We start from the raw sequence: 71630 nt of genomic DNA on the forward strand, positions 1-71630 counted from the left end.
AGGAGTAAGGGGTGAATCTTCTCTTGAGGTAGAGCAGCCCTAGTTGGTTCTAAGTGAGATAACTTGGCTAATTAAAAGCAGTTAAAATGGCACATTTTGAGGCTTTGTAGTTGATTTAAAAATTAGATTTGCTGCCCTATACGCCAGCAACTTGCTGGGAATTCATCCCTTTCCACAGTAGCTTTTTGAGAGGTGATTTATGTCTTCAGAAACCAGAAATGGTGGTTCTTGATATTGGAGATTGATCCTGAATTGAGTGTTATTTTTACTTGGGATTAAAGGCTCTGAGGTTCATGTCTTGAGGTAGAGTTTCAACGCTTTTTGTTTCTTAGAGAAGAGTTGATTAATGCAGTTGTTCTGTTTTTCTTCTCTCACTGCCTGCCTGCCAGGAAAGAAATACCTGAGTCTGACTTTCCATCTCAACTTTGACCTTGAATATGTTTTTTTTGTTTTGTTTTGTTTTGGTTTGGTTTTGTTTTTGTTTTCTCAGTGAATCAAGTGAGGCAAGATCCTAAATCGAGAAAGAGGAAGCGAAAGGAGATGTTGAGGGGTAGAGAGAGGCAATGGTGTGAAACTGTATGAAGGACAGTGGAGAGGGGTCAGAATAGGGATGCATTGTCTCATTACCCAGAAGAACTAAGGACCCACTGGAGATTTAGGGGTTAAAGTCATGAATTTCAGTTACAACAAACTGACTGGCTTGTGTGTTTTTCTCCATCTATATTCAGCTGCATTGGTATAGGCATGTAGTAGGCACAGCCGCATTTAGCTCAGTGCATGGCCTTGCCAAGGGAGGAAAACAAATCAAGATGGGGGCAAGGAAGCCAAAGGTATGTGCAAGGCAATGATTAGACATCTCCAGATGCCCACTGACATGCAACCCCTGTTTATTAGTTTGCTAGGGCTATCGTAACAAAATACCACAGACTGAGTGGTTTAAGCAACAAGATTTTATTTTCTCACAATTCTGGAAGCCAAAAGTCCAAGATCAAGGTGTCAACAGGACTGGTGTCTTCCAAGGCCTCTCTCCTTGGCTAGCCCGTGTCTGCTTCTTGCCGTATTCTCACATGGTCTTTTCTCTGTGCATCCACATCCCTGGCATCTTTTCCTCTTCTTATAAGGACACCAGTCAGGTTGAATTAGGGTCTATCCTAATGGCCTCTTTTTAACTTGATCACCTCTTTGAAGACCCCATCTCCAAAGCACTCACACTTTTTCAGTACAAAGTAAAAAACACATTTTACATTTGACCCAGTGCACACATACATAGATATATAGGTGAAAAAATTTCCACAGGATGCACAATGCACTTTGATATTTTAGATATCTTCTTTTCTATTGAAAAAAATCTCTACAGGGATATGTTAGGCATGTCAAACAAATAATAATTACATAGTTATGTGTAGATAATAGTGTAGTAATGTAAACACTAACTATTGACTTAACAAAGAATTGTGTTCTTTTTTTTTGTTTTTTTTTGGAAGACTGAGTTTCACTCTTGTTGCCCAGACTGGAGTGCGATGGTGCAATCTCAACTCATCGAGATGTGCCACCAGGACCAGTTGATTTTTCGTACTTTTTTACTAGAGATGGGATTTCACCATGTTGGTCAGGCTGGTCTCGAAGGCCTTGGCCTCTCAAAGTGCTGGGATTACAGGCATAAGCCACCACGCCTGGCCAGAATTGTGTTCTAACTAATGGGAAGATACATGAGACATGTAAGAGAGATAAAATCCTCATCTATCATAATAGGAAATAAATTTCAAAAACAGTTGAATAGAGATATAGAATATATGCATATTATTTTAAAATATGTGAGCAAAGAATAGAAGTAATGGTTAAAAATGCTGAGCTTGCCCACCGTTAGTGAGAAGGATATGCTAGGAAGTGGGGCTCAGGAGGTGGTAACTTAGAACTGTTTTGTTTTCATTAGAAGCTTGTGAGTACCATTTGATTTTAGAATATGTATATATGTTGTTCGATGAAAATAAAAAATTGGCCGGGTGAAGTGGCTCACATAGCAAGGCTCTGCCTTAAAAAAATAAAATAGGCCAAGCACAGTGGCTCATGCCTGTAATCCCAGCATTGTGAGAGGCCGAGGTGGGCAGATCACCTGAGGTCAGGTGTTCGAGACCAGCCTGAACAACATGGCGAAATCCCATCCCTACTAAAAATACAAAAATTAGCCAGGCATGGTGGCACATGCCTGTAATCCCAGCTACTTGGGAGGCTGAGGCAGGAGAATCGCTTGAACCTGGGAGGTGGAGGTTGTAGTGAGCTGAGATCATGCCACTGTACTCTAGCCTAGGTGACAGATCAAGACTCTGTCTCAAAAATATAATAATAAAATAACAAAATAATAATTTTGAAAAAGATATATGGTGTATTCAGCTATCTATTCTGCTGACCCTTAGGGGCAGACCTGGCTGAGTTTCTTGCTGCACCTCCAAACCTCCACACCAACTACTTGCAGCTGCTTTTTGCTCAGAATTTCAAGCTGTGCATTTATTTGATAGTGTTTGTATGAGGGGTTCTTCAAAAAGCTCATGAAAAGTGTGTATTATAGAAAAACAATACATGCGTTTCAAAATATTTTTCCACCAAAATAAAGTCATACTAACTTGTTATAACATGTATGAACAGGATCTAGTTTGAGGCCCAAGAAGGATAAGACATCAGTTTGACAAGTGCCCTTATCAGAGCAATATGAATTCTACTAAAATTGAAGCAAGAATATCAAATTGATGGTGAAGCTTGGGTGAAAGAATGGTGAAATCTTGATGCTTTATGAAAAGTTTATGAGGACAATGCCCTAAAGAAATCAGCAGTTTTACAAATAGAAAACTCATTTGAAAAAGCGATGAGATGATGTTGAAGATAAAGCCTGCAGCAGCAGACCATCCACATCAATTTGCAAGGAAAATATTTATCTTGTTTGTGCCCTAATTGCAGAGGACCAGCAATTAACAGACAACACCATAGACATCTCAATTTGTTCAGCCTATACAATTCTGACTGAAAAACTGAAGTTGAGCAAACTTTCCAATCAATGGGTGCCAAAACTGTTAGGCCCAAATCACCTGCAGACAAGAGCAGGGCATTCAATGGAAATTTTATTTTATTTTTTTTGGAAACAAAAGGAATTTTTATTATTGATACAAATATCAATTTATCATGAAGATATCACCATATTTAATCTGTTTGGAACACCATACTAAATCTATCTGAACCAGAAACCTCCATTAAATGGAGGAGCTTCTAATTAAATGTGGGCTGTCCCAGAAAGCGTGACTTTGTGTAAGATGACTCTCTTGAGCTAAGGCAAGAGCCAAAGGGGGCAGGGAGATGAGGATTGCCTGTGGGTAGTACCTCTGGCAGCTGAGCAGTAAGTCTTTTATTCTTAACTGGGAACCTGTGCTGAAATTGAAAATCAATGGAAATTTTAAACAAGTGAGATCAAGATCCTGAGGCACTTCTTTGAAGAGCTGTAACAGGAGATGAAAAATGGCTTTACCAGCACAATCCTGAAGATAAAGCAAAATAAAAGCAACGGCTACCAAGAGGTGGAAGTGGCCCAGTCAAAGCAAAAGCAGACCAGTCAAGATCAAACAGCAAGGCAACAGTTTTGAGGATGCTCAAGGCATTTTGTTTGGTGACTTTCTGGAGAGCCAAAGAATGATAACAATGGCTTATTAAAAGAGTGTTTTGAGAAAGTTAGCAAAAGCTTTAGCAGAAAAACACCTGAGAAAGCTTCACCAGAGAGTCCTTCTCCACCATAACAATACTACTGCTCATTCCTCTCATCAAACTAGGACAATTTTGGAAGTGTTTCAATGGGAAATCATTGAACATCCACCTTACAGTCCTGATCTGACTTCTTTTTGTTTCCTCATCTTAAAAAAATCTGGGCCAGGCTCAGTGTCTCATGCCTGTAATCCCAGCACTTTGGGAGGCCAAAGCAGTTGGATCACTTGAGGTCAGGAGTTTGAGACCAGTCTGGCCATCATGGCAAAACCCCATCTCTACTAAAAATACAAAAATTAGCCAGGCATGGTGGCACATGCCTGTAATCCCAGCTACTCAGGAGGCTGAGACAGGAGAATCACTTGAACCCAGGAGGCAGAGGTTGCAGTGAACCAAGATCACGCCACTACACTCCAGCTTGAGCAAGACAACAGAGCAAGATTCTGTCTCAAAAATAAATAAATAAATAAAATTTGTAAAGGGCACCCATTTTTATTCAGCTAATGATGTATTGGGAGGATTGCTTGAGCCTGGGAGGTCAAGGTTGCAGCGAGCTGTAGTTGCACCACTGCCCTCCAGCCTGAGTGACAGAGTGAGACCCTGTGGCAAAAATAGAAAAAAGAAAAAAGTAAAAAAGACAGCGTTGGCACGGTTAAATTCTGAGGACCCTCAGTTCTTTAGGTATGAACTAAATGACTGCTGTCATCATTTACAAAAGTGTCTTGAACTAGATGGAGCTCATGTTGAGAAATAAAGTTTATATTTTAAATTATTATCTTTTAATTCCATTTTTCCATGAACTTTTTGAAGTCCTCTCATATTTTAGGTCAGAGGTTCCCAGTCCTTTTAGTACATGAAGATCCTTCTTTCTTTACAGAGAGTAGGGATAACCAGTGGTGAAGAGCACAGCCCCTGGAGCCAGATTCTGGGTTCAGATTCCAGCTTTGCCATTTACTATATGACCCCAGCTTGTGTCTTAACATCTCTGCCCCTCAGTTTCATTATCTGTAACATTATCTGTAACTCACTTACAATGAAAAGTAATAGTGCTAAACATATCTTTTTCCCATAGACAAAACTATACAAGAAGTCATATTATCACAGGATGTTGCTTGTTAAACTTGGATCAGAACAAACAAGGATAGATTAAAAATTAATGACACACTCGTGAGGCTTTGTATCAGTAGTATGTACAGTACTTACCTCATAGGAGTGTTAGGAAAATTAAACAAGATATTATTTTTTAAGTGCCTAGAGCAGTGCCCAGCATGTTAAAGAAATAAAATTTCATGAGAAAGTAGTGTCCTTTTTGAATCTACAGATTGAGAAAATATGTACCTAACACTCCAAATTACCAAGAATTCAGTAATACGATATAAAATAATTCATATTTGTTTATCATACCTGGATTTGTACAATTTGCAAGACAGTATATCTGTGAAAGATGCTGTTACTTATCAGTCTATATAAACTGTTTAATATGCATACGAATTTGCAATAAATCTGAGGCGGTCAGGAGTTCACAATACACGTATATGCTCCATGCACTGATCCTCAGTGTCTGCAAAGTAGGACTATAATTGGTCATTTTTAACTGATTAGAATCCTTCTAGAATTTTTATGTTTACACTAATATAATGTTCTCTCTCCTCCTACCAGAGTCATGGCTCAATATGACCCGTGAGAGCTGAGTAAAGGAAACCAACACATACCACAGAAGTTTGGCACCCTAGAAACTTAACATAAGAAATGATTGACCAGAGTACTGAGAGGCATGTTTAGAATGCAAGTGTAATGAACAAAGCTTCAATCTACTTTAACCCATTGCCTGAGAATTGACTGCATTAACAAAAAAAGGGTTAGCCAACAGCAGATGCAGGGAATGGTCAGAAAACAAAAGTTGACAAGGCTTTCTTGCACTGTCTAGAGGAGAAGGTACCCCGACCTATGAACACAAATAATCCAATCTCTTGAACACAAATATCCCTACGCTATGGAGATACAAAGCCTCATGATGGTGTCATTCATTTTTAATCTATCCTCGTTTGTTCTGATCCAAGTTTAACAAGCAACATCCTGTGATAATATGGCTTCTCGTATAGTTTTGTCTATGGGTAAAAGATATGTTTAGCACTATGACTTTTCATCGTAAGTGAGTAAATCAGCATTCTATATTACACAGCCGTTGTTATAAGTGAATTAATTAATTAATTTATTTATTTATCTTTGAGATGGAGTCTTGCTCTGTTGCCCAGGCTGGAGTGCAGTGGCTGGATCTCAGCTCACTGCAAACTCCGCCTCCCGGGTTCACGCCATTCTCCTGCCTCAGCCTCCCGAGTAGCTGGGACTACAGGTACCCGCCACCTCGCCCGGCTAGTTTTTTGTATTTTTTTAGTAGAGACGGGGTTTCACCGTGTTTGCCTGGATGGTCTTGATCTCCTGACCTCGTGATCCGCCCGTCTCAGCCTCCCAAAGTGCTGGGATTATAGGCTTGAGCCACCGCGCCCAGCCGTAACTTTGTTTTTTTCTGGTAGAGAGTGATCCCTACTGCATTGTTATCCCTTGGAAAAGTAGGCTAAGACGTATTTTTGCCTTTGATAACCAGTTCTGGTTTGGAATGTGTGCTACATTAGTGACTTATACTATGTTAATTAACTACTACTTATGTACTGTATTGATTCATTCAGTTCAATAGTAATCCTGTTATAAGCAAAACATTTTGTTGGAAGATGTATGGCTATAAAGATGGATTATAGAAATGTGGAAGCAACCTAACTGTCCATCGTCAGATGAATGGATAAACAAAAGGCGCCATATGCATACAATGGAATATCACTGTCTTAAAAAGGAAAGAAATTCCAGCACATGCTACATCATGGATGAACCTGGACATTATGCTAAGTGACATAACCCAGACACAAAAAGACAAATACTGTATGATTCTGCTTATATGAGGTACCTAGAGTAGCCAAACTTACAGAGATGGAAAGTAGAATGGTGGTTGCCAGGGCCTGGAGAAAGGAGGGATAGGGAGTTAGCATTTAGTGAGTACAGAGTTTGTTTTACAAGATAAAAGATTTTGGAGATGGATGGTTGCTCAACAGTATGAATGTATTTAATGCCACTGAACTATCCACTGAAAAATGGTTAAGGTGGGCCGGGTGCAGTGACTCACGCCTGTAATCCCAGCACTTTGGGAGGCCAAGGCGGGCGGATCACGAGGTCAGGATATCGAGACCATCCTGGCTAATACGGTGAAACTCCGTCTCTACTAAAACCGCAACAAAAAATTAGCTGGGCATGGTGGTGGGCGCCTGTAGTCCCAGCAGCTCGAGAGGCTGAGGTAGGTGAATGGCGTGAACCCGGGAGGCGGAGCTTGCAGTGAGCTGAGATCGCACCACTGCACTCCAACCTGGGCAACAGAGCGATTTTTTAAATGGGGGAAACCTGGGTTTTGGTTCCTGTCCTAGGGTGCTTACTACAGCCTACAGGAGAGGCAAACAGGAGGGCTGGAATAAAGTATGGAAATTCAGGCAAAAGAAAGGTTAACACTGTAGTGAGGAGACCTCGGCCGATCTCATGAAGAAAGTAACACAAGACGTAGATTATTATGTGATTCCCTTAAAGTCTTAAAAACCACTTCATAGAAGCTTCTCATCGCTGCTTGAAAAACATCATGCCCAGGGCCGGGCACGGTGGCTCACGTCTACAATCTCAGCACTTTGGGAGGCTGAGGTGGGCAGATGTATTGAAGTCAGGAGTTCGAGACCAGCCTGGCCAACATGGCGAAACCCTGTCTGTACTAAAAATACAAAAATTAGCCGGGCGAGGTGGCACACGCCTGTAATCCTAGCTATTCAGGAGACTGAGGCAGGAGAATCTCTTGAACCCGAGAGGCGGAGGTTGTAGTGAGCCGAGATTGCGACGACGCACTCCAGTCTGGGCAACAGAGCGAGACTTGAGAAAGAGAGAAAGAGAGAGAGAGAGAGAGAGAGAGAGAAGGAAGGAAGGAAGGAAGGAAAAGAAAGAAAGAAAGGAAAGAAAGGAAAGAAAGAAAGAAAGAGAAAGAAAGAAAGAAAGAGAAAGAAAAGAAAGAAGGAAAGAAATGAAAGAAAGGAAAGAAGGAAGGAGGGAAGGAAGGAAGGAAGGAAGGAAGGAAGGAAGAAAGAAAGAAAGAAAGAAAGAAAGAAAGAAAGAAAGAAAGAAAGAAAGAAAGAAAGAAAAAGAAAGACAGGAAGAAAGAAAACATTAGGCCCAGGAGATTCAGACTGCATTGCACCGCCCCCCCCCCCCCCCCCCCCCCGTTCTCAGTTCAGCCCTGGCTCCCAGGGTTTGCACCCGAAAGCTATCGCTGGCCCAGCAGATGGCGCCGGTGCCCGCAGTGCGCCCCTCCAGGCGCAAAGGGGGCGCTCTCGCCGGGCCTCTTGTTCCTCTCCTGGATGACTCTTCCGCCTTCCGAGCCCGCCTCCTCGCCACGCCCCTGCGTCAGCGCGCTCAGCGCCGTCAGCGGCGTGTTAGCCGGCGGCGCGGCTGTGAGGAAAATGGCTGCGTCTTCGAGTGGTGAGAGGGAGAAAGAGAGGCTGGGAGGCGGCTTGGGAGTGGCGAGTGGTAACAGCACACGAGAGCGGCTGCTGTCTGCGCTTGAGGATTTGGAGGTCCTGTCTAGGTAATGCTGCGAGCCTGAGAGCCGGGCTGGAGCTAGGCCGGGGCACTGACCCCGGAGCCGGCCGGCCCAGCGTTTGTGCTCGTTCTTGGGGGTCGGCGGGGAGGGCCAGCTCGGGAGTTTCGGGTGCACGAGGGTCACGGACGTGGGGTCCGCAGCCCTCCGGCACTCTGGACGTTGGTTTTTCCCGTTAGAGGGAATTTTAGTAATGATAAGAACTCGCGCGGTGTGAGCCTCGTCGTCCACAGCCAGCCGCTTAACATTTATGGAACGCCCCTTGGGTGCCAAGCACTAGGGAGACAGTAGTGCAGGGTAGGCTGAATGCCGGCTGTCGAGAGAGAGAGAAATGTGTAAACTGCCTTGAAGCCTGTTTTTATTAGAGCGCTGCGCTGCGGGGTACTGGAGCACAGGGGCTAGGCACCTTTCCTGGTTGTAGTCAGGACAGGCCCTCTGAAGAAAGGGCTGTTTGGGAAGCATGAGCTTGCCAGACTCACTAGGCAGCACAGGTAGGTAGAACAGCAAGTGCAAAAAACCTGGCTTGGTGGAGTTGCAAGTTGTGTATCAGAGATAGGAGATGAAATTAAATGTCATTCTTTGTATTCTGTCGCTTTTCATGATAAGTCTTTCAAGTTGAAGCCTTCCTTGACTCCCTCACATAGACGTGGATGGTAAATTATCTTGGTTCTACCTCCTAAAATGTTGCTCACATTTGCCCTCTCGTTCCTGCCCCGCTGTTCATAACTACTCTTAAATGCAGCCTCCCAGTTTTAATTGCCTCATGCTTCTGCACTGTATCCTTTTATATTGGCCAAGATCAGTTTTAAAAGGCATGTTATATTACTTTTCTGCAGAAAAATGATATAAAACCTACCTCATTGGTAGATTTGCGTTGTCCAGTGAGGTAAAGTTCAAATTCTTTAGTCGGACTTCCACATCTTCAGTGCCATTCCCAGTCTTCCCCCGATTTGGTGAATGATTCATATATCCTTCAGATTCCAGCTCAAATGTCACTTTTTCTGTAGCCAACATTCTTTGACAGCTTTAGAATAAATCTTATCTGTTGTATTTTAAAATATACCTGATATAATCAGCACTTTATCTTTGGTGTAAATTTAGTCCTTGCCATAGTATTGCTACCAAGTTACCAGGTCAGCACAATATTTAATGATGGAAGAAAACCCTAAAACAAATAGACTCCAGAAATTAAATGGCTTATGTGTTTGATCCACCGTTTAAAATAAACTGTATTATGGCCGTGTGTGGTGGCTCACGCCTGTAATCCCAACACTTTGGGAGGCCGAGGCGAGCGGATCATTGGAATTTCTTCACAGAATGAAGCTGCTCTGGTGGTGCGACTGGCTTCCAGAAAAGTCTCATGTGCTCACTCAGACATAGTTATGTGTACTGATTCTGTGATCTGTGAAGTTTGTCAGTCTCTGAATGTAATTTGTGTCTGGCTTGCATTTATGGAAATGAGAAAATTCACGAATGTACCTTACATATTTTTAGGTTGAGCCTCTTGGCTTTAAAAAATAGTGGATTTATAACTTAGGATCTTTTTTTTTCTATTAACCTGATTATGTAGTCTTTCAGGATATTTATTACTTTGTAAAATGTAATGCAAAGAGACAGTCTTAAAAAATTGAAACACAGGTTGTAGTCTAAACGTTTTACTTAACCTGTTTGTAACTCAAAAACTCATTGTTCCACGGAACCATGTTCATAGGAGTCTTGAGGTTTCCACACCAGCCTGTTAATTCTGTTTACCTGAAAAGTGTATTACCACTAATAATGTAGGCTCTAACCCCTATGGAAATTTTATTTCTATGGGGAATTGTGGCTGTATTCTAATGCACTATGCCAGAAATGCACCTTCTTTGTAGCAGGACAGGGCTCTTACTTCCACATATTTAACCAGAGAGTGAGTATGGGCCTTCCTTTGGCCTCTTTTTCACAAATGGGGAGGACAGAGGTTTCTACTTTGTCCTGGACTGTTACAGAACATGACTAAGTCTTAGAGACTTCTACCTCCCCTCTACTCCTGTGCCAGAGACTTCTACCTCCCCTGTACTCTTGTGCCTAAGGCAAGCCTTGTAAAGCTTTTTGTGGACTCACACTCCCAGATTTGCAAGAACAGAGGAAGGCTTATCCCACATCTCCTACCATAGCCCCACTCCAGTCAGCACCACCCCTGCCCCACCTGAAACCAGCTTTTACTTAGACTAGAGGTTCTCAACCGTTTGTGTCTCACTTGTGGCGTACACGAAAAAGTTTACGTAACATGCTGTTTTCATACACTGTTGATCCATCAGCAAGTCCTGATAGCTCTACCTCCAAAAGATATCTGAAATCTGTCCATGTTTCTTCCATCACCATTACTAAGTCCTGGAGGCTATGACCTAGTCAAAACCAATGTCATTTTTTGCCTGGAACACTACAAAAACCACCTGTTCTGGCCCTCTTACAGTCTGTTTACCAAATCGCTCAGCAGTTTTTAAAAGTATAAATCAGGTCATGCCTTTTCCCTGTTTAAAATGATCCAGTGGCTTTTCATTGAATATGGAATGAAACACTAATCTTTACCATAACTGTAAGGCCCTACGTAATCTTACCCCTAGCCACCTGGCTGCTATATCCTCACTTTGCTTTCCTCTCCCCACTGTACCAAGCCCTGGCTACACCTCCTCAGATCCATCTTTGGGGCACTGAACTATCTGTATCTTCTGCTGCACTCTTTCCTCCCAGATCTCTTGGCTGACTTCTCTCATTTTATCTGTGTCTTATGTCAAAGCTGTGCCCTTAGGAAGACCTTCTCTGACCACCCTGTTAAAGTAGCCAATCACTCTCCCAATAGTCTCTAATAAAAAATAGCTTTATTTCCTTGCCAACCCTTATCACTTTAGTTTTATTTCTTCTCTTAGTAGTTCTTGTCTCTTGTATTAGAATTTAAGTGCCACTGTTCCCTTTGATACCTCGAGTATCTAGAAAGTGCCTGGCACATAATAGGCACTCAATAAGTATTTGATGAATTAGTGAATAAATGAAGACTTTACATTCTTATATCTATTTTTTTTCATTCATTGATTACTTCATAAATAATGGTATGGGGAAGTAGTAGCGGGAAGGGTTGGGTCCAGTTGACATGATCCAGAGAAATAATATAAGGCTAGCTGGAAGGAGGGTGGAAATTTGAAGGTAAAAATAGCGTGGTAGCCAGTGAGAAAGTACAAACACTCGGTCTGATCAGAGCAGTGTCAGATAGCTAGTTGTGAAACTGCCCCTCCTGCATAATTTCTCAAAAGTCCCATCTATCAACAAGTTTGAAACTAATATGTAAACATTAGCTGCTACACATTTTTCCCAATCTTATTTTCCTCATCAGTTGCTAATTTTCATTTAGGGAAATCGTCATATTTATTAAATGAGCATCCTAAAAGGGTATCATTTTATTATGTGTAAGGATCCCTCTTATATATTTATTTATTATATATAAATATATCCCTGTAAAAACATCTATCCCTGATAGATGTTGATTTTAATTTTAAAAATTCAAATAAAGTGGAGAATCATTAAAAAATGGTCCATGCATCCCTTGTTTTATTTTACCTTAAAATGTATAAACATATGTTCATTCACTAATCATGTTATGTAAGACAGGAGTCAGAAAACTTTTTCTGCAAAGACCACATAATAAATACTTTTGGGTTCGTGGGCCATATAGTCTCTGCTATAACAACTCAACTCTGCCTCTGTATTGGGAAAACTGCCATAGACTATTTGTGTATTAATGGGCAGACTGTCTTAGGAAAATGTTATTTACAAAAACTGCAGATGTCCTGGATTTGGCCTGTAGATCCCTCATGTACGAGTTTTTCTTGTATAAATCACTCATAATGCATTGTCTGCAATTTGTAGTTTGATTTCTAGATCAAATCAAAATGAGAACTTAGCCTCTCATCAAGCAGTCTTAGGGCAGACCCTTAGTTTTTATGACTTTTCCCTGGTCCATCCTTTATAGCTGTCCTTTGCAAGCCTCTATGGAGTCTTTCCAAGCATTAGGGTTTTTATAGAAAGAACTCTATTTACAATCATATTTCATTGGCATTTAGGTGATAGCTATTTATATAATGATAGTATTAAGTGGAAATTTTATAAATAAGTTTGGTAAGCAGCACAACCGAGTCTTGGTGAGCTGAAGTTCAGTCATAGCGGACTGTAGGGAGTAGCCCTGGGTGTTCAGCATGCTGTGAAAGGGTTTTTGTTGTTGTTGGTTTTTCTTTTAGGGAACTTATAGAAATGCTGGCAATTTCAAGAAACCAGAAGTTGTTACAGGCTGGAGAGGAAAACCAGGTAAGTGGCTTATTTTTAAATTAATTAATTTCTCTTTGTTTTTAAATAAAAAGACAAAAACTTGATTTCTGCAAGTTTCCTATTTATATTTACTTTGAGAACAGGAATATTAGATCCTGTTAAGTTATTAACTTATTTAATTAAATAAACAAGTGGTAAGTAATAAACAAGTAAATTAACAAGTAAATAAACAAGTGCTCACTGCAGCCTCAACCTGCTGGACTCAAGCAATCTCCCACTTATCCTCACCAGTACCTGGGACTACAGGCATGCACTATAATGCCATGCTAATTTAAAAGAAGTTTTTTTTTTTTTTTTGGTAGAGATATAGTCTCACTGTGTTGCCCAGGCCAGTCTTGAACTGTCTTGAACTCCTGCCCTCAAGTGATCCTCCCCACCTTGGCCTACCAAAGTGCTGGGACTACAGGCATGAGCCACCATAGCTGGCCAAAAAAAAATGTTTGAGAGAAGATGAATGGAGAGGATTAACCTTTCTAAAAATGATGTAAAGTAGAAGAGGAGACAGTAATAAATCTTTTGTCTGCATCATTATCTTAATTCTATCTTACGACATGTTTTGAGGGCAGGGAAATCTGACAGACTCAATAGAAAAGTGTCAGTGAGCCTCAAAAGGGGAGGAGGGGATCCAGATGAGGCCACAAGCTGGGAAAAACAGATAACCTTAGGGGTGGTAAGGTTTTTGTTTTGTTTTTTCAAAAGAGAAAGAGGCTAGAGATAAATATGTTAATAGAAGACTACTAGTCTCTCAGGTACTCTGTTAATACCTGTGGGTTTAAATAGGAATTTATACAAAATGTGCAAGAAGTAAAATGCAAGGCTTGACTTTATTTGATAGACACTTATTAAATGCTTGCTATGAACCAGGCACACAGATTATTCAGAAGACGATAATTAAGACCTATAATCAGCGCTGACCTTTCTTGTACTTTCTAAAGAGTAGCAATTCTGTGAATTGTATCTTGTACTTAGTACTGTGGATTCCTATGTAATTTTCATTGAAACTGTTAATATTAGAGAGGGATGTGCCCATTTGAAAATTTTCTAGCCACCATTTTATTTGGATAGTTATAATGTTATATAGAATTTTAGAATTAGAAAGGATCTTAACGATGTTCAGTTCAACCTCCTGTGAGACTGAGTTCCAGGGTGGACAGATGAGCTAGAGGTTAATGGTGAGTGGAACCAGAACCTAGGTCTTCTGACTTTAGTTGGATAATTTTTTTCTACTGAACAATAATATCTAAAGAGAATATTTTTTACTCATGGGTAGTATACAAATTAGTTCAAACTGTGAAAACTTCTTGAAAGTTGTCATGGAACTAATGTGTACTACTTGCCTTAATAATACAGCTTTTACAGAAATGGAAACCTAGCTTTCTGCTACGATGTAGGAGGAATGAGAATATACTTTACTTTTTACAGAAAAAGCTTTCTGTTCTTATTTAAAATACTCTTAATATTTGGCAGTTTGTAGCTCAGTCTTTTGTCTATTGTATTAGAAGAATTCCTGTAAAAATGAGAGGAACTTCATGTCAAAAGGAGCTTGAAGAGGCACACTTGTATTTTTTAGTCTTCAACACATTTTTTAAAATAGTTTTAAAATTGATTCTGAATTTTGATAACTATTTTCTTTCTGAAGTAGTATTCTCTACTTTGCACAGTAAAGTAAGGGTATTTAGACTAAACTTGCATCTTAATTCTGTACTGGGGTGGTGATCGTAATAACTAGCCTTTGCTGAGCTCTTCCTGTATGTACTTAAAGTGCATTATATCATGAATCCTCACAAAACCTTTATGTAATGGCTACTATTAATATTATATTCCTTTTCCAATTAAGAACACAGGCTCAGAGAGGCAGGTAACTTTCCCTATGTCACACAGCTAGCAAATGGAGGACTAGAGATATGAACCACCAGACTTTCTATTTTATGTGTTTTAGCCTTCAAGGGTTTTGCCATATCTGCATACCACTTGTTTATTTACTGTTTTATGAAATCACTGTTTTTTTGCTTTGTTTTGTTTTTGTGAGACAGAGTTTCGCTCTGTCACCCAGGCTGGAGTGCAGTGGCATGATCTGGGTTCACAGCAACCTCTGCCTCCTGGGTTCAAGAGATTCTTCTGCCTCAGCCTCCTGAGTAGTTGGGATTACAGGTGTGTGCCACCACCCCCGGCTAATTTTTGTATTTTTAGTAGAGACGAGGTTTCACCATGTTGGTCAGGCTGGTCTCAAACTCCTGACCTCGTGATCCACCTACCTCGGCCTCCCAAAGTGCTGGGATTACAGGCGTGAGCTATTACACCTGGCGAAATCACTGTATTTTTATGATCATCTTCATCATAAGTAATACTGTGCATAAAATCAGAGTTTCAGTGTCTCAGTTTTTTCTAATATATATTAGCACAAATGTGTAACTGTAAAAGCTTTTTTAAGTTCTTGGTGCCACCTAAAATCATCTCAAATACTAAGTTTTGGGAGAACCTTCATTATATATATATATTTTTTGAGATGGAGTTTCGCTATTGTTGCCCAGGCTGGAGTGCAATGGCACGATCTCATCTCACTGCAGCCTCTGCCTCCGGGTTCAAGTGATTCTCCTGCTTCAGCCTCCCAAGTAGCTGGGATTACAGGCATGCACCACCATGCCCAGCTAATTGTGTATTTTCAGTAGAGATGGGGTTTCTCCATGTTGGTCAGAACTTTTGACCTCTGGTGATTCGCCTGCCTTCGCCTCCCAAAGTGCTAGAATTATAGGCTTGAGCCACCGTGCCTGGCCTATGTTGTATTTTTAAGGATAAACTCTTTTTTTTTGAGACAGAGTCTCACTCTGTCACCCAGGCCGGAGTGCAGTGGCATGATCTTGCCTCACCGCAACCTCCACCTTCCAGGTTCACACAATTCTCCTGCCTCAGCCTGCTGAGTAGCTGGGATTTTAGGCACCACCACACCCAACTAATTTTTGTATTTTTAGTAGAGATGGGGTTTCACCATGTTGGCCAGACTAGTCTCGAACCCTGACCTCAAGTGATCTGCCAGCCTCAGCCTCCCAAAGTGCTGGGATTACAGGCATGAGTCACTGTGCTCAGCCGTAAGAATAAACTTTAGAATTGTATCTTCCCTAGGAAATCACTAAACTTGCTCATGTTGCCATATTGTTAGTTCTGAAAGACTAGTTTTATTTTGTTTTGTATGAAAGAATAGCTGAAAAAGTAGAAAAGTTTTATATTTATGTTTCCCAAAACAATCATAGGTAGGCTATTTTTATTCTTAACAAGATTTAGGAATAATATTTTGAAGGTGTTGAAATTTATAGCCTAGCCAATTCACTTATGGATTCTTTGTTTCATTGGAGTGCAGCCTTTCAGTAGTCTATTGTTTGATTTAATTGACTGTTATCTGACAGGTCCTGGAGTTGTTAATTCACCGAGATGGGGAATTTCAAGAACTAATGAAATTGGCACTTAATCAGGGAAAAATTCATCATGAAATGCAAGTTTTAGAAAAAGAAGTAGAGAAGAGAGACAGTGATATTCAGCAACTACAAAAACAGCTAAAGGAAGCAGAACAGATACTGGTAAGTTGACAGAGGTTGGTTCTTAAGGTTAAAAAGGATATTGTTTAATCTGTTTCTGAAAAATCTGTTGTCAGTATTTTGAAGAGCAGAAAACCAGACTTTTTCCTTTTTTTTTTCTTTCTTGAGACAGAGTCTCGCTCTGTCCCCCAGGCTGGAGTGCAATGGCGCAATCTCAGCTCACTGCAAGCTCCGCTTCCCGGGTTCACGCCATTCTCCTGCCTCAGCCTCCTGAGTAGCTGGAACTATAGGCGCCCACCACCGTGCCCGGCTAATTTTTTGTATTTTTAGTAGATACGGGGTTTCACCATAGTCTCCATCTCCTGACCTTGTGATCTGCCCACCTCGGCCTTCCAAAGTGCTGGGATTACAGGTGTGAGCCACTGCGCCCGGCCAAAAAAACTAGACTTTCCAAGTCTAAAAGTGACATCTTGTCACTAACCATTGCCCATGTTTGAATGAAAGGCTACTGTCATTCTCTTTTTTACTTATGTTTTCAGATAGCCTGCATTACTTGTGAGCCACATTTTCATTACTTAAGGATTTTACAGTATTGAATTTTAGGAATGGAAAGTTTTACTTTTATCCTGGTCTGATATGAATTTTAATATCAGTAGTCTAAATCTTTTTTTTTTTCCTGATCTCTGATCCTTAAGATAAAAATCAGGAACATTTTTTATATATTTTGAAATCAGTAAAAATATATACACATTTTATAAATTGATTAAAATTTACATTAATTTAGTCATTCATCCTCATCTAGGTAGGCTTTGGACATATATCCAGGATCTGGGTTTTTCCTTTGCTGTTCTTGGCTACTATTTCAAAGAGGCAATTTATTTGCTACTATTTGCCCAGTTACCTCACTAAGTCCTAACTAATATAATATGATAGTATTGCAGAAATAGCTGAGCTTAATTCTCATGTTGACCAGACATTGCTGGCATCCTTAACCACTGATGAATCTCTTAACAGATGTGTCAAAATGAGCTCCAGTAACTAGAAGCCTGCGTAGTTCAGGGTAAATTAATCACCCTTACTGAGGAAACAACTCATTAGTAAATAGTCTTTTAAAATATATTAAAATCAGGCCAGGCATGGTGGCTCACACCTGTAATCCCAGCACTTTGGGAGGCCAAGGCAGGCGGATCACGAGGTCAGGAGTTCGAAACCAGTCTGGCCAACATAGTGAAACCCCGTCTCTACTACAAATAAAAAAATTAGCCAGGTGTGGTGGTGTGTGCCTGTAACCCCAGCTACTCGGGAGACTGAGGCAAGAGAATCGTGTGAACCCGGGAGGCATAGGTTGCAGTGAGCCGAGATCGCGCCATTGCATTCCAGCCCAGGCGACAGTACGAGACTGTCTGAAAAAAAAAAAATTAAAATCAGCCGGGCATGGTAGCTTGTGCCTGTAATCCCAGCACTTTGGGAGGCCAAAGCAGGCAGATCACCTGAGGTCAGGAGTTCAAGACTAGCCTGGCCAACATGGTGAAATCCATCTCTACTAAAAATACAAAAAAATTTAGCTGGGCATGGTGGTTCACACCTGTAATCCCAGCTACTTGGGAGGCTGAGGCAGGAGAATCTCTTGAACCTGGGAGGTGGAGGTTGCGATGAACTGGGATCATGCCACTGCACTCCAGCCTGGGTGACGGAGGGAGACTCTTTAAGTCATGACCAACATGGAGAAACCCCGTCTCTACTAAAAATGCAAAATTAGCCAGGCATGGTGGCACATGCCTGTAATCCCAGCTACTCGGGAGGCTGAGGCAGGAGAATCGCTTGAACCCAGGAGGCGGAGGTTGCGGTGAGCCAAGATCGCGCCATTGCACTCCAGCCTGGGCAAAAAGAGCGAAACTCCGTCTCAAAAAAAAAATTTGTCTCAAAATATATTGTTTATATGTTTATATATTGTATATATATATAAATCTGTTTTTCCATTTGTAAGTAATACTTGTTTATCAAACGAAATGCAGAAAATACAGAAAAATGGAAAGAAGAGGGAAAAAATTGTTTTTAATTCAGCTGCAGAAAGAATGCCACTATTCATAGTTTGGTCAATTTCCTTTGAGTCTCAGGTATATTCATTTTTTAGCTTATTGTAGTTAGCAGGATACTAACAGACTTTCAATTACTGTTTATTGAAACCTAAGCATTTTTCATATAATTGTATCCAGTTTGTTTGATTTTCCCACTTTGTGTTATAAACAAAGAATTAAAGACAGCGAACACAGGACCATAAAACTAAATTTCATGACTTAAATAGTAGTAACTAACATTGATTGAGCACTTAGGCACCAGGCTCTATGCCTTGCATTTTATATGCATTACTTCCATTTTCATAACAGTTTATATAAAGTCAGTGTCGTCATTTAGAGGAAGAAACCAAGACTTTAATAACTAACTTACCTATGGAGGCTAAAAAGTAGATTGAATTTAAACCTTGATCTCTCTGACTCCATACTCTTTTTTTTTTTTTTTTTTTGAGACAGAGTCTTGCTTTGTTGCCCAGGCCAGAGTGCAGTGGCACAATCTTGGCTCACTGCAACCTCTGCCTCCTGGGTTCAAGCGATTCTCCTGCTTCATCCTCCCGAGTAGCTGAGATTATAGGCGTGTGCCACCACACCCATATGATTTTTTTGTATTTTTAGTAGAGATGGGCTTTTACCATGTTGGTCAGGCTGGTCTCAGACTCCTGACCTCAAATGATCTGCCTGCCTCAGCCTCCCAAAATGCTGGGATTACAGGTGTGAGCCATTGTGCCTGACCTGACTCCATACTCTTAACCACTGGTCATAGTCGAGGATATGCATACATTAGGTTAACTTCATTTTGTCCTTTAGCGTACCTGGGAGGTTGGAGGGGGTGGTGTTATAATAAATTGTTTAAATTCATTAAACATTGAGGTTATATATAAATGAATAAGCATATGAATTTAAAGTTGTATCTTCCAAACTAGGGGAAAAAAAGGTATTTTAAGGCCGGGCGCGGTGGCTCACGCCTGTAATCCCAGCGCTTTGGGAGGCCAAGGCAGGTGGATCACCTGAGGTCGAGAGTTCAAGACCAGCTTGACTAACATGGAGAAACCCCGTCTCTACTAAAAATACAAAATTAGCCAGGCATGGTGGCACATGCCTGTAATCCCAGCTACTTGGGAGGCTGAGGCAGGAGAATTGCTTGAACCCAGGAGGTGGAGGTTGCGGTGAGCCGAGATTGCACCATTGCACTCCAGCCTGGGCAAAAGGAGCGAAACTCCGTCTCAAAAAAAAAAAAAGGGTATTTTATTCTTGAACTAGTTACAAGAATAGGATGCTTTTGGGGTTGTGCATGGTCTGGATATCTCCTGCGTGTTTATGATAGAAAACGTGAAGAAAAAGTAGACAATCCAATTTATATTTTGTTTTTACAACTGATTTGTGAATGGGAGACTAGTTCATAAATATAATATTTCTTTCATTAAATATGACTGAAATAAATAATGTCGAGGTATTTCAGAACATTACAGATAATTGTTGGGATTTCCAAGTTTCGAAGATTGTTCTTGTGGGATAAAGGATCTTGTGAATTAAGCCAAAAACTAAGTTTGATATAGTTGAAGAATAAACCACATTTTTTTTTTATGTTGTTTAAATTAGGCAACAGCTGTTTACCAAGCAAAGGAGAAACTCAAGTCAATAGAAAAAGCAAGAAAAGGTTGGTATGGGAAGACTGAATGACCTGAGAAGTTAAGGTTCTGTTTTCAAGAGACCAATGAAGAGGATATTACTGATAATCATTTGCTGCTGTTGAAAGGATTCAATAAATTTTTATTGTAAAGTGTGTTATGTTCTAGCATTGTGCTAGGTGTTGTGAGGGAGGTAGAAGTATTACATCCTTTTTCAGATTATAAAAAGCAATTAATACAAGGCAGTTTATGGCTGTGTGCCCAAATGTGCAGTAAAAACAGTGAGTTTATAAAATTGGTGGGAGAGGGAAAGAGAAATACGGATTAGAAGTGGAATTTGTACCAAATCTTGAAGGCCAGGACAGAGAGTGAAAGGACATCCATTGGACAACTGAGCTGGGACTGAAACGTCATGAAGTCAGAGCCAGTTATAGTCTTGGCTTGTAAGCACGTTTGGTGGTGCAGAGGCCCCACATGCCTTCCTGGCCTGCTGTCCCTCTTTCAAAGGCTTCTGTTACGGATCTTACATGACTTTTTAGTTTGCCATACTAAAGGTCAGAATTGTAATTACAACTTTGGTTACTTGCCTTTAGTGATTTGTACATATGATTTTACATTTATTCATCTGAGATGTATTGTCTAACCTCTTTTTTGGGAACCTACTTTTTTATTGTTGCATATGAAAAATAGCTAATATTCTTCTGAGTTAGGTTAGGCTTCTGTAGCAACAAACAAATCTCTAGGAGAGATGATTGAGGCTGGCTATTGACTTCTAGACTGTAGTTTGATTTTGTTTTTAATCTTCAAAAATTTTACATACACTTTGTTACATTGAAACAGTATCTAAAGTTTGTAAAATGAAGTATGTGGTTCTTCTCAGAGGTAACTATTAATGTTTGGTATATGTCCTTCTAGATTTTTTTTCTAGATCTGTGAGTATGTATATAATAAAAATACAAATACACATATGTACATGTATTTTAAACAATCAGGTCATATCGTACATATTGTTTAGCAGTGTTTTGTTCACCTAGTGAATACATTGTAGACATCTTTCTACTTAGGTCTACGTAAGAGCCTCAGGGCGTATTGATCAAACAGAGTGGTGTGAACTGTCTGCTCTGATTTCATAGCTTGGATGTCTTTGAGAAATAAAACACTATTTTCTCCATTTTATTTGTGCTCACTATTGCTTTCAGAAGAGTAATAGTATTTAACGGTAGTCAATAATTGAGATTATTGAGTGCTGTCATGCTAATTTCCGAAATTTGTTTATGTCAGCTAATGTTTCTGGATTAGTGTCCTGTTTTTGGAGATTTAAGTTTATACTAAATATGTAGATATTGTTAAGGAAGGCGGGTGACTGAGATTATTTTATTTTCAGATAATTTAAAATAAAATATGATGGGTAACTGATAGATACATTTCTAAACTTGTATGTTTGTTAGACTACAGGTTATACTATCCTCTTAACTCTTTCAGGTGCTATCTCCTCTGAAGAAATAATTAAGTATGCACATAGGATCAGTGCAAGTAATGCTGTATGTGCTCCACTGACCTGGGTTCCAGGTAAACACACTCCTGTTTTATACTAGATATATGTGATTTTGAAAATTCTTAGGTGACTGTGTACACACATAGATTTAATTTAGAATGTATGTATCCTTAGAAACCTCTGCCACATATTTCCACATCTTTAATGGTTTATAAGTAATGATATAGGCCATGGGTTTTATAAATTTTGTTTTCTGTGAAGCCATTATTGCTAGGGAGTATGTTTCTTTCCTCTTTTGAAATAATAATTTGATTTTTTTTTAAAGTACAAGATAATGTGATGCTTCTAAAGCTTTGGATTTATATCCCATTATATCAGGGCTGGCCAGAAGCCAACTCATTAGAGCCATTAGGATTTCCACAAAGGTTCCAGCCTGAGAAAGACAGTTCCAGTTATCTTAGATGCTAAAGACAAAGTGCTCTGTACCCAACAGTGAACACACAGGCTTGGAAAGAGCTGGGATAATTAGACAGCAAAAGAAAGTATTAGGCTGCAACTATAATGACAGTGGATGAAACATAAAACAGGAGACGTAAGGTAGCAGCCTTATTGGAGGAAGGGGAAATATTAATAGTTGTCTCCACTTCAGTAACTCCTGAAGGTGCTGTGTAACCATGCTGAAAGCACTAAGGGTGACTATAATTTTGGGGATGAGTAATCTGCAGTTGGTGAGATGTGCCCGAAAAATCAGTCCAAATCTAGTCATGTTTTTGTCAACCACTTACTGCTGTTTAGTGTGCTGTCATCTTTGGGATGAACATTACCTGCTCCTGCTATTTCGCCACTTACAGGAATTAGTTTCTGAATGACCAGATGAAAGGTTGGTTAGAAAAAGGTTTCATCTTAGACAAGGTGGCATGAGGAAAAAAAAGTAAAACAAAAAGGTGAAATTAAAAAAAAAAAAGTTTTAAATTGAGACAGTCCTTCTATTAAACATTCCAGTCCTTTCCGTCTTATAAGTGTCATGATTTTTTTCTCCCTTCTAGCATATATCATTGTCATTTTCTTGCTAGAAAATACAGTTAAGTTTGAATAATTGAGATTGATAATTTTCTTAAGTTGTCATCCAGAATGTTTACAAAAAAAGACTTCTCATTTTTTTAAAGTATAGAAAATAGTTTATTCTTGGAAAGATTCAGAAAAATTAAAATGCATGTATTTTTAAAAGTAATATGCTATTAATAACAATTTATAAAGTGACTTTTCTCTCTTTTTTTTTTTTTTTGAGATGGAGTCTTGATCTGTTGCCCAGGCTGTAGTGCAGTGGCGCGATCTCAGCTCACTGCAACCTCTGCCTCCCAGGTTCAAGCGATTCTCCTGCCTCAGCCTCCAGAGTAGCTGGGATTATAGGTGCGTGCCACCACGCACAAATAATTTTCATATTTTTAGTAGAGATGGGGTTTTACCATGTTGGCCAGGCTGGTCTTGAACTCCTGACTTCAGATGATCCACCCACCTCGGCCTCCCAAAGTGCTGGGATTGCAGGTGTGAGCCACCGCACCCAGCCAGATGACTTTTATATTTCAAAATTGAAAATGTAGCCTGAACTTTTCAGTGTGAACCAAGGAAAATGAGTATGTCAAAGAAGCATATTAACACTTATTTTTAAAAATATGATTGAATTAAATGCAGTCTTTATTGTTTTAGGGGACCCCCGGAGACCGTACCCAACTGATTTAGAGATGAGAAGTGGGTTACTGGGTCAGATGAACAATCCTTCCACTAATGGTGTGAATGGCCATTTACCGGGAGATGCACTCGCAGCAGGAAGATTGCCAGGTAATGTTAAGCCAAAGAGTGTTTCCAAACAGATCAAGGTTTTCCAGAGATGACAAGTTGGAATATCTTTCGGTAAACCAAGTTTGAGATTCCAGACACTTTTTTTTTTTTTAATTTGAGACAGTCTCACTATGTCGCCCAGGCTGGAGTGCATTGGCACAGTCTCGGCTCCTGGGTTCAGGTGATTCTTGTGCCTCAGCCTCCTGAGTAGCTGGGATTACAGGCGTGTGCCACCACGCCTGGCTAGTTTTTGTATTTTTAGTGGATATGGAGTTTTGCCCTGTTGGCCGGGCTGGTCTCGAACTCCTGACCCCAAGTGATCGCCTGCCTCAGCCTCCCAAAGTACTGGAATTACAGGTGTGAGCCAGTGTGCCCGGCTCTCAGACCCAGTTCATTGTAATAGCTAGATTCTTTGCCAGTTTATTCTACTCTCTCAAGATTCTCCTTGAGGGAGGTATGAAATTAGAATAAGCTGCCTTTCTCTTATTTGCAAATATTACACTGTCTTCCTCAGGCATTAGGCCTCTCTTTTAAAATTGTTGCTCTAAACATAGGTTTTTTTTATAATTGTGAAACACGCTATGTAAATAGAGTAAGACAGTTTATGGAATAAAGTGAACACACCCCTGAACAACCCCCAGGTTGACAAAATGAATAGCAATAGCTTTTTATAAACTTCTATAACTTTATAAAATAGTATTTCTGTGAGATCCATTTCATTCTGAGCTTCAGTTTTCCTCAAGTTTTTCATAGGTTTGTGCTGTTTTTATATATATTTATTTTATATTATTCCTCATCTTTTATAGTTTATAGGTGACTTTTGTTTTGATGTGGTAGAACATTGGGAAGTAGAAAAAGGCATTTTAAAAAGGAAAAATATACCCTTTCTGAGGCAGTCACTTTAAATATTTTAGCCTGTTTCCTTTTTTCTGCTATACATTTTTTGCTGAATGTTACATCATAAGACTGTCATTGTGTCATTCATAATGCTTTGTATGCATCATTTTTGTTAGCTACCTAAAGTACAATCTGGGGAACAAACTGTGATATCCTTGGATATCACCTCATATTTCTCATATTTTAAAACTACAGAAAAAACAGAATATGGGGAGTCACTGCCACATTTTTGGACCAAGGAAGGGACAGACCTAGAAACAGTCCTCCCCAGCCCCATCCCAAGGCCAATACTCATATCATGGTGCTGTCATTGGAGAGGGTGTAGTGTAGTTGTGGCCCACTCCATGGCAGAGAAGTTAGATGAGGCGTCAGAGGCCAGAACTGGCAAGCAGGAAATTACCCACTGGGGTTCCAGGGAGACTTGCTGGGAAGCTGCCCTTTGGGATTGTGGTGAAACCTGCTAGGAAACCACCTTTAGAGATGTCACTGAAAGTTGCTGTGGTGAACACCACTTAATGTCCTGCACACCAACCAGGCATCACAGCAGTAAAGGAAACAAAAACACTCGATCCAGGAAGTGAAACTTGTTTGCCAACGGAGTCCCACCTGTGCCCTCTACTGACAAAACTTAATTGTGGCAGCTGGCAAAGGAGAAACGGTTTCAGGGGCCAGAGAGAAGGGTAGATTTGAAGCTAACTGGCATACCTTTCTGGTTAATACCATAACTCTTTATTTTGACACTTTAAAAATCTGCCTTCTGTCTTTGAGTCTTGAACTATACCTGTTGACGGGCTCTGTCCCTTTGCTTCAGAAATACAGACTTTTTGGCCGGGCACGGTGGCTCAAGCCTGTAATCCTAGCACTTTGGGAGGCCGAGACGGGTGGATCACGAGGTCAGGAGATCGAGACCATCCTGGCTAATATGGTGAAACCCCGTCTCTACTAAAAAAATACAAAAAACTAGCCGGGCGAGGTGGCGGGCGCCTGTAGTCCCAGCTACTCGGGAGGCTGAGGCAGGAGAATGGCGTAAACCCGGAAGGCGGAGCTTGCAGTGAGCTGAGATCCGGCCACTGCACTCCTGCCTGGGCGACAGAGCAAGACTCCGTCTCAAAAAAAAAAAAGAAATACAGACTTTTAATGTGACTTGGGCACTTTTTTATAAGGAATTTCATATGCATACATTGCTAATCAACCTCTCTTTGATGAGAGTCATTTACAATAGCAGTTCCTCTATCAAGAAATCATACAAATCTATTATAATACTAAAGTACCTGTTACCTGTTTATAATACGTAGAATAATCTACATAACCTAGTATACGTAATTATATATTATATATACATATAATAGATACATAGATACAGGAAAAATTTGTAATTATAAATGTCTTACAAAAGAAAAATTATGTCAACTGACTATTTGAATAGTTTCTTACAGAGTAGTATGATTTTTTTTTTATTTTTTTTATTATTTTTTATTTTTTATTATTATTTTGTTTTGAGACGGAGTCTTGCTCTGTCGCCCAGGCTGGAGTGCAGTGGCTGGATCTCAGCTCACTGCAACCTCCGCCTCCCGGGTTCACACCATTCTCCTGCCTCAGCCTCCGGAGTAGCTGGGACCACAGGCGCCGGCCACCTCGCCTGGCTAATTTTTTGTATTTTTAGTAGAGACGGGGTTTCACCATATTAGCCAGGATGGTCTTGATCTCCTGACCTCGTGATCCGCCCGTCTCAGCCTCCCAAAGTGCTGGGATTACAGGCTTAAGCCACCGCGCCCAGCCTGATTTTTTAAAAAAAATCCCCAGTTGCTAAAATATCACACTTTTCCTTGATAAATTTGATTTTTATTAATTTGGCCAAATGTGTATTTTTTTCCTAGTCTTAAAAAAATTGGCACAATAGCTTATGCCTGTAATCCCAGCACTTTGGGAGGCTGAGGTAGGAGGATAGCTTGAGCCCAGGAGTTGGAGACCAGCCTGGGTAACATAGTGAGACCTCATCTCTACAAAAACTTTAAAAAGTACTCAGGCATGGTGGTGCATACCTGTAACCCAGTTACTCAGGAGGCTGACGCAGGAGGATTGCAGCCTAGGTCGGGGCTGCAGTGATGTGTTCATGCCACTGCACTCGAGCCTGGGTGACAGAGTGAGACCCTGTCTCAAAAAAAGAAAAGTAAAATTTTTAAAAATATACTTCAAATTGTTTGCATAAAGGAAAAAGAACTAGATTAATTACAAATAGAGCTGTTCTTATCTATGCTTCTTTTTTTCTCCAGATGTCCTTGCTCCACAGTATCCATGGCAGTCAAATGATATGTCGATGAATATGTTACCACCAAATCATAGTAGTGACTTTTTGTTGGAACCTCCTGGGCATAATAAAGAAAATGAAGATGATGTAGAGATTATGTCAACGGACTCCTCAAGCAGTAGTAGTGAGTCTGATTGAAAAACCGTAAAAGACAATATACAGAATTGAATACTGTAGAATTCCATTTCTTTAACAGTAGCAGGGAAATGTAAACCATGGGTGACAAAGAATAACCAGGTAAATACTGGCTTTGGTAGAATTGTGCAGCTATTGAAAGTCAAAGTGAACTTTCTTTTTAAAGCCAAAGATTATAGTTTTAGTTTTAAGCCACTAGGTAGATATTTAGGGGAATAGTCAACATTTACTGTTGAAAAGAGAAAGCAGTTGCTATGTGCTGTCTTACCCTGTTCTGTTCCAGTTTTGCTGGATTTGTACGTAGCTGTTCTAGAAATAGAGTTGAGGGAAATGATCCATGTACGTATAGGCTTCTTGGAATTTAGAAAAGCATTTTTAAGCTGGCAGTGGATGACTGAATAGGCATCTTATTTCTTTTTGTGTGTCATTTAAAAGTAACAAAAACTCCCATTTGACAGTAAAGGCTCTTGGCTTCTGTTGGAGGAATGGGAAATTATCTCAATTTGTACAGTTTGTAATTATTGTAATTTTTGTAAATAAATTTGTTTGTACATTGTATGCTTTTTTTTTTTTTTTAGTTGAAATATACTGTCAGTGTAGGTAGGAAATTATTTCTGTAACTCCAGTTGCATTTTATAATACTTAAGTGACTAACTGAACTGAAACCTATTACAAGTAATAGGTTTCTCAAAGGCCCACATTCCTATTAGAAGAAATAATTTTTTTTTAATAATTGAAAAACCTTACCACAGCCTTGTCTGATTTTAAGAATAGATTGTGTGAAAAGATTTAGAATGGAAAGCAACCATTTCTTCCCTTCACCTTCCTCCTCTTGCAGTTCCTCAGGAGTCACTTTTAACCACTTCTGATTTCTGGTGGTAACCTCTGTATTTAAGTAATATGCTTATACAATTATTTCTTGATGTATCAGTTTTAGACAATGTATCTTCTGATTTCAAAGGTAATACAACATTTAATGTGAAACATTTAGTGAATACAGTAAAGCACAAAGGAGAAAATAAAATTGTTAGCATTCTACCCAGAGATAATATCAATTCATATTTTAGTGTAGATTTTTTTAAAGTTCACATATACTCTTTTTTGTAAAATGAGAATATTTCCTGAGATACTGCTATATTTTTCAGTTGCTAATCTGTATTCTTCAAATGAACTGAGAATTCCATTTTTCCATCATTTTTTCCTTTTGATTATTTTTGATCTCTAGAAAAATTGGAAAATAGGAGATTAATTTTACATTTTTACCATCTAGAATTAAGAACATATAATGTTTGAATGTCTTTCCCCCCAGGGTTATTTTTATGAATGGACTAACACAATATCTAATTTTAACCTTTCCTTTTCCATATACTAAGAATATTGATCCATGTGGATACATTCTTGAAAGATTAACTTTAATGGCTAAAATTTTATTGTGGTATGTGCCATAATTTAACTGCTTATTTTTATTACCAAATATTTAGGATAAATTCAAAAGGATTGTGTTTTTCAAATTCTTTAATACTGTATTAGTTTTCAGTTGCTGCCATAACAAATTACCACAAACTTGGCTCGAAACAACACAAATTTATCTTAGTTTTGTAACTCACAAATGCAAAGTGGATCTCATCTAAAATGAAGGTGTGGGCAGGGCTGCATTCCTTCCTGGAGGCCATAGGGGAGAATCTGTTCCCCGCATCTTTCAGGTTTTACAGGCCGCCCTTGCTCCTGCTCCAGGCCCCTGGTTGGTGAGTGTTTCTCATTCTGCATTAGTGTGATGCTCTTCTGCCTACCTTTCCCATATATAAAGGATCCTGTGATCATTCTAGGCCCACTGGATAACCTTATTTAAAGTCAGATGAGGCCGGGCGCGGTGGCTCAAGCCTGTAATCCCAGCACTTTAGGAGGCCGAGACGGGCGGATCACGAGGTCAGGAGATCGAGACCATCCTGGCTAATACAGTGAAACCCCGTCTCTACTAAAAAATACAAAAAACTAGCCGGGCGAGGTGGCAGGCACCTGTAGTCCCAGCTACTCGGGAGGCTGAGGCAGGAGAATGGCGTGAACCCAGGAAGTGGAGCTTGCAATGAGCTGAGATCCGGCCACTGTACTCCAGCCTGGGCGACAGAGCGAGACTCTGTCTCAAAAATAAAAATAAAAAAAAAATAAAGTCAGATGATTAGCAACCTTTATCCTGTTTGCAACCTTAATTCTTCCTTGCAGTCTAACAAAACAACATTCATAGGTTCTATAGATTAGGATATAGACATTTTTGGGGAAAGGGGGGTCATTATCCTGCCTATCAGAAATAATCCAAACTTTTCCCCTGAAAATTACACAAATGTACATTCCATCAGCTTTATAGAAAGAATGAGACTTAACTATATAAAGTACTAAGTCAGATATCATAAGTCTATATAATAGATTTCTGAAAATGTTTTTTAAGTTTTTTTGTGTGTGTCCCAGTAGATTCCCTTAGAATAACTGCCTCTGGAGATGATTTGTCTATAAAAGGTCATAAACTCAAACTTATCTTCAGAAATGAGGCCACTAACACAAATGTAAGGAGTGGCTAGATACTACTTAACAGAGAGTGGTAGAAATTTTGGCCAAAACTAGAGTGTATGCCCAGGCATTTAAAATTAGATTATATAAACTGTGGGACAAATCTAGCCCAAAAGTACCTGTTTTTTGTTTTTCGTTTTTTCCTCCAGAGATGAGGTCTTACTGTGTTGCCCAGGTTGTTCTTGAACTCATGGCCTCAGGTAGTCCTCCTGCCTCAGCCTCTCAAAGTTCTGGGATTACAGGCCACCATGCTGGGCTCACAAGTACCAGTTTTTGATATTGGTGTAACTTTGTGCAGTTGTTGCTTTGGGAAGCTAGAGTAAGATCTGCCTAAGAATTATGTATTCTGAGGTTGCGAGTGGACAAATCCATGCCCCTCAGCTGCATCAGCAGTTATTTTTAGGTGGTAAAGGGAAACACCTTGGGGCTAAAAACAAAGGGCAGAGGAAGAAAAACATTTGCACACTTCTGTGGGCAGATTTCTAAATTTGTTCATAGGAAGTTATTATCTTGTATTTGATTCTCCAGTGTCCCCTTTAAGGAAATCTGTAGGCTGTTTATTCTTTCCTACGGATAAGTAATTGTTTTTTTTTTTTTTTGAGATGGAGTCTCGCTTTGTCGCCCAGGCTGGAGTGCAGTGGCACGATCTCGGCCCACTGCAAGCTCTGCCTCCCGGGTTCACGCCATTCTCCTGCCTCAGCCTCCCGAGTAGCTGGGACTACAGGCGCCCGCCACCTCGCCCGGTTAGTTTTTTGTATTTTTAGTAGAGCTGGGGTTTCACTGTGTTAGCCAGGATGGTCTCGATCTCCTGACCTCATGATCCGCCCGCCTCGGCCTCCCAAAGTGCTGGGATTACAAGCGTGAGCCACCGTGCCTAGCGGTAAGTACAACTTTTAACTCTGGGAATATCCGTCGTCTTTTTGAAATGATCTTGGTGCTATAAAGACTTGTAACTGTTTAAGGGCCTCTCTTCACTAATCTTATCTTCCTAAACTTCTGCTATACTTGTGACATGTGAAATGCATGGGTGTTCTAAGTAGGTTTCTGCTTTCTCAGCATAGTGCCTGGCACTTTGTAGGCCCCCAGTAAATAATAATTGCAAGAATGAACCTCAGCTCGGTGCAGTGGCTCACACCTGTAATCCCAGCATTTTCGGACGCCAAGGTGGGCCGATTGCTTGAGTCGAGGTGTTTGGGACCAGCCTGGGCAACATGTGAAACCCCATCTCTATAAGAAATGCAAAAATTAGCCAGGCATGGTGGCACGCGCCTATATTGCCAGCTTACTAGGGGAGACTGAGGTGGGAGGATCGCTTGAGCCCGGGAGCTGTGATTGTGCCACTGCATTCTGGCATGGGTGACAGAGTAAGACTATCTCCTAAAAAAAGAATAAATTTCAATTTATATCCCTGGAGGACTGGCTTGAAGATGTTAAAGAAAACTGTAAGGGCCCCCTTTACACCTCTTGTTTAAAGCCAGAATCTACTTAATGCTAGACCCTTGCAGGGTTCCCTACCTGTATCTCCTCTAACTGTATAGCCAGTACAAAGAATAATCCCCCATAGCTCACAGGAAGAAGAGAGAATAACAAATTATATTGTATAAAGAGGCATTTCTGAGGCAATCGATGTTATTTCATTATAAACTGAGTGTTAGATGATAACGACATTTTGTGAGCAGTTAAACAATGGCAGTGTAGTTCTTTAGAGCTATGTCTGCATATTGAGCTGAACTGTAAGGGTGAAATGGGGTGACGCCAAGGATTGTCTTTAAGATACCAATGGGAATGGTAGAGAAAGAATCTATGAAAAGCTACTCTTTAAGAGCAGTGAGAACAACGAATATGTTAAAATGAACTCCAGAATTCAGGAAATTAACCAAAGGCAATGTGGGAAGTTTTACTCAAGAAAACCACCTGCATATCAGCGAGAATAGTCTGCTTTGTAGCGTTTCCACTTACCCTAATTTCATCTCCTTCTCCCAAACTTTGTGTTAGCCTTGACAACCAACAGTGCCGCAATCCTAGAGAAAACCAGCAGCCACTGGAGGGTGTAGAAAGGCTCTGAAGCTCCCTCAAAACACCATCTGCTGAGAATTGTCGTTATTTGACCTGACAGTTCTGTGTGGCATTTTTCTAGAAACCCCCATTCACAATGTTGCAGAATTTTGCTCCTTCAGCTAAAATTGGAATCTTGTCACCAGGAAAATCTGGGCATGCAGACACATTGAAGGGTGAGTAGAGCAGGATTTTATTGGGTAAAAAGGAAAAAAAGGAAAAAAGAAACCTCAGCAAAACAAGATGGAGCCCTGTTCATAGGCCCCAGCCCCACAGATCGATTCTCAGGTCAGTCACCACACAAGCTGAAGAGAGCAGGCTCCTCCCTTGTGTAAGGCACAAATTCATCGGGGCTCCACTCCCCCTTCCCCCAGTGTGCATGTCCGACTCCAGTCCTTTGTGGGCATGCTCAATCAAGCCCTGGACAGGTTCCCTCACAAAAGCATGTGATATAAACACTTGTGGGGCGAGGCAAACGTTCTCAAGGGACCCCTTTTTTATCTGCCTAGGCATTTAGCTGTCTTACTTCACCGCCCCCCGCCCCAAAGAAGGACATCTAACTGCTGTTAGGATAAGGATAAGGGTGAAGATCCAGCTTTACTGCTTCCTGCTGACAGGAAGTGTTGTTTTGGGGAAATGGCAGTCAAATTTCCCTCAGAGGCCTACCTAAGGGTCCCTGGCAAAAGGGGCCATCCTCCGAGGCTCCTTTGCATGACCATTTGGAATTTGATGGCCCAAAGGCTAGAAGAGACAAACTGGGTTATTGGAAAAACATATCAAAACAAAGGAAGGCCGTCGGTAAGGACAGCTCAAAAATCCCGAGGCCTTCTACCGGTTTGCACAGGGAGAAAGAGGCCAAAAGCTCCACTGGTAAAAGACCTTTTACCCTTTTGCCAGCATGTCAGGCTTCTGGGTTCCCGTCCCCTAAGCCTAATCCTAAGCCAAACAGTCTAAGGTTTGGGAAATTAATTCTTCCTAGTTTGGAGGATGCATTTGAGGAGAGTGTCCCATAGTATGGAGACATAATTGCCTATTAGTGAAGAGAGGACAGGAGGAAAAAGGAAAAAAGATGTTTCCACACCTTATAATCTTTTTCTAAAGACGTATCTTACTGTTCTTGCACACGTCTCATGTAAATCTATTTCCAGTAGTTTCAATTACATGTTATAATGGTAACTCCTAGCAATTTGTAACTAATGTAAAACATGGTAAGTTGTTTTAATTATGTGCTAGGTGCAGCCAAGGTTTGACTCCTTCCAGCATAATTAAGGTTGTGGTTAATTCCATATGTCCCCAGGCCTTACCGACTGTGAAGCAGGCAAGTCAAACAGTTCTCAAAAACCAAAAAAGCAGTTTATTACCTTAAAACTTTTAGCAAACTTAATATCTGACCTGCATAATTTAGTGCACCTATTTACATTTTGATGACATCTGCATTTTACCAGTAATCTTTAAGACTTTTTATTTCTCAAAGATTAAAGTCATGTGAACTGAAAGATACCATACCTTTAACCTCCCTTTTACAAAATATTTGATTCAAGCGCTTATCCTTCTTTAAGTTAATTAGAGCTTTTTTTTAATAGATGTCACATACACACAACACATATATAACTACACAGACCGGCGGAAGGAAACCCAGCAGCCCTAAGATTTTTCATTTGCCAATCTCCTAATTGGATTATTGGCCTCCAGGTGGAGCCCTTTAAGAGCCAGTGCTAGAAAAACAAGCAGCTTCTAAGGCCTAATAAACAGTCATAGGTGGGGCAAAAACAGATTTTGAGAGGGATCGATCCACTTTTAATTCCTGGTGTTCCATGAGGAGAACAGGTTTCTTCCCAAAACGGAGTCAGTGGTGCCTTCTCTGTTTTTCCCGAAGAGTCCCATGCCCCCAGGAGTTATCTTAGGGCTTCTCATGCATGCATTGAGAGTGACAAGGCAAAATGAAGAAAAATAATTCAGTCGATTGAGAAAAAACCCTTTTTCCAGCAAAACAAGATCCAAGAAAAGAAAAACATAAAGACCCTTTAAATACACTTATACCTTAGATATCCACATTTAATTAAGCTGACTGCTCTTAACTAAAATCCTTATCCCTTGTTATCTGACTTTAGCCACACCAAGCGGCCATATTATTTGCTTTCAAACTTTACTAGAGGCTCAGAGAAAGGAAAATCCAAGGTAGTTCATGAGAGGAAGCGAATCAACAAATAGCAAAGGTTGCAGATATCAAACCAGAAAAGATTCCCTAAGCCAGGATTGAACCCAGCTGCCATTGTAAAATGGTGAGGCTAAACAAAACATTGCCACGTGGTTACAGGTCATGCTCCCAAGGATGTAAAGCAAGATGGAGGCCTGCAGCAAAGTTTGCTACTGACTACAGAAAGGCATGCAAAGCACACCAGATTGGCTACAGCTTAAGACCAACCTCACGAATCCTTTTTCATAATGAAAACTTTACATGTAGAGAATATAAACAGTGATCCTTATCATTTCTGGCCTAGTAAAATGTCTTCTAAAAAGAAAAAAAAAACACACTCAAAAGTTAACTGCTAACACGGTAGAGAAAAGGAAAAAAAGTTTGAAGTGCAGGGTTAGAAAGAACCTGGAGGAAGAACCTCTTATTATGCAAATAGATTCCTCCAACCGGGAGAGAAACTTAAGAGGGGAGCAGGGGAGCTGCCAGTTTGCCCGTCCACCCGGAAAAAGAAGGAAAAAGCTGACATTCCCAACCCCTGGGAGCAACAGCGGTTGGGAGGGGAGGGAGGCATAATTTCCTCTACCTTCAGAAGTTCGAGAACAAAAAGGCTTAGAAGCAAAAGGAAAAAAGATTTTTTGGTTTGCATCTTACCCTTCCTCAAGTCCTACATCTACATCTGGGTGCCAAAATGTTGCAGAATTTTGCTCCTTAGTTCAGATAAAGCCACAATCTTATCACACGACCAGGAAAATTTAGGCATGTGGACACATTGAAGGGTGAGTAGAGCAGGATTTTATTGGGTGAAAGGGAAAAAAGGAATAAAATTCAGCAAAACAAAACATAGTCCTGGTAACAGGCCCCCCACCTCACAGATTGATTCCCAGGTCCCCATACAAGCTGAAGAGAGGCAGCTCCTCCCTTGTGTAAGCGGTGAATTCCCTATGGCTCCACCCACTTCCCCCCCATATGCATATCAGGCTCCAGTCAGCTGTGGGCATGCCCAGACAAGCCCTGGGCAGGTCGCCTCCTCTGCACGAAAGCATCTGATGTAAACACTTCGGCAGGTTGAAGATTCTCTGGGGACCCTTACTTATCTGCCTAGGCATTTGACTGTCTCAGTAAGGTTTGTCTTTATCTGACCTGACTGAGTGCTCTCTCATTGTGAACAGTGTTTTCTCTGGGTGCATTTGTCAAAAACAGTCAGTGACAAGAGTTTAATATCACAGCTGCCTGAGGCTGCAATAACAATTGAAGCAAACAAACAGCTGACTAAAAAAAAGGAAAATTTGGGAAAGAAGATCTCCATATTGGGCTTTGAAAAGCTCTGACATATTCCTGGAAATCTAGAAGGCGACATGCATGCTCAGTGTTGTATGTATGCCCAGGCAATACCTAAGATGGCCCTCATCTGTCACCTCTGATCTTGAGGCTTCGTGCAAGCAGGGAGTGAAGGCGCGGTATAGTTGTAAACTGCCTGCAAAAGCATTGGAAGTGTGCTTCAACATGCACATAGAGCTCACTTGGCAAAGGCAAGGAGACTTACTTGTTAGAGGCATTTATGGAAACCTCTGTCTAATCATAAGCTAACCACTAAACTAACAGTAAAACTTCAAGGATCATACACGATATACTGCAGATGACATGATTTTACATATAGAAAGCCATAAGAAATCCACTAAAAAACTATCAGGATCAATAAGTAAAATCAGTGAGATTGCAGAATACAAGATCAACATACAACACTGCATTTCTATACAATAGCAATGAATAATCTGAAAAAAATTAATAAAATAATTCAATTTGCCATAGCATAAAAAAGAGCAACACATTAAAGAATACATTGAACAAAAGGAGTGTAAGACTTACATTATAAACTATAAAACATCACTGATATACCCAAAAGAATTGAAGGCAAGGACTTGAACCGATATTTGTACACTCATGCTCATAACAGCATCATTTATAATAGCCAAAAGGTAGAAGCAACCCACGTCCATTGACAAATGAATCAATTTTAAAAATGTGGTATGTCCACACAATGGAATATCATTCAGCCTTAAAATGGTAGGAAATTCTGACACTTGTTACGATATAGATGCACCTTGAGGACATGATGCTAAGTGAAATAAGCCAGTCACAAAGGACAAACACTGTATGATTTCACTTATATGAGGTACCTAGAGTAGCCAAACTCACTTATAGTGACAAAGTAGAAAGGTTTTTGCCAGCGGAAGTGGGGAAGGGAGATGGAGAAATTGTAACTCTCATATATTGCTGGTATAAAATGTGACAACCACTTTGATAATCCCTCAAATTTTTTGACAATCCCTCAAAAGCTAAACACAAGGGTGGGTGTGGTGGCTCATACCTGTAATCCCAGCACTTTAAGAAGCCAAGTGGACCGCTTGAGGCCAGGAGTTCGAGACCAGCCTGGCCAACATGGCAAAACCTTGTCTCTAATAAAAATACAGAAATAAAATTAGCCAGATGTGGTGATGCATGTCTGTAATCCCAGCTACTCAGGTGGCTAAGGCATGAGAATTGCTTGAATCCAGGAGGTGGAGGTTACTGAGAGCCTAAGATCATGCCACTGCACTCCAGCCTGGGTAACAGAGCAAGACTCTGTCTCAAAAAAATATATAAAAAAGCTAAAGACAGTTAAACTTTATGACCCAGCAATTCCACTTCTTAGTTTATAGACCCAAGAGAATTGAAAACACATCTGTGCAAAAACTTGTACACAAGTATTTTTAGAAGCATTATTCATAATAGTCAATAGTAGAAACAACCAAACTGTTCAACTAATGGGTGGGTTAATAAAATGTGATATGTCCATGTAATGGAATATGCTTCAACTATAAAAAGGAAAAAAGTACTGATATATGCTACAACATGAATGAACCTTGAAGAAAATAGATACTAAGTGAAAGAAGCCAGACACAAAGCCACATATGGTGTGATTCCACCTATATGAAATGTCCAGAATAGACAAATCTTCAGAGACAGAAAGTAGACGAGTGGTTTCCAAAGGGATGAGGGAGGGAGCAATGGGGAGCGACTAGTAGGTGCTGGGTTTCTTTTCAGTACAATGAAAATGTTCTGAAATTAGATGGTGGTTCTTGAATAACTCTGAATGTACTAAAAACTACTGAATTGTACACTTTAAAGGGTAAATTTTATGGTGTGTGAATTATATCTCAATGAAAAAGTATAATATGAATTTGAAATATGTCAATGTAGGGAAACAACTTAAAAAATTTGTCTTTCAACTTCTGCAATTTCCCAGGAACAAAATTGTTTTTCAGATTGGTAACTTGAAATAATATAGGGCATAGAGTCAGTATTATAGTTTGGAATTCTGACAGTGTAAATATTTTATCTTAGTTTAGTTCAGTTTCTTTACCTATGTATGTAGACCAATATACATAAATTAAGTCATCCCATAGCGTCTATTATGCAGTGAATAAAATAAAATGTTGATGGGTCGGGCATGGTGGCTCATGCTTGTATTCCCAGCACTTTGGGTGGCCGAAGTGGGCGGATCACCTGAGGTCAGGAGTTCGAGACCAGCCTGGCTAACATGGTTAAACCCTGTCTCTACTAAAAATACAAAAATTAACCTGGGTGTGGTGGTGTGTGCCTGTAGTCCCAGCTACTTGGGAGACGGAAGCAGGAGAATTGCTTGAACCCGGGAGGCGCAGGTTTCAGTGAGCTGAGATCGCTCCACTGCACTCCAGCCTGGCAACAGAGTGAGATTCCATCTAGAAATAAATAAGTAAAATGTTGATGAATAAAAATACAGATACTACAGCTAAGGAAAAAAGGGGACATGGAGACAAGGAAGCAAATAAGGTGAAATCATGGTACTTGTTGAATGGTGATAGGTGTGTGGGAGTTCATTGTCCTATTTTCTGTTTCCTCTGGTATGTTTTAAATTTTTCATGTAAAAAAAAAATTCCTTTGTTCTCCACATCAAAAGTATTCCCCCAATACCTTGTTTTAAAATGCTAGGGAATGGAAAAGTTTGGGTACTCTCTAAAGATGTCCTTGATGCTGCCAGAATTCCAATTCCAGGATGATAGATGTGGAAGGAGTGTGTGGGACCTCACTGTAGTGAATACTTATTGACTCTATTGCAGTACTTTGAACACAGCTGTGAGATTTAGGCCATCTGGATTAGTTTGCTAGGGCTGCCATAACAAGATTTAGTGATTTTGGCTTGCCTATGGCCACCTGCTTGCTGAATCATCCTGTGGCCCTTTCTCTGCTCATGCATCCCTGGTGTCACATGTGTGTCCAGATTTTCTCCTCTTATAAGGACACCAGTCAGAATGGATGAAGGCCCACCCTAATTACCTAATTTTAACTGAAACTGCCTCTTTAAAGGTCCTATCTCCAAATACAGTCACATTCTGAAGTACTGGGGGTTAAGGCTTCAGCACATGAATTTTGGTGGGACACCAGAGTGATTCAAGAACCTGTTCCTTACCATCTGAATGGGAAGCTTTGTGTGAGACCCTGTGCACATTTGAGCACTGGAGCCCTGAAGCCTTTAAGGACCTTTCTTAGTCATTGCCATTCACTATCCCAGAATCTTAGCATGTCTTTCCCCTAGGCTTTTTATTTATAAGCCAGCATAGACAAAGATAACAACAAAGAAACCCAAACAGAAAAAAACAGGTAGAACTAAGAATACATAGATTACTTCTAAGAAGAATTAATGGGGAGTGAATTTAAAAAAAGAAATGGGAATTTCACATGTGCCTCTAAGAAATCAAATTGCTATGTACATGTTCATGTGCATTTATATATATAGCTCCATAACCCCTCATCCAAAACCTTTGGGTCTAAATGTATTTCAGAATTTGAAATTCTTTTTTTGCCTTTTGGGAGGTTAATAGGATTTATATACCATGTGTTATATGTCCCCATTAAAGCCAGAAGCAGCACCTTATAAGTCAAACGAGCATATAAAAATTTATTTGGCAAAAACATATATACTCCATGACCCAGCCTTTTCACTCCTAGCTTTATATTCTTCCAACAGAAATAGGCACACACGCACATGTAAAACACATGTGCACATTATGGCAGCTTCATTTGTAATAGCCCTGAATTAGAAACAACGCAAGTGAACATCAACATTAGGTAAATTTTGGTATAAACAATGGGATACTGTGAATTACAGACACACACAGATAAATATCTCAAAAACAATGTTGACTGAAAGATACCAGCACAAAAATACATAATGTATGATTCCACTTAGACCAAATTAAAAACAAACTAATCTATGAGATGGTGGTAATAGTGGTTATCTTCGTGAGGGGACACTTTTGGGGCGATGGTAAAACAGTTCTTGATCTAGGTGGTGGTTATATAGGTGTGTTCATTTTGTCAAAAGTTCATGGAAAGCCTATGTGCATGCTATACCTGAATTTAAAAGTTAAAAACAAAATGCTGCCACTTAATTTTCTATCATCTTGTTTCTATAATCCATTTGAATGTTTAAAATAGATTCAAATATTTATGGAGCCCTACTAATACGCCAGGGACTACACTAGGCATTAAGGATACCAAAAGAGCCTTATTTATTTATTTATTTATTTATTGAGATAGGGGCTCACTCTGTCACCCAGGCTAGAGTGCAGTGGCGTGATCTTGGCTCGCTGCAGCCTCGACCTCCTGGGCTCAAGTGATCCTCCCACCTCAGCCTCTTGAATAACTGCCACTACAGATGTGTGCCACCATGCCCAACTAATTTTTGTATTTTTTTGGTAGAGATGGAGTTTCACCATGTTGGCCAGACTGGTTCCGAACTCCTGACCTCAAGTGATCCACCCACCTTGGCCTCCCAAAGTGCTGGGATTACAGGTGTGAGCTACTGCGCGTGGCAAGAGCCTTCTTTATTTAGCACAGAAGATTGTTTAATAAATACTTCTTGGTTATATTGCTTGCCTGTTTTGTTAGATCCTACATAAAACAAACTCTTAGGGGATAGAACTAGCTACTGAGCTGGTGTTTCTACCACAGTTCTAACCATTGGTTCTTGCAACTATTGCTTCTGGCCACTTCACTTCTAGCCCTTTGGGTCAGTCAGCTAGACCCCCAAACTGTTCACCTGGGATGGCTCATGGAGAAAAATCCATGCCTGGTAGCTGGGGTGGGATGGTGGCATCTCGGGACCTCACAGCACTCCCCTGTTCTGACCTGCTGATCTACCATTTCCCTGATGCTAAACTCCTCACTCCATTCCCCAGTCCTTTAGTCCCTTACTATGGTCCTTGCCCAACATGGCATCTTTCATTACTGAACCTGTTGACCACCTATTCTTTCTCCTTCCATTTGAATTCAACTGTTTGGTGGTGGCATGAGCAGGGACACTGATTAAGTTAGTGAACTGCCATAAGTATTTGTAAACCCAGTGTATGCAAAAGCCATTAAGAAAATGAAAACTCTCCTGGCCCTGGATTCCTTCTATGTAGCACTGCTGATAAGAAAGATGGGTGAAGCAATGTGTGGTCAAGAGCACTGGGTTTATTTTCACCAGTGGCAACAACAGAGGGAGGAACAAAATGCTGGTGTGTGTCTTGCAGTTCTCAAACTGGTAGACCTCAAACATTTTGTGGACAAGTTGAGCCCTTCCTCATACTGTCTTAAAGCTGCTCCCCACTTCCTTAAGGCAGTTCATGGCTCCTACTTGCCGGACTTCTACCTGTGGTCTGGTTTACCTCTCTTGGGGTTGCAGGAATATCTTACCTAAAGAGTCACTTTCTCTGCATCCCAAGGATCTTGTTGATTGAAACATCTTATTGTATGAGTCAGGTTTATCTGATTCCACTGATTTATTTCCACTAATAAAACACAACCTAATAAAATTCTCAAATATGCATGAACACATAATTATATCCCTTGAAAAATACAAAACCTGTTATAAGGTACATTTCACATGCATGTTACTTAATATTTTCCCCTACAACATAGTAAGTTGCCCTCATTTTTCCTTGCGTTAGTAAATTGGCATTTGGATTTCAACTTACCCAGTTGTGGACTTTGTGTGCATCTTTAGCCAGAGTGTCACTTCTGTTTCTAGTTTAGACCCTAACTTCTCCTTACACCTATAGAAACAGATATTCTTCATGTCCCTGCCAATAATTGGAATGCAGTATTTGCATTTCCTATTCTGAGGATCCTCAGTACTACTTGTTTTCATTCTGACCCAGAAAAAGAAAAAGTTAAGAAAAAGAAATACTAAAAGGTATTTTTTTCATTCAACTAGTATATATTAGGCAGTTAGCATTAGGAGTTACCACTGTGGCTGCTTAGGTATATAAATAGAAAGACATGCCTTTAAGCGGTTTTCCACCCTGGGTGGACCAGGTGTTCCTTGCCCTCATTCCCATAAACCCACAACCTTCCAGCTTGGGCGTTAGGCCCATTATGAACATGTTACAGTGCTGCAAAGATCTGGTTTATGGCCAGTCTTGAGGCCAGTTTATGGCCAGATTTTGGGGGGCTTGCTCCCAACACCTTTTTACCTTTTCCTATGAATAAAACTGGTTAGTTTTTTCTTTCCATTGAAATACGTTTCATGTCAAGTTGGGTGAGTTAAAAAACAAAAAAACCTCACAAGCTTTCAATGAGTTTGTCATTGCCTCCCAAGTAGCTGGGACCACAGGCACGCGCCACCATGCCTGGCTAATTTTTAAATTATTCGTAAAGACGGGGTGTCCCTGTTGCCCAGGCTGGTCTTGAGCTCTTGAAGTAAAGCAATCCTCTCACCTCAGCCTCACAAAGTGCTGGGTTTACAGGTGTGAGCCACTGTGCCAGACCTTGTGATGAGTGTTTGAAGCTATAAAACATCTGCATGGATAAGTACTAACATAAAGAGATACCTTAATGAATTACCAATGAACTGTAGTAGAGATAAACCTACGAATGGGTTTAATCCATAAGCTTGTCTGCTTTCTTATCAAGCCTCACATGTCTATCACTTAGGAGAAGCCAGGGACAGGGATTCAGTCAACTGAAGGAGTGAAATTAAGTAAAATGAGGAAGCAAGCAACAGGACATGGAATAATCAAAGAGGAGCTGAAAACAGTGTGAAATTAATTCATATATCCAAAGAACAAGGCATACATACACACTTATTACATTCGAGCTCTTCAAACATTCCAACATCAGGCATCTAATATCAAAAATATGGACAGGGAGCGGCGGTTCATGCCTGTAATCCTAGCACTTTGGGAGGCCAAGGTGGGTGGATCACTTGAGGTCAGGAGTTTGAGACCAACCTGGGCAACATGGTGAAACTGTCTCTACTAAAAATACAAAAATTAGCCAGGCGTGATGGTGCATACCTGTAATTCCAAGTACTCAGGAGGCCGAGGCAAGAGGATCCCTTGAGGCTGGGAGCTGGAGGTTGCAGTGAGCCAAGATTGCACCACTGCACTCCAGCCTGGCTGACAGTCGGAAAAAAACAAAAACAAAAATAGATAAAGATACAATTAATAGAAAATGGGATTTATGGCCGGGCGTGGTGGCTCAAGCCTGTAATCCCAGCACTTTGGGAGGCCGAGACGGGCGGATCACGAGGTCAGGAGATCGAGACCACCCTGGCTAATATGGTGAAACCCCCGTCTCTAATAGAAAATACAAAAAACTAGCCGGGCGACGAGGCGGGCGCCTGTAGTCCCAGCTACTCGGGAGGCTGAGACAGGAGAATGGCGTGAACCCGGGAGGCGGCCATCTCAAAAAAAAAAAAAAAAAAAAAAAGAAAATGGGATTTATACATGACAAATTATACAATGTACATATGTAATTTTGAGAAAGTAAACAATTGGCCAGGAGTGGTGGCTCACGCCTGTAATCCCAGCACTTTGGGAGGCCAAGGTGGGTGGATCACAAGGTCAGGAGATCGAGATCATCCTGGCTCACACGGTGAAACTCCGTCTCTACTAAAAATAGAAAAATTAGTCAGGTGTGGTGGCAGGTGCCTGTAGTCCCAGCTACTCAGGAGGCTGAGGCAGGAGAATGGTGTGACCCAGGAGGCGGAACTTGCAGTGAGCCGAGATCGCGCCACTGCACTCCACTGGGTGACAGAGCCAGATCTGTCTCAAAAAAAAAAAAAAAAAAAAAAAAAATACCAGAGACCACAAAGTGATTTTGTTTTTGTATGGTTTTATCTAGAAATATTTATCATATAGAAATGAAAACTGAGAAATTTCTTAAAATTTTTATTAACCATTTACAAGTAACAAAAACCCATTATGTATAAACACATAAATAACATTTTTGACAAAGTTATTTTTATTTTTTTCACATATTAAAAGCCACTAAAAATAACCATTTTTCTAACCAACAACAAAAAGCATTAGTGAGAAGAGTACTACTGCTTTACATTTCTCCAAATCTCTTCAATGTCTGATGACAGACGAAAGCTGGATTCTCATATCTGCTTTTGCATTCAGCCTATTATAATATCACACCAGATAGCCTCTCAAAAACTCCTCTGCACACAAGAAAAAATGAGTGAAAAAGATAAATGATGGCTGGACGTGGTGGCTCACACCTGTAAGCATTTTGGGAGGCTGAGGTGGGCAGATCACTTGAGCTCCAGAGTTCCAGACCAGCCTGGCCAACATGGTGAAACATCCTCTCCACTAAAAATACAAAAATTAGCCAGGTGTGGTAGTGGGTGCCTGTAATCCCAGCTACTCAGGAAGCTGAGGTAGGAGAATTGCTTGAACCCAGGAAGCGGAGGCTGCAATGAGCTGAGATCGTGCCACTGCAACAGACCAAGACTCCTTCTCAAATAAAAAATAAAGGAAAAACTATAAATAACGAAATGATAAGTGTTATAAAAACAGCTTTGACCTAGAATACCCTTGAAAGGCTCTTGAGGCCCCCCCGACCACACTTTAAGAACCACTGCTCTAGACGAATCTCTTCATTTTACATATAAGGACCCTGGACCTCAGAGAGAGTAAGTGAGAAACTCAACATCATACAGCCTGTTAATAGGAGGATACAGACATTAGATGGTTTGTCTCACTTCTCTTGGTTTAGGTTCTCAATTGGAAACCTGGGAAATACACCCTAATGACCTGTCCTATTCCCTGTAAGTTGCAAAGATTGTCACAATATATTTATTATCCTCTCCCCAACATGTCTTTAATAAAAGAGGTAATCAACAAATTTGGTAAATTTTGCAACAGGCATACTGTATTTGAACCTAAACTACAATATTTGAATTCAGGTCTCTATTTGAACAGAAACACTAAGGCAAATTCGACTGCATTCTACTCCATGCAAGCTAGTAATGACAAACTGCACAGTAAATATCATAGGTAAATATGGAAAGCAGATTACCCATAATATCAGTATTTATCATATATTCTGTGTCTGGAATACAATTCAATGACATATTTCAGAAAAATTTTCTCAAGTACTGGCTGAAAGGGTGGTAGATACATTAAGAGATTGCAAATAAATTGGCGATCGTAAGATCTTTTTTAGATAAAATGAGTTGTTCTGCAATGTAGACATTTTTCATTGCCTAACCAGACCTTATTCCTGTGTTTTTAAAGAAAATCAAGAAATCTTCTCGGCCACCTAGAGATGATTTCCTTTGTATCCCACCAGATGGTTCAGATCTTCTTTAAATGGATCATAGCCTTGTTCTTTTAAACAACGCAGTCCCCAGAAAAGCTGGTCCAGAGGAGGAAATTCTTCCCAAGGAACCCACTCCCAACCTAGTAAAGAAAAATGCTAAATCAATTTATTTAGCTAACAGAAAACAAAGGGTATTTATTTGGGTAAGCTAACCTATATTTAGAAAAAATTAATTGAATTTAAAAATAACTTGCGACTAATAAACTCTAATAGTAATGCTTTGCATTTGCTTGGCCATACAAATATAATTTGCATGTAGAATGAAGATCTTATGAAGAGAATGGTGGTCATTTAAAACATTGTGTTATTTGAATGTGAAGCCCAGTTTACAAAGGCTATGCCAGGGTAAACCCAGATTTAGTATTAGTCAATGTTTATTTAAATATTTTTGTAAAAAATGCAAATAACTTTATATACTATAGGTTATACTACATTAAAATAAACCATTTCCTTTACCTATAAAATAAAGTAGATTACAAAGTTTCTAAGATATCCTCCATCTCTTAAAAAAGTATGAAAGCTGTGCAGAGGAAAATCAAATATTGTACCTTGGTATATTTTAGATAAACAAATACAAAAGATAATTTTTTAAAATCCATTCAAACAAGAAAGATTTAACAGTGTCTATCAGTTATAAAGTACACGAAATTCTAGAAAAAGATTCTAGAGAATGGTGTTTTCTTTCATGATTTAAATGTAAATAACAGAAGCACAGATGCTTATGATAGGTAAATACCTACATATTATATTAAAATATACACTCCATGTTCTTTATGATCACCTGTTTTTACTACGTGTAAGTACTAAGTATCTCTCTGCCCATAAAATACAGGTATACAGGTATGTATTTTCACTTTGGGAATGCAGGGGCCAAAAATCCATGAAACTGAAACAAGTACAGGAAGAGATGATCAGTAACTGTAACCATACGCTAATGAGGTGGTGGGGTTGGGGGGGGTGGGGAGAGAGAGAGAGAGAAAGAGAGAGAGAGAGAGACAGATTGAGTACCCAACAATGCGGTGCAAGATGCTCAATTAACCAGGTCTCCAAAAAGCTGTCCATGAAGAGATTACCTTAGAAAATGAAGTGTCTGGATGAGCCTCCAAACTATAATTAGATGGTTGGAGGAAAGATGCACTAAATAGTAAACTGAAGCAGGCTACCCAGATCCAAGGCCTGAGTAGCACGGGACAGAGAGAGTATATCTTTATACTAGAAATAAAGCAAAGACCCACCAAGCCCTTGCACCTTGGCTAGGCTGCAACTGGTTATCAGTATAGCTGGTTATCAGGCTGCAACTGGGAATAAAGTGAACATAATTTCTGCTGTATTTTTCCTAACAGATATAGAGGAATAAATGTTTTTGATCAAATCTGATTTGATGCTAGTAATCTTGGACCTTCTAAATCATACTGCTTTATTTGAGATTACTAGCAAGGTTCATGTCAGGGAGTTAACAAAATGAAAGTGGACAAATAAAAAAGTTATATCAATGAATTTTAAAAATCACAATGCATGTAAAACTACTCCTTGCTACTATATCCTAAGAGGAATAAAACAATACATATAGTTACATGGTTATAAAAATTCATGATTTAGTACTTAAAGTAGAATAGTAATCTTATAGAAGTTATTCAAAAGTAGGACAGTCTAGTACTAAATGAAAGCTTCACAGGAAGAGGTTGGCTTGTATATTCATTCACTGGGTCCTTCCTTCCTTCAACATATTTTGAATACTGATTATGAGCCAGACACTGTGTTTGGCAGGGAAGAGTCCAAAATGTATAAGCCAAAAGAACCGTTCTTTATAGATTCAAAGTTCAGTAAAAAAAAAAAAAAAAAAGAGCATAATTTGAGGTTGAGTTGAATTTGAGATGCCTTCTGAACATTAAGGAAAGATATTTAGAAAGCAACTGGAAACACAGGCCCACAGCTCAGAGAAGCGAGATTCAAAATTATAACTGGCATCAGGATTCCCCAACTCAAACCCCTACAGAGGCCAGACAGGGCAAAAAGAGGACTGAAGAATGAGGAAGCACCCAGAGGTGGCTTGGTGAGTAAGAATGGTCAAATAAAGCTGGTGGGACAGTCAGTGACCTTGGTGTTTTCTCTATAGCACCTTCTCTAAAAATGAAGGTTTTCTGTATCTGCTTCCTGTGAAGAATACTGAATATAAAAAAAAAAAAAATTAACTATCATATGTGTCTCTTCTAGTCTCAGCTTTATTTGCCCGTAGAAAAAAGAAAAATAAGAAAATGTTTAGTCCATTTCTTCTTTTCTTCTTTTTGAGACAGGGTCTCACTCTGTTGCTGCTCAGGCTGGAGAGCAGTGGTGATATCAGAGCTCACTGCAGCCTTGATCGCCCAGGCTCACATGATCCTTTCATCTCAGCCTCCCAAGTAGCTGCAATTACAGGCGTGTGCCACCACGCTGGCTAACATTTTTAGTTTTGTAGAGACAGGGTCTCACTATGTTGCCCAGTATATGTATATACGTCCCTTTGTCAGAGACCCTTCCCGACCACCCTGATACAGCACTCATATATCCCTTTCTTACACAGCTTTATTGCTCTTTTTAGTCCTTATTGCTACTATCATAAAGTATCTGTAATCTGTCGTTTTCCCCGCTCACTAAAATGTAAAGTACCAAGAGGGCAGGGACTTTGTTCTACGCAACATTGTTTCTTCAGTGCCTAGAACGGTGTCTGGCACACTGCACTCAATAAGTACTGTTGAATGAAAAGATTCTTCCCTATTAGAGAAGAAATTAAATGTTTAGAAGGGAGCTTCAATACATGAGACCACTTGGATAAAGTTTCATATGGCAAGGAATATATTGAAAAAGTTTGATATTTTTCTCTTTAGTTCCTTTTCTCACTGTTTTGTGAGAATTTGAGGAGAGACAGTAGACAGAAAATCCTTAGAACAATGCTTAGCACATAGTAAATAAAGAAACTTTCGGGCCGGGCGTGGTGGCTCAAGCCTGTAATCCCAGCACTTTAGGAGGCCGAGATGGGCGGATCACGAGGTCAGGAGATCGAGACCATCCTGGCTAACATGGTGAAACCCCGTCTCTACTAAAAATACAAAAAAAATTAGCCAGGCGAGGTGGCGGGCGCCTGTGGTCCCAGCTACTGGGGAGGCTGAGGCAGGAGAATGGCGTGAACCCGGGAGGCGGAGGATGCAATGAGCTGAGATCCAGCCACTGCACTCCAGCCTGGGAGACAGAGCAAGACTCCGTCTCAAAAAAAAAAAAAAGAAATTATCAGTGCACTCAGTTCAACATAGAGGGTAACAGATAATGAAACCACCTTTGCAAAATTATAACAGTGACAGAAATCTAACAAAGCTGACTCCAAGTTGCTTCTAACCTCACAAATTGTCTGCTCATTTCTACACACAGGCCAACCTAACTATGGGAGGAATTTAGTTTACAGTTTAAAGCAAGGATGATAATAGTCCCTTCCCAAAACTAACCCCCTCCTTGTGGAGGGACCAAAGCTGCTTTTGTAAAACTAATAAAAGGTCACAAGGTTAGAATTATGGTAAGGGCCAGAACTCTATTAAGATGTTGGCATAGTTAGGCCGGGTGCGGTGGCTCAAGCCTGTAATCCCAGCACTTTGGGAGGCCGAGACGGGCAGATCACGAGGTCAGGAGATCGAGACCATCCTGGCTAACATGGTGAAACCCCGTCTCTACTAAAAATACAAAAAACTAGCCAGGTGAGGTGGCGGCCGCCTGTCGTCCCAGCTACTCCGGAGGGTGAGGCAGGAGAATGGCGTAAACCCGGGAGGCGGAGCTTGCAGTGAGCTGAGATCCAGCCACTGCACTCCAGCCTGGGCGACAGAGCAAGACTCCGTCTCAAAAAAATAAAAAGTTAAAAATAAAATTAAAAAAAGATGTAGGCATAGTTAAACTCTAACCAGGCATCATTTTATAACTTGCCTTACTGCTCAGGAAGCATGTAGCCAGTGGTCAAAAGATTTATAACTCCCAATTACCCCTACAGATGGCATTGCTATTGTAAAACCTAAGACTAGTGTTTGAGATCTTTTTCAGGCTTTGCATTCTGATGGACCAACTGGTACCATCCAAATCGGTAAGCCACACAAAGAAACTGACTCAAGTGGTCCTGTGAGGCCCCTATCAAGGAACTGACTTAGCACAAGAAGACAGCTGACATCCCTATGGTTTTATCCCCAACCCAACAAATCAGCATTTCTCATTCCCTAGCCCCTTGCTTGCCAAACCATCCTTGAAAAACCCTAGCCTCTTAATTCTCTGTGGGTAGGATTTAAGAATTATCTCCTGTCCTCCTCAGGCAGCTGCCCTGTGATTATTAAACTCTTTCTCTGCTACAACTCCTACTGTCTCAGGGTACTGGCTTTTTCTGGGCAGCAGGAAAAGAGAACCCAACTGCTCTGAAACAATAACTGTTTTATCAGTATAATTATTTACCGTAAATGCATGGTATTATAACTCTCCTGCACAGGTGAGAAAACTGAAGAAAACAGATAAAATATTTTCCTTAAAATTACTGCCTGAAACAAAATTAAACACTAACAATAAAACTTACTGTGTTCACGAGGTTCTTCATATGTAAATCCTTACAAGAACCCATCCAAGGTACTTACTATTATCACAGATGAGAAAAGAGGCCCAGGCACGAAATAATTTGCCCAAGGTCACAAAGCTCTAAGAACCAGGACACAAACACAGGCAGTCTGGTTCTTCATGGTAGAAATATATTTACCTATCTGTATCTCTATATTACATCTCTACATTCACATATCTTAGACTATTCAGACTGCTAAATCAGAATATTTTAGACTACATGGCTTATGAGCAACAGAAATTTATTTCTCAACAGTTCTAGAGACTGGGAAGTCCAAGATCAAGACACTAGCAGATTCCATGTCTGGGGAGGGCCCACTTCCAGGTTTCATAGACAACCATCTTCTCTCTGTATCTTTACATCATGGAAGGGGTCGGGGTCTCTTTTACAAGGGCACGAATTCCATTCATTATCTTATGATCTAATCACCTCCCAAGGGCCCCACCTCCTAAAACCATCGTCATGGGAATTAGGATTTCTACACAGAATTCTGGGGGAACATAAGCATTCAGACAATAGCATTCTCTTCATATGGCAACACACTGTAATATTCCTCCAGACCACATGCTCTCCTCAAAGAAAAATGTAGGATTATATATAATTCTCTTACTTTCATTTTTTTCAGGTTCTACATTCTTTGGTTCTGAATCATGAGTCACATCCACTTCTCCTTTCATTAATATAGTAACATAATGGTATTTCTCCTTCTCAATGAAAGAATTCACAACTGAGGCAAAGCGAACATTTTTCAGGTGAAGAGCTGCTTCTTCCCAGGTTTCCCTTTGAGCACATTCTTCCCAGGTCTCACTGGAAAACAGAAAAAAAAATTAATTATATCTTTTATATATACATATGTGTGTATATATGTATATATATATAAATGTATATATGTGTGTGTGTGTATATATATTTTACCATGAAATTCTTGGCTAGAAATTTCTAGTGTAAAGCAAAAAGAACTGTAATTGGTTCCTGCTTTAAAACAACAAATCAACTGGCATGTGGCTCATGTCTGTAATATTTTGGGAGGCCGAGGCAAGAGGATAGCTTGAGTTCAGGAGTTTGAGACCAGCCAAGGCCAACATAGTGCGACCTCATCTCTCAAAAAAAAAAAAAAAAAAAAAAATAGCCGGGCGTGGTGGTACGTGCCTACAGTCTGTGATCCCAGCTACTCAAGAGGCTGAGGCAAGAGGATAGTTTGAGCCTGGGAAGTCAAGGCTGCAGTGAGCCATGATGGTGCCATTGCACTCCAGCTGTAAATTAGTGCTGAGATGGCTAAATGTTAATTGTGTGTGTGTGCGTGCGTGTGTTTTGGGGGCTTTTTTTTTAAAAAAAAACTATTTTACAGGCAATCTCAGACATCCTATTATACCATCCCTAAATAGTTCAGTATGTACCTCGAATAGACTTTTTAAAAAAACCTAACCACAAACATTTTCATACCTAACAAAATAATTCTTTAAGTATCATCTGATACCCAGTGTGTGTAGCATTTTCCTCAGTGATCTTAAAAATGTCCAATTCAGGGGTGTGTGTGTGTGTTTTGGGCGGCGGAGGGAAGGGCAGTCAAGATGAAAAAAGAAAATGCTCTGTGATGGGTACAAAAGGATTCACTATTTTCTCCACTTTGATGTACATTTGAAAATTTATACTGAAGGAAAAACAAGTGCTGGGTCTGATGCTTTAGATGCTGTTTATCTGTTCTTGATTAGCATTATTCTCACTTCAGAATCCACTTTTTAGCACCATCCCAGGCTTTTTTTTACTTGAAAAACTTTTTCTTTTTTTACAAAAGTGTTTCGTATACCGGAATGCACATAAAAATGCACATAAAAATGCACATAAAATGTGCACGTTAAATATGCACATAAAATAACATGTTAATAAAATGCACGTTAAATATATATACAATTTGATGAGTCTGGACATATGCGCACACCCATGATAGTATAGTCAAGGTGATAAACTATCCGGGCTGTCTTCACTCTTGTATAGAACTGAGTCTCCTTAGCTGTCCAACTCCTTTGATAGTTATAATCGAATCGCAGAAGTGCCAAGGCAGAAGGAAGCTTAAAAGCGATTTAGTCCAACGCTCCCATTTTAAAGATGAAGAAACTGAGGCTCAAAGCGTTTCATTAGCCCATTTGCTTGGGTAGAGTGCAACTAAAATTTTACATATAATCATCTCAACAGATGCAGGAAAAAAATGACAAAATCCAATACTCATTCATGATTATTTATTTTTTGGATGCACTCTAACCAAGCAAATGGGCGTGGTTATGCGGTCAGTAGGTATTAAATTGATCTGTGTTGGTCTAAATCACACGGAAACCGGCCGGACGCGGTGGGTCACGCCTGTAATTCCAGCACTTTGGACTTACAGGTGGATCACCTGAGGTGAGGCGGGTGGATCACCTGAGGTCAGGAGTTCGAGACCAGCCTGGGCAAAATGGCGAAACCCCGTCTCTATTAAAAATACAAAAATTAGTACGGCGTGGTAGCGGGCGCCTGTAATCCCAGCTACTCATGAGGCTGAGACACGAAAATCGCTTGAACCTGGATAGCGGAGGTTGCAGTGACTCGAGATAACGCCACTGCACTCCGGCCTGGGCTACAGAGTGAGACAGTCTCTCCAGTCAGTCAATCACATGGAAACGGTGCAATGTCTTAGCTGACAACATCGGGCTGCTGGAGGTTTACACACACCTGCTTTCCTCCTTTTGTGTATAAACTGTGAGAAACACACCTCACAGACAAAAATCCCAACCACCTCCTAGCCGGCGCGCAGCCAGAAGGACCCAGCTAGCCAAACAATGACCTCCCTTGACCCGGCACAGCGCCCCATCCTGGGCGGGAGCCTACGCCGCCCAGAGGTCGAGGGGAGGAACCGAGGGAACGCACGAGAAAGGACGCAGCGTCAGCGCGGACGTTCTCACGCACGGCGCACGAAGCAAGCACAGTGTGAGCTCGTCCCTCCGCACACGCACGCTTTCCTCCCGTCCGCGGCTGCTCACCCGAATTCCAGATGACCTCCAGGGAGTTGGAAACTACCGGCTCCAACCAAGCCTTTCCTCTTCCCCAGGAGGACGCAACGCGGATGTTTGCAGCTGGTCACCACGACTCCGACTCCGACTCCGGGCCGCCGCCCCGGCGGCTCTGCATTGTCGGTCATAGCACCCGGGAGGACGCACCTGGCAGCGGCAGGAAGTGACGCGCTCACGGCCCAGTCCCGCGGCCTCAGCCAATCTCTCCCCGCGCCGGCGCAGGCGCCGAAATCAAAGCGAGCGCGCCTCGGCGTCTCCAGCTGTACGTTGTGCGTAATGCGTCGCGGGGGGCTATCAGCTTGCGGAATGTCGTGTTTCCTGCCGAAGGGCAGCGTGCTTTAAGAGTTTAGCTCTAGGCCGGGCGCGGTGGCTCAAGCCTGTAATCCCAGCACTTTAGGAGGCCGAGACGGGCGGATCACGAGGTCAGGAGATCAAGACCATCCTGGCTAACACGGTGAAACCCCGTCTCCACCAAAAAATACAAAAAACTAGCTGGGCAAGGTGGCGGGCGCCTGTAGTCCCAGCTACTGGGGAGGCTGAGGCAGGAGAATGGCGTAAACTCTGGAGGCGGAGCTTGCAGTGAGCTGAGATCCCGCCACTGCACTCTAGCCCGGGAGACAGAGCGAGACTACGTCTCAAAAAAAAAAAAAGAGTTTCGCTCTAACTAAAGTTGCTTACTGTTGTGCTTTGAGTATTCATCACCCATCAGCCTACCCACTCCCAGATTCATCCAAACCATGTATTTGCATGTGCAAGCCGCCTGCTCTTACAAACCTCGGCACCACCGCACATTGTCCTCTTTTCCCTTGAATGACTTCGTCCACTGTGGTGCACGGATTTGCACTATAGCCCAAATCAGTGTGGTACCAGGACAAGGATAGGTCATTTAGAAACATCCCATTATAAACAACTATGCTTAAAGTATATTCATAAGTCATGGGAGGAAATAAAGGCTAATTGATAAATCATGGTAGGAGGAGTTAGTTACAAACAGTGGAAAACACGTTTTCAGATGTCTGCACACCATGTACCTTGCAAAACGCAAATCAGCTGAATCATAAAAACAAATGACTAGTCACTGGGAGGATTTTCTCTCTCTTTCTCTCTCATTATTTTTACTTCTACCAAAGTAATGTGCACATACTGGTAATTTTATTTTTATTTTTTTTTTAAATTTTCACCAAGCTAGCTAATTTTGTTTTTGTAGAGGTGGGCAGTTGCTCTTTTGCCGAGGCTGATCTCCAGCTCTTGTCAAGCAGTCCTCTCACTTGGGCCTCCCAAAGTGCTGGGATAACAGGTGTGAACCACTGTGCGTGACCTATAGCTATGATTTTAAGAAGTAAATTGATGCAAAAACCGCAACAAGAACAACTTGACCCTCTACTCCTACTTCCAGAATCACTTTTAACTCTTTGAACTGTATTTCTGAAATTTGCCTACGTATTTCTAAGTAATATGCTTACTCTCTATGTTATAGTAAATGGATAAGCTTTTTACAGCATCTCTCCTTACTATCAACATACACATTCATTACAAGGGTACTCTACAATATCTTCTCAAATAAAAAATGGTAGTATATAAAAAGGATAATATATTAAACAATGGGCCGGGCGCGGTGGCTCAAGCCTGTAATCCCAGCACTTTGGGAGGCTGAGACGGGCAGATCACTGGGTCAGGAGATCGGGACCATCCTGGCTAACACGGTGAAACCCTGTCTCTACTAAAAAATACAAAAAACTAGCCAGGAGAAGTGGCAGGTGCCTATAGTCCCAGCTACTCGGGAGGCTGAGGCAGGAGAATGGCGTAAACCCGGGAGGCGGAGCTTGCAGTGAGCTGAGATCCTGCCACTGTACTCCAGCCCGGGCGACAGAGCCAGACTCCGTCTCAAAAGAAAAAAATATATATATATATTTTTATATTTATATATTAAACAATGGGATTAATCCCAGAAATACTAGGTTGGCTTAATATTTGAAAAACCAATGTAATTTAGCATATTAACAGAGGGAAAAAGGAAATACATATAATCATCTCAACAGATGCAGAAAAAATTTAACAAAATCCAGGCCTGGCACGGTGACTCACAGCTGTAATCTCAGCACTTTGGGAGGCTGAGGTGGGTGGATCACAAGGTCAGGAGTTCAAGATCAGCCTGGCGAAGATGGTGAAACCCTGTCTCTACAAAAAATACAAAAAAAATTAGTCTGGCATGGTGGTGGGCGCCTGTAATTCCAGCTACTCGGGAGACTGAGGCAGAGAATTGCTTGAACCCAGGAGGCAGAGGTTGCAGTGAGCGGAGATTGCGGCGCTGCACTCCAGCCTGGGCAACAAGAGCAAAAGTCCGTCTCAAAAAAAAAAAAAAAGTTAACAAAATCCGATACTCTTGTGATTTAAAAAACTCACAAAACCTCTGAGCAAACTAGAAATAAAATGAAACGTAAACAACATGATATACGGCATCTGCAAAGAGCTACAGCTAACATCGCATTTAATGACTGTTTTGAGCTGAATTGTGTCCCCTCAAAATTCCTATGTTGAAGTCCTATCCTCCAGTACCTTAGCATTTGGAGACAGGATCAAGTTAAAATGAAGCCATTAGGGTAGGCCCTATTCTAATGTGTCCTTGCAAGAAGTGGAGATTAGAACCCAGACTATGTTCTATGGGAAGACTGCGTGATGACACAGGGAGAAGGCAGCCATCTGCAAGCCAAGGAGAGCAGCCTCAGAAGAAACCAACTCTGCTGACACCTTGATCTTAGAATTCTAGCCTCTGGAATTGTGAGAAAATTAGTTTCTGTTATTTAAGCCACACAATCTTTGACACTTCGTTATGGCAGCCATAGCACTAGCCTAGCCTTAGTCTTGGTGAAAGACTTAAGATTTGGGAGAAGCTAGGGTATCCACTCTGAGCACGTTTAGTTATGTTGCTGGAGATTCTAGTTAGCACAATTAATACAATTTAAAAATCAATAAAAGGTAGTTAAATTGGAAAGGAATAAGTAACCGTCTTTTTTTAAAAAAACAATCCTAGGCCGGGCGCGGTGGCTCAAGCCTGTAATCCCAGCACTTGGGGAGGCCGAGATGGGCAGATCACGAGGTCAGGAGATCGAGACCATCCTGGCTAACACGGTGAAACCCCGTCTCTACTAAAAAGTACAAAAATCTAGCCGGGCGAGGTGGCGGGTGCCTGTAGTCCCAGCTACTCGGGAGGCTGAGGCAGGAGAATGGCATAAACCGGGGAGGTGGAACTTGCAGTGAGCTGAGATCCGGCCACTGCACTCCAGCCTGGGCGACAGAGCGAGACTCCATCTCAAAAAAAAAAATCCTGAGTAATTAATTAAAAAGCCATTAGAACAAATAAGCAAGTTTAGCAAGGTCATAGGATTCAAGGTCAATATACACAATTGATTATATTTCTATATATAGCAATGAACCATAGAAAAGTAAATTGTTAAAACAAGACCATTTATAATACCATAAAAAACATACTTAGAAATATAGTTAGCAAAAGATGTGGAACACTTCTACACTGAAAACTATAAAACTGAACCAATGGCCGGGCGTGGTGGCTCACACCTGGAATCCCAGCACTTTTGAAGACCTCAGGTGGATCCCCTGAGGTCAGAAGTTCAAGACCAGCCTGGTCAACATGGTGAAACCCCGTCTCTACTAAATACACAAAAATTAGCTGGGCGTGGTGGTGGGCACCTGTAATCCCAGCTACTCAGAAGGCTGAGGCAGGAGAATCCCTTGAACCCAGAAGGCAGAGGTTGCAGTGAACTGAGATCACGCCATTGCACTCCAGCCTGGGTAACAAGAGTGAAACTTCGTTCCAAAAACAAAAAACTGTGAACCAAACATAAAATTCTAAGCACCTTCACCCCCAACCATCTGAATGGACTCTGTCCTCTTGGCCAGAGAACTCCAAAGTTAACCTGAAAAACTGGTTCAAGCCATGATGGAAGCAGGGGTCGGATATGCCTCATTATGCCCCCCTTTCTTTTGGAATTCAGGAAAAGCCAACCAGCATTTAACATTAACACAGACCTTAAGTCTGATAAGAAACATTTATAATCTAGTCTTTTCGAAGCCTACTACCTGGAGGCTTCGGCTTCATGATAAAATTTTGGTCACCACAATGTCTTGTCTTAACCCAGACATGCCATTCTATTGATAATAACTCTTTGAACCAATTGCCAATCAGAAAAATTTAAATCTACCTATAACCTGGAACCCCTGCCCCACTTCAAGTTGTCTTGTCTTTCTGGACCAAACCAGTGTTCAATCTGTATCTTAAGTGTATTTGAAGTCTCATGTCTCCCTAAAATGTATGAAACCAAACTGCTCCCCAACCACCTTGAGCATATGTTCTCAGGGTCTCCCAAAGGCTGTGTCACAGGCCATGGTCACTCATATTTGGCTCAGAATGAATCCCTTCAACTATTTTACAGAGTTTGACTTCTTTTTTTATTTCAAGTTTTTGGGGTATAGGTGGTTTTTGGTTACGTGGATTCATTCTTTAGCTGTGATTTCTGATATTTTAGCACACCCATCACCTGAGTAGTGTACACTGTATGTAGTCTTTTATTCCTCACCCCTCTCCCAACTTTCCCCTCTGAGTCCCCAAAGCCCGTTGTATCACTCTTATGCCTTTGCATCCTCATAGCTTAGCTCCCACTTGTAGGTGAGAACGTACAATGTTTGCTTTTCCATTCCTGAGTTACTTCAGTTAGAATAATGGCCTCCAGCTCCATACAAGTTGCTGCAGAAAACATTATCTTGTTCCTTTTTATGGCTGAGTAGTATTTTATGGTGTACATTTACCACATTTTCTTTATCCATTTGTTGGCTGATGGGCACTCAGGTTGGTTCCGTGTCTTATTGTGCTGCTATCTGTGCATGTGTGTTTTTTATGTAATGACTTATTTTCCTTTGGTAGATATTTATTAGTGGGATTGCTGGATTGAATGGTAGTTCTACTTTTAGTTCCTTAAGGAATCTCTATACTGTTTTCCATAGTGGTTGTACTAGTTTACATTTCCAGTAGCAGTGTAAAAGTGTTCCCTTTTCCTCACATCCAGGCCAACATCTATTGTTTTTTTACTTTTCTATAATGGCTATTCTTACAGGAGTAAGGTGGTATCTCATTGCGGTTTTAATTTGCATTTCTCTGATGATTAGTGATGTTGAACATTTTTTCATGTTTGTTGGCTGTTCGTATATTTTCCTTTGAGAAATGTTTATTCATGTCCTTTGCCCACTTTTTGATGGGATTGTTTTTTTCTTGCTGATTTGTTTGCATGCCTTGTAGATTCTGGATACTAGTCCTTCGTCAGATGCATAGTTTGCCAGAGTTAGCTCTTTTCATTGACAGAACATTACTGAAGAAAATGAAATACTTAAGTAAAAGAAGAGAAATATGATAAACATGTATCAGAAGAACCAGTATTGTTAAAATGTCAATACTCTACAAATTAACTTACATAGATTCAATGCAGTCCCAATCAGAATAACAGAAGATTTCCCTTTCCAGTAGAAATTGATAGGTTGATTCTAAAATTGGTATAGAAACACAAATAACTACAAAAATAAAAACAGTTTTTAAAAAGGAAACATTTAGAGGGTTCACACCACTTGATTTCAAGACTTAGGATCAAGTCACAGTAATCGAGAGAGTATGGTATTGGTAAAAACATAGACACATAGATCAATGAGACAAAATAGAGGGACTAGAAATAGATCCATATATATATATATATGTAATTTTTGAAAATGTGCAAATACCATTCAATAAAGAAAAGATGGTCTTTTTAACAAATGGTGCTGGAACAATTTGACATATAAATGTAAACAAAAAGACTCGATTTATAATTGGCACCATATATAAAAATTAGCTCAAAGTGGATTGTAGACCTAAATAAAAACATCTAAAGTATACAATTTCTGCAAGAAAATATAGGTAAAAATATTTGTGATTTCTGATTAGGTATAGATTTCATAGCTATGACACCAAAAGAATGACCCTTAAAAAATTATAATCTGGGCCAGGCATGGTGGCTCACACCTGTAATCCCAGCACTTTGGGAGGTCAAGGCGGGCAGATCACAAGGCCCTGAGATCGAGACCATCCTGGCTAACACAGTGAAATCCTGTCTCTACTAAAAATAGAAAAATTAGCTGGGCGTGATGCCGGGTGCCTGTATTCCCAGCTACTTGGGAAGCTGAGTCATGAGAATGGCCTGAACCCAGGAGGCGGAGCTTGCAGTGAGCCAAAATCGTGCCACTGCACTGCAGCCTGGGTGACAGAGCCAGACTCTGTCTAAAAAAAGAAAATCTGGGTTTCACCAAAATTAAAACCTTTCTCTCTTTGAGAGACACTGCTATGGACTCAACTGTGTTCCCACAAAATTGACATGTTGAAGCCCTAATCCCTAACATGATGGTATTTGGAGATGGGGTCTTTGGGAGGTAATCAGGTTAAATGAGATCATAAGGCTAGGGTTTTCATGATAGGATTAGTGACTTTGTAAGAAGATACCACAGAGCTTGCTTGCTCTTGCTAAACACAGAATTCTAAGCTTCCAACTGACTGTAGGGACCCCTTGCACCCCCCACTTGGCCAAGGGAATGCCAGAGAAACCTTGGATGCTGAATTTACATCTATGATAGGATAGGAGATTGGACACACCTTATTATACCCCCTCCCTTGTTAATAGTCATTAGGTTTTCAGCCGGGCTCTGTGGCTCATACCTGTAATCTCAGCACTTTGGGAGGCTGAGGCAGGCAGATCACTTGAAGTCAGGAGTTCGAGACCAGCCTGGCCAACATGGCGAAACCCTGTCTCTACTAGTAATACAAAAATTAGCAGGGTGTGGTGGCCGGTGCCTGTAGTTTCAGCTACTTGGGAGGCTGAGGGATGAGAATCACTTGAACCCAGGAGGTGGAGGTTGTGTGCTGGGAGAAAAGCTGAGTGTTGGGAGAGAAGCTGAGGCAGCGCTTGCATGTCTGACATGATGTAAAAGAGTCTTGGAACATGTCTGGGTCCAGGGTCTAAAACCCCTCGTGGCCTTTGGAACACCAAGCTCTGTGCTGAAGGGTGGAAGGCTGCCCTGCTGCACCATAATCTAAGCCCAGGGCATAAAACCCCTTGTGGCTTGGACGGAACCCAGAGCTCAGGGCATAAAACGCCTCCTGGCCTCTGGAACGTGTCTAGACTTGCTGGCTCCTTGCTTCTCGCACTCTCATTATCTCAAGTAGTAGAACATGTTCCATATGCTGCAATGAAAATGCTAAACCATCACAGCTGTAGCTCATTTGCTTGATGCATCACTACCTTTCAACCCCCACATCCTCACCACCTGTTTCTATGTTTGATCACCAATAAATAGTGTGGGCTCCCAGAGCTCGAGACCTTCACAGCCTCCATACTTGTGTTGGTGCCCTGGACCCATTTTTCTCTCTCAAACTATCTTTTCTCATACCTTTGAGTCTGCTGGACTTCATCTCCCCCGTGACCTGGTGTTAGGTCCAATCACCCCATCATTGTAGTGAACTGAGATCGCACCACTGTACTCCAGCCTGGGTGACAGAGTGAAAGTGTCTCAGAAAAAAAAAAAAAAAAAAAGTCATTAGGTTTTCTTCCCTAAAAGCCAAACAGAAACCAGCCCTTTCAAAAGACTGCTAGTTTATCTTCCCAGGTGCAGAACAAAAACAAGATGCGATTAATAGTTCACCGGTCCCTGAGATAAAATCAGATTAATGTTTCCTTTACCTCTCCCCTGGACAGCAGCTTCCTCTATTCCCTTTTTCTTCAAATGTTCACCTTATCATATGTAAAATGTAGATTTACTGGGCTCTAAAGTCTTGTAAGTGTGTAATCATTTATCTCACTGCTGCCTCTTGTTTTTTAAGGAAAATGTATAAATGCTAAACCTCCCAAGAACCTTTTTGGAAAAAATAGCCACAGATGCTTCTGTGACTTATGTTTTTCCCAGGCACACCCTTAAGCTGGATCAATAAACCTGGATGATTTGAGACTTATGCCTCAATCACTTGTTTTGGTTGTCACTCTATCTCTGCTATGGTTTGAATGTATACCCCAAAGTTCCTGTGTTAAAACTCAATCCACAATGCAACAGTGATGAGAGGTGAGATCTTTAAGAGGTGATTATGGCAGAGCCCTCATGAATGCATTAATGCTAATATCTTGAGAGGAGGTTAGTTATTGTGGGAGTGGGTTCCTGATAAAAAGACGAGTTGGCCCTTCCAACTTTTCCCTTCTCTCTCTCTCTCATGCACACATGTGTGCATATGTGTTCTCTTAACCCTCTGCTCTTCCACCATGGGAAGAAACAGTAAGAAAGCCCTCATTAGATACAGTCTCTCGACTTTGACTTTCCAGCCTCCATAGCTGTCAGGAATAAATCTCTGTTCTTTGTAAATTACCAAACAGAAACCATTCTTTATAGTGGCATAAAACAGACTAAGACAATCTCTCTTTGCTCTGTGAGAAGACAGTGAGAAGGCAGCCATCTGCAAGCCTGGAAGAAGGTCCTGACGAGCAAGCAAACCTACTGTCACCTTGATCTTTTTGGACTTCCGAGCCTCCAGAACTGTGAGAAATAAATGTCTCTTGTTTAAGCCACTCAGTCTATGGTATTTTGTTATAGTAGCCTCAGTTCACTAAGACACTAGTTAAGAAAACAAAAAGGCAAGCTGTGGACTGGGAGAAAATGTTTGCAAAGCACATATCTTATGATGGACTTGGATCTAGAAAATGCAAAGAATCCTCAGCTCTCAATAATAAAGCAAACAACCTGATAAATATATGGACAAAAGAATTGAACAGATATTTCAGCAAAAAGAGATATTGTATTAGTCCGTTTTCACACTGCTGATAAAGACATACACAAGAGTGGATAATTTATAAAGATAAATAGATTTAATGGACTCACAGTTCCATGTGACTGGGGAGGCCTCACAATCATGGTGGAAGGTGAAAGTCACATCTTACATGGCAGCAGGCAAGAGAGAATGAGAGCCAAGTGAAAAGGGAAACCCCTTATAAAACCATCAGATTTCATGAGACTTACTCACTACCACAAGAACAGTATGGGGGAAACTGCCTTTACGATTCAATTATATGTCACTGGGTTCCTCCCACAACTTGTGGGGATTATGGAAGCTACGATTCAAGATGAGATTTGGGTGCAGACACAGCCAAACCGTATCAGTTATGATGGCAAATAAGCAAATGAAAAGATGCTAAGCATCGTGAGTCATTAGGAAAATAAAAGCTTAAACCAAACTGAGGTACCTGTGCACATCTATCAGAATGAATAAGAAAAAAAATCCCCATGAAAACTGGCAATACCAAATGCAGGTGAGGATACAGAACTGTTAGAAATCTCACACATTGTGAGAATGCAAAATTGCACAACTGCTTTGGAAAACAATTTGCTATTTCATATAATGTGAAGCATACGTTTGTCATAAAACCCAGTAACCTTACTCCAAGATGTTTACTCACAAGAAATGAAACCTTATGTTCATACCAAGACCTGTATGTAACAGTTATAGTGGCTTTATTCATAATCATTAAAATCTGGGAACAAATGTTCTTCAACTGGTGAATGGACAAAGAAACTGTGGTAAATTCATACAATGGGAAACTACTCAGCAATATAGTGGAGCAAACATCTGATACACTCAACAACATCGATGAATCTCAACTGTATTATGCTACATGAAAGGAATCAGATATAAATGGCTATATACTGTATGATTTCATTTATATGACATTTTGGAATAGGTGAAACTCTGGACATAGAAAACAGGTCAGTGTTTGCCTGGGGCTGAGGATATGGAGAGGGGCTGACGACAAAGACGTGGGGGATTTTGGGGGGGTGATGGAGTGATTCTGTATCTTGATTATCACAGTGGTAATATGATTATGTATTTGCTAAAACTCATAGAACGGCACACTAAAAAAGATGAATTTTACTATCTGTATATTAAAACTAAAATCAAACTTTCTGAAAAAACCAAAAAAAGAAAAATGTAATGTGGATTTGTAGAAAGAAAAAAATCAAGATACAATTCAGCAGTAGAAAGTGTCAAAGCAATGCTGAGCTGAACTGTTCCACTTAATATAAAAAGGGGTCATCCTTTTGGGTGGAGCAGAGCCTATGAAGATTATATATCTGCAGAGGCTAGCCTTAGCAGGTTCCTCCTCTCACTGGGCCTTGGAGGACTTGGAGAGCCTGGCTCTGGGGTGGTGGTATTCATGGTCCCAGGTATTCCTGTTGAGGTGAGTAGGCCACTCCTAGAACATAGTAGGAAGTCTGGGGCTAACAGGACATGGGAAAGTGAAGAGGAGAGCCTAAGACATTCAGAAGTCACATTTGCTAGCCAGTTTCGAGTTTTCTTTTTTGCATAGTAGTTCCATTTCATCATCCCAAAACCTTCAACAAAACCTAGTTATATGTTACAGCCTGATCTTTACTAAGCTTTGAAGAGTTGGAGTAGCCTAAGTATATCCTCCCATAAAGGAATGACAAGAAAGGTGCACCAGCCCAGAGAAGCATTAAGGTCAAGGAGGATGGCTTTGATGTCAGTATCTCTAGTACCCAAACGGTAACTAACACATACACACACTATAAATGAGTACTTGAGTAAAAGCTTCTCTCCCTTATACCAGTGTAACAAAATACAGATGTCCCTAGATTAAATGGTTTGATGTAATGATTTTTCTATTTTACAGTGGTGCAAAAGCAATAACATTCAATAGGCTCCTTGACTTATGATGGGTTATTTCCAAATAAACTTGTTGTAAGTTAAAAATATAGTCCAGTTGAAGATTTTGTTTTCAACTTAACAATGGTTCTATTTAGATGTAACCCCATTGTAAGTTGAGGAGCATCTGTCGTTTTAAATAGATAAACAAGAAAACTTTTTTTTTTCCTGAAGACTTTATGCTGTGTGGAGAAAAGTGGCATGATTCAAGTAAGTACAAATGGTCATGAAAAAAAACCACCAAGCTGATGTTTATGAATCATATCAAAGAAGTGTCAACCCACATAAATATTACTCTAATTTAGAGAATCCCCATATTGAATTCCCTTCTGCAGGATTCTCAACTGGTTGAACAGGATCTACCAGAAGTTACTGCAGCATGAGAACCTGACGGAGCTCCTTATTGCTACACTTTCTTTTACGTTTATCCCGATTCCCAGCTGAAGGAAAGTTGATCTAGGCAAAGAGGCCCCTCTCCTGCCCAATTCCAGGACTCTGCCAGGAGAGCAACATTTTCCTCCCTCCATTTACATAGAAATAGCCTCAGTCGGCGGGGCCTGTGGCTCAGGCCTGTAATCCCAGCACTTTGGGAGCCCGAGGCAGGCGGATCACAGGGTCAGGAGATCAAGACCATCCTGGCTAACACGGTGAAACCCCGTTTCTACTAAAAATACAAAAAATTATAGGCTGGGTGCAGTGGCTCACACCTGTAATCCCAGCACTTTGGTAGGCCGAGGCGGGCGGATCACAAGGTCAAGAGATTGAGACCATCCTGGCTAACACGGTGAAACCCCGTCTCTACTAAAAATAAAAAAAATTAGCCGGGTGTGGTGGCAGGCGCCTGTAGTCCCAGCTACTCGGGAGGCTGAGGCAGGAGAATGGTGTGAACCCGGGAGGCAGAGCTTGCAGTGAGCCGAGATCGCGCCACTGCACTCCAGCCTGGGCGACCGAGGGAGACTCCGGCTCAAAAAAAAAAAAAAAAAAAAAAGAAAAAATAAAAAAGAGAAAAGAAATAACCTCAGTCTGGGGGATGCTGGAATGCCCCTCAAACTGGCTATTTTGTTCTGCTCCAGTACATTCTTATGTTAATGGCAGCCTCTCTGTTCTATTTTCATACCTCTTTTATGTATCTATTATTATTGAGTCAGCTTTTTACCAGAAGATAATTTGAACTAAAGCTGAGAATATTCCTAGCAATGAAGTAGGAAGCAGGCTCTCCTTAATTTTCCTGAATAACGTGTAACAAATACAGTTAGGTTATAAGACGAAATAATGCAGTTGAGGTCATGCTGCCCGATTCCTCTTTCCTTCACCTGTAACTCTTTCTCAGGAGATTGATTTGGAAAAGAGAGTTCACTGTAGCTGGAGCCATTCTTTCACCCCACCCTGCCCTGGGCAGCCCTGTGCTGACAGGATGTGCTTTATTTTATTTTATTTTATTTTGAGAGGGAGTCTCACTCTGTCGCCCAGGCTGGGAGTGCAGTGGTGCGATCTCAGCTCACTGCAAGCTCCGCATCCTGGGTTCACACCATTCTCCTGCCTCAGCCTCCCGAGTAGCTGGAACTACAGGTGCCCGCCACCACGCCCGGCTAATTTTTTTTGTATTTTTAGTAGAGATGCGGTTTCACTGTGTTAGCCAGGATGGTCTTTGATTTGTTTTTCTAAGACCACCAGAGCGGGCACAAAAGAACCAGCGAGTAGGCAAGGTAGGAGCAAAACTGCAAATTTATTTTTTGGTCACCCAGCTTCAGGGAAGAAGGTGTGGGGGTGAGATCTGTCGACCTCTGGCAAAGGAGGCCAAGAGAGTCACCCTGTGAAGCTCTCGGAGGGAGTTCCTAATACAGTCCCAACAAGAGTGGGGGCTGGGAAGTCCGCGCGGCCCGTCTGCCGGGAGCGGCTTTTCTAGGAGTGGGAGGGCAATAGGCGGGGCACGGGCATGTCGGGGGCGTTCCGCAGATGCGACCAGGTAAATCTTGGTCTCTTCGGATTGATGTCACCTGGCACATGCCTGGTTGGTCTGCACCATCCCAGGCACTGGCTGCATTTTCGCGCGCGGGAAAAGTTGGTGATGAAGAACCCAGAAGTGCACCATCTTGCCTCCGTTCGTCCAGTCTTGATCTCCTGACCTCGTGACCCGTCCGCCTCAGCCTCCCAAAGTGCTGGAATTACAGGCTTGAGCCACTGGGTCCAGCCTGCATGTGCTTGATTCTACTCTCAGACCTGAGCCTCTTGTTTAAACTCATCCAGTTTCTTTTCCCTCTTTCCTCTGGGGAAATGTTTGATATTTGAAGCTTCATGTATAAAACTCGTGAACCCACCTTATGGTTTTGTGTAGTATTAGATGGTATGTATTGTAACTGAATCACAAATTTAATTCACACTGCAATTCAGATGTGCAAAGAAAACGAGTTTCTTTTTTCTTCTTTTTTTTTTTTTTAATATGGACTCTGATTTTCTCCCAAATCTCTTTGTCACTAGTTGGGATATGGGTCTGTGTAAAATGAATCAAATGTTCATTGTGGTTCAACTTGGTCCCATTAAATCATGTTCACTCTGTCCTGGTTTAAAGGGCTGTCTTCTCAATCATCTTTTTCTCCTTGTGCCCCTTTACTTTCTTTTTGAGACAGGGTCTCACTCTGTCACCCAGACTGGAGTGCACTGGCACGATCTCAGCTCACTGCAACCTCCGCCTCCCAGGTACAAGTGATTCTCCTGCCTCAGCCTCCTGAGTAGCTGGGATTACAGGCACCTGCCACCCTGCCTGGCTAATGTTTGTAATTTTTCTGGAGACGGAGTTTCACCATGTTGGCCAGGCTGGTCTCAAACTCCCGACCTCAGGTGATCTGCCTGCCTTGGCCTCTCAAAGTGTTAGGATTATAGGCGTGAGCCACTGCTCCCAGCCTACTTAAGATGTTCCTGATGTAGCTGGGTGCAGTGGCTCACACCTGTAGTACTAGCTACTAGGGGATGCTGAGTGGGAAGATCACTTGAGCACAGGAATTCGAGACTACAGTGAGTTATGATGGTGGCACTGCACTCCAGCCTGGGTGACAGAGCAAGACCATCTCCAAAAAAAGAACCCGGTCAGGAGATCGAGACCATCCTGGTGAACACGGTGAAACCCCGTCTCTACTAAAAAAATACAAAAAAAACTAGCTGGGCGTGGTGGCGGGAGCCTGTAGTCCCAGCTACTCAAGAGGCTGAGGCAGGAGAATGGCGTAAACCTGGGAGGCGGAGCTTGCAGTGATTTGAGATCTGGCCACTGCACTCCAGCCTGGGCTACAGAGCGAGACTCCGTCTCAAACACGACAAAAAAAAAAAAAAAAAAAAAAAAAAAAAACTCAGATGTAGGAGGTTGAAAAGTCCTGGCATCCATGTAGACTCAGTATGGTGATCCTGGATTAGGCAGACCAGAGATGGGAAGAGTCCAAATAGAGCAACAAAGAGTGCTGAAGAGGTAGGTCCCTCTCTTTATGGCCACCTGATCATACTGTGTTACCAAATTTGCTTTGGTATAGGAGACTCTTTGGGATGACCTCATTTCAGATGAGGACTCAAATGGGAAGCATGACAAGGCTGGGGCAGAAGAGGAGAATCCCCTCCTGCCTGTTTGTTTGTTTGTTTTTTGTAATGGGGTCTCATTATGTCACCCAGGCTGGAGTGCAGTGGCACGATCACTGCTCACTGTAGCCTTGACCTCCTGGGCTCAAGGGATCCCCCGATTTCAGTCTCTGGAGTAGTTGGGACCACAGGTGTGCACCACCATGACTGGCTAAATTATTTATAGAAATGAGGTCTTGCTAAGTGGCCCAACCAGTTTGGTCTTGAACATCTAGGCTCAAGCAGTCCTCGCACCTCGGCCTCCCAAAGTGTTGGGATTACAGGCATGAACCACTGTGCCCAGCAACTTTTTTTGTTTTGATTGAAATTATTGTGTCACATGTCCGTGTGAAGAGATCACCAAACAGGCTTTGTGTGAGCAACATGGCTGTTTATTTCACCTGCGTGCAGGCAGGTTGAGTCCGAAAAAGGAGTCAGCAAGGGTGATGGGATTATCATGAGTTCTGTTTTGGGATAGGTGGTGTAGTTAACAGCACTGTTTTGGGGGCAGAGGGTGGATCTCACAAAGTACATTCTCAAGGGTGCGGAGAATTACAAAGAAACTTCTTAAGGGTGGGGGAGATTATACAGAACATTGATCAGTTAGGGTGCGGTAGAAACAAATCACAATGGTGGAATGTCATCAGGTAAGCTATTTTCACTTCTGTGGCTCTTCAGTTGCTTCAGGCCATCTAGATATATACGTGCAGGTTACTGGGGATATGATGGCTTAGCTTGGGTTCAGAGGCCTGACAATTATGATGTGATTTTTCTAACTTATTCTGTTAACATAATGCATTACACATTTTCAAATATTAAACTTACATCTCTGGAATAAATCCCACTTGGTCAAATTGTACGATTCTTTTTATATATTTCTGAATTACATTTGCTAATATTTTGCTATGGATTTTTCCAACAATATTCATGGGAAATGTTGGAATTTTTCTCTTTTTTTTTTAAGGTCTTTTCCTGGTTTTGGTATTAGGATAATTCTAACTTCATACAATACATTGAGAACTGTTCCATCCTCTTATATCTTCTGCTGTTGTATGGAATTGGTGTTAATTCTTGTGTAAACATTTGATAGAATTCATTAGTGAAAGCTTTTGTGCCTGGAGATCTCGGGTATTTTTTTTTTTTTTTTTTGAGTTTAAAAATTACAATTACAATTCTCTCTAGTTAGAAGACTATTTAAATTATCCTTTTCATATTAGGTTATTTGTAGTAATTTGTGTCTTCTGAGGAATTTGCTCATTTTGTCAAAGTTGTCAAATTTATGTTGTGTGGTGTTATTTATGGCATTCCTTTTTGGTGTCTGAAGGGTAATTATATTCCCTGGTACGTTCCTCATGTTGGTAATTTCTGTCTTTTTTTTTTCTTTGCAGTCTTGCTGGAGGTTTGTTACATTTATCTTTTCAAAAACTAGATCCTTGGTTGTGTGTGGTCGCCCACACCTGTCATCCCAGCACTTTGGGAGGCTGAGGCAGGAGGATTGCTTGAATCCACAAGTTGGAGACCAGCCTGGGCAACATGGAGAGATTCTGTCCCTAAAAAAATAAAAATAAAAAAATCAACCAAGTCTGGTGGCACACACCTGTGGTCCCAAACTACTCTACTCGAGAGGCTGAGGTGGGAAGATCCCTTGAGCATGGGAGGTTGAGGCTGCAGTGAGCCATGATCACCTCACTGTACTACATCCTGGGTGACAGACCAAGACCCTGTCAATCAGTCAATCAATCAGTAGCTTCCCAGGTGACTCCAGCCTGCCGCTGGTGGCCGACTGTCAGGCCTCTGAGCCCAAGCCTGCACGTGTACATCCAGATGGCCTAAAGCAAGTGAAGAATCACAAAAGAAGTGAAATTGGCCTGTTCCTGCCTTAACTGATGATATTTCACCATGTGATTTGTTCCTGCCCCACCTTAACCGAGCAATTAACCTTGTGAAATACCTTCTCCTGGCTCAGAACCTCCCCCACTGAGCACCTTGTGACCCCTGCCCCTGCCCCTGCCCGGAAGAGAAAAACCCCCTTTAATTTTCCACTACCCACCCAAATCCTATAAAACAGCCCCACTCCTATCTCCCTTCGCTGACTCTCTTTTCAGACTCAGCCCGCCTGCACCCCAGGTGAAATAAACAGCCTTGTTGCTCACACAAAGCCTGTTTGGTGGTCTCTTCATAGGGACGGGCGTGACACCGACCATCTTCTTCTTGAGCATCACAAGTGGTTTTATTCATTGCTGTAGCCCAAGGGCTCAACGCTGTTCAGCACGAAGCAGACATTGGGTAATCATTTCTTGAATGAAACCCGTTTTACAGATGAGGCAACTGAGGCTCAGAGAAGTTAAGTTCAGGTAAGTGGCAACGCTGGTCACATTTCCATTGCAATTCACTTGGAAGTGTTCAGGTTGCTTTCTGACTGCAGGACAGATATTGGGGCTGCGGTGCCCAGTTCCAAAGTTCAAAGTTTGCTCTGTGCCCGCCAGGGAGCTGGTCAAGCAGCTTCAGTGTTAACCCGAGACCCCGCCCCCAACGGGTGGGGCGAGGCGGGGCGTTGGTGAGTACTGCAGAGAGGCTGCGCCTTGGGCCGCCTATCGCCTGTGCGCCTGCGCGGGGCGCTGAGGGGACGGGGTCCGACTCAGAAATGGCGGCCTCCGTGTTCTACGGCCGGCTCTTGGCCGTCGCTACCTTTCGGAACCACAGGGCTCGGACGGCCCTGCGGGCCGCTGCTCAGGTAATGCCTTCCAGCCCACTCTCATCTCGAGGGTCGGCAGGAGAAAGGGTGAGGTATGAGGGGTCTCGTGGCCCGACTCGGGGTCACTTCGCCAGCAGTGACATTTTTTGGGTGCCCTGCAAGGCCCTCGGGCTACTTGCCCGGGAGTGCTGCTCGCCAAGACTACGAGCGAGCCCATGTTTGCGCTGCGCTGCCCCAGCCCTTAGTCCGCGAGGAGCCCGGCCGTGGCTGCTCCTGCAGTTTCTGAGGGGTGGGCGGGAGCAGGTGGGCTCTGAGTGGAGGTGAGGGAGTCAGGACAGTCTGCTGCCATTCCCGCGTCTGGCGCGGTGGGCTGAGACTTGAGCGGCCCCTCTTTGGACAGGGGGGAATGCCCTTCAAATGTACTTTTGTGTTTCTTGGGAGCCGTCATAGGTGGGAATGTCAGAGGACCAGCGGTGTTTGCTGACTTGCCTTTTCTGGGGCAAGGTAGGGAAGTCTCCCCTCTCCTCCCAGTAGTTGTATGCTGTTCTATTTGTTAGTAGCAGTAATAAGATTATGTTTTCTACCTAACCAGTTGGAGAGGTAAGAAAATAATCTTTTGTATAGCCTTATTTCTGGATAGGCTAGAGCATAGTAGTTACTAGCTTTGTTTTGAATATTTGATGTGTGCCAGGTAATGTGCTAAGCCCTTTATGTGTAGTCTCTCAGGTTTTTCAGCAACTGTGAGGAAGTCATTCAATACCTGCATCATTGTTGAACATATTATGGTTCAGAGAACAAGTAATTTGGACTAGGTCATATGGGAGGTAAGATCACAGCTGAGATTTAATCCCAGAGCTGTCTGGTTCTAAAGCCTGTGTACTTGAGTCGGCTCTACAACTTTGAAAACAAACATCTTCCTTCCAACTTTTACAACAAAAACCTGTGGAAGGGCATTATTGGTGTCCTAAGTCAATTCCAGAGTTTTAGTTTTTTTCCTGAAGTAACTCTTAATACATGTCATAGTATGCATTGATTGGGGGCTCTCCTGCCGCTACCTTTTTTTTTTCTTCATTTTTATTAAAGTTCCGCCGGGCCCGGTGGCTCACACCTGTAATCCCAGCACTTTGGGAGGCCGAGGTCGGCGGATCACGAGGTCAGGAGATCGAGAACATCCTGGCTAACACGGTGAAACCCCGTCTCTACTAAAAATACAAAAAAATTAGCCAGGCATGGTGGTGGGCGCCTGAGGTCCCAGCTACTCGGGAGGCTGAGACCAGGGAATGGCGTGAACCCGAGAAGTGGAGCTTGCAATGAGCTGAGATCGCGCCACTGCACTCCAGCCTGATGGACAGAACTAGACTCCGTCTCAAACAAACAAACAAAAAGTTGTTCATACTTTCAGCCTAGGGGTAGTGAGTTCTGTGAGTTTGCTTCCCAAAAGAAGTGACTTTTTGGCCTTGAACTTCCTTCTTGTGAGTCTTACAAGAGTGCCATTTAGTTTTTAGAAAATGGGGAATTTGGTGACAAATACGTTTTCATTCTAATCAAAATCTTTATCTTTTTGGAAGTTCATTTAAAAGGCTTCATTTCTCCATATGGAAATATCTAATATTATTTTCATTATTCTAGTTGCTCTCTTCTACCCTACTATTAAGAAATGCAGCTCTAGAATTTGGAAGGACCTTAGTCTAACCCTTTGCTTTTGTAGATGAGCATATAGAAGTATAGAGTCTTAGGAAACTTGTTCAAGGTCACACATTTAATTTAGCAATTTGTTTTCAACATTTTTTTTTTTTCCTTGAAACGGAGCCTTGCTCTGTCGCCCAGGCTGGAGTGCAGTGGCTCGATCTCTGCTCACTGCAAGCTCTGCCTCCTGGGTTCACGCCATTCTCCTGCCTCAGCTTCCCGAGTAGCTGGGACTACAGGCATCCGCCACTGCTCACGGCTAATTTTTTGTATTTTTAGTAGAGATGGGGTTTCACCATGTTAGTCAGGATGGTCTCGATCTCCTGACCTCATGATCCGCCTGCCTTGGCCTCCCAAAGTGCTGGGATTACAAGCTTGAGCCACCACGCCCGGCCTGTTTTCAACATTTTTTTAAGTTCTCTGACCCTCCTCCAATTTCTTGATATCTTTAGCCTAGTGTATCTTCGTTGAAAATAGAAATTTCAGCATATATCTTTGAGAATAAGGACATTCTTCCAAATAACCACAATATAATGATCATACTTAGGAATTCAATATTGCTGTAACATGAATATATATAGTTTAAATTCAGATTTTTCTAGTCGTCCCCAAAGTGTTCTTTATAGACATTAGATTTTTTAAAATTTAAACTGGGATCAGACCTTATGACATTTTCTCTGATCTAACTAACCAATTAAGTGCCACCTAGTGATTTACATGCTAGTGACCTATGTATTGCAGTTGTTTATTTATATGCCTGTGAACTCTGTGGCTGGGACCCAGGTGTCTTTATTCTTTTAGTGTTTGTAGTCCACTGTCTAGTACATAGTCCTGAAAAAAATATTTGAGTGTGCCGGGCGCAGTGGCTCACACCTGTAATCCCAGCACTTTAAGAGGCCAAGGTGGGTGGATCACGAGGTCAGGAGATTGAGACCATCCTGGCTACCATGGTGAAACCCCATCTCTACTAAAAATGAAAAGAAATCAGGTGGGTGTGGTGGCACGCGCCTGTGGTCCCAGCT

The 71630-nt window shown here is 41.4% G+C and overlaps 3 protein-coding genes and 1 long non-coding RNA gene across 5 annotated transcripts in view; 2 read left to right on the plus strand and 2 right to left on the minus strand.

Moving 5' to 3' along the window:
- Nucleotides 1–8218: 8218 nt before the first annotated feature.
- MED4 (mediator complex subunit 4) lies at nucleotides 8219–27727 on the plus strand. Its single transcript, XM_026454245.2, has 7 exons — nucleotides 8219–8410; nucleotides 12691–12757; nucleotides 16180–16350; nucleotides 19983–20040; nucleotides 21494–21580; nucleotides 23214–23345; nucleotides 26516–27727. The coding sequence occupies exons 1-7, from the start codon at nucleotides 8286–8288 to the stop codon at nucleotides 26686–26688; spliced, it is 813 nt and encodes a 270-aa protein (XP_026310030.1). The 5' UTR covers nucleotides 8219–8285; the 3' UTR covers nucleotides 26689–27727.
- Nucleotides 23196–26690, minus strand: LOC111522993. The gene is made up of 3 exons (XR_002725404.1): nucleotides 26476–26690; nucleotides 26285–26393; nucleotides 23196–23411 (listed from the first exon to the last, which is right to left on the minus strand). It is a non-coding gene; the product is annotated as an uncharacterized LOC111522993 (long non-coding RNA).
- A 15437-nt stretch (nucleotides 27728–43164) lies between the features above and the next one.
- NUDT15 (nudix hydrolase 15) lies at nucleotides 43165–52134 on the minus strand. The gene is made up of 3 exons (XM_023187264.3): nucleotides 51803–52134; nucleotides 49399–49595; nucleotides 43165–44253 (listed from the first exon to the last, which is right to left on the minus strand). Exons 1-3 carry the CDS (start codon nucleotides 51958–51960, stop codon nucleotides 44114–44116), a joined length of 495 nt encoding a protein of 164 aa, XP_023043032.1. The 5' UTR covers nucleotides 51961–52134; the 3' UTR covers nucleotides 43165–44113.
- Nucleotides 52135–68791: 16657 nt separating this feature from the next.
- Nucleotides 68792–71630, plus strand: part of SUCLA2 (succinate-CoA ligase ADP-forming subunit beta) — a 74371-nt gene continuing 71532 nt past the window's right edge. The window contains exon 1 of one of the 2 annotated variants that reach the window (XM_023187265.1): nucleotides 68792–68961. In XM_023187265.1, coding sequence (XP_023043033.1) covers nucleotides 68872–68961 — 90 coding nt within the window. In that variant the 5' untranslated portion in view covers nucleotides 68792–68871. The remainder of the gene's footprint in view (nucleotides 68962–71630) is intronic. The other variant, XM_023187266.1, reaches the window with a different exon arrangement.

The sequence above is a fragment of the Piliocolobus tephrosceles genome, chromosome X (assembly GCF_002776525.5).
Source record: "Piliocolobus tephrosceles isolate RC106 chromosome X, ASM277652v3, whole genome shotgun sequence".
Lineage (NCBI taxonomy): Eukaryota > Metazoa > Chordata > Mammalia > Primates > Cercopithecidae > Piliocolobus > Piliocolobus tephrosceles.

What these genes read in the sequence shown, in the direction of transcription:
- MED4 (XM_026454245.2), top strand. Translation starts at nt 8,286, where the DNA reads ATGGCTGCGTCTTCGAGTGGTGAGAGGGAGAAAGAGAGGCTGGGAGGC. An exon ending in AGGAAGCAGAACAGATACTG is followed by an intron (nt 16,351 to 19,982) that starts GTAAGTTGACAG and finishes TGTTTAAATTAG; the next exon opens with GCAACAGCTGTTTACCAAGC. An exon ending in AATAGAAAAAGCAAGAAAAG is followed by an intron (nt 20,041 to 21,493) that starts GTTGGTATGGGA and finishes TAACTCTTTCAG; the next exon opens with GTGCTATCTCCTCTGAAGAA.
- NUDT15 (XM_023187264.3), bottom strand. Translation starts at nt 51,960, where the DNA reads ATGACCGACAATGCAGAGCCGCCGGGGCGGCGGCCCGGAGTCGGAGTC. An exon ending in GGAGGTCATCTGGAATTCGG is followed by an intron (nt 49,596 to 51,802) that starts GTGAGCAGCCGC and finishes TCTGTTTTCCAG; the next exon opens with TGAGACCTGGGAAGAATGTG. An exon ending in AGAACCTGAAAAAAATGAAA is followed by an intron (nt 44,254 to 49,398) that starts GTAAGAGAATTA and finishes TTTCTTTACTAG; the next exon opens with GTTGGGAGTGGGTTCCTTGG.